At 39.4% G+C, this 72,089-nt stretch overlaps 1 protein-coding gene, 1 long non-coding RNA gene and 1 pseudogene across 2 annotated transcripts; 2 read left to right on the plus strand and 1 right to left on the minus strand.

The window, feature by feature from the left end:
• The first annotated feature begins 425 nt into the window (after positions 1-425).
• LOC130461841 (ribosomal protein S10, mitochondrial) lies at positions 426-755 on the plus strand. The gene has a single exon (XM_056830074.1). It carries the CDS (start codon positions 426-428, stop codon positions 753-755), a length of 330 nt encoding a protein of 109 aa, XP_056686052.1.
• Positions 756-22,413: 21,658 nt separating this feature from the next.
• On the minus strand, positions 22,414-25,850 carry LOC130460826 (uncharacterized). Its single transcript, XR_008920934.1, has 3 exons — positions 23,813-25,850; positions 22,939-22,998; positions 22,414-22,836 (listed from the first exon to the last, which is right to left on the minus strand). It is a non-coding gene; the product is annotated as an uncharacterized lncRNA (long non-coding RNA).
• A 1,812-nt stretch (positions 25,851-27,662) lies between these two features.
• LOC110794995 (extensin-1-like) lies at positions 27,663-28,695 on the plus strand (annotated as a pseudogene).
• Positions 28,696-72,089: the final 43,394 nt, after the last annotated feature.

Below are 72,089 nucleotides of genomic sequence, written 5' to 3' on the forward strand. Positions count from 1 at the left end.
CCGAGAGCGCGTGCCACGTCAGCACCGTAAAAGTTCCCACAACAGAAGACATGCTTGATTACTATGTCTTTGCTTTATTTATTTTTTATAAAAAACTTTGCTTTATTTAAGTGATTTTGTGAAATTGGAGTTTAGTCCCTCTGCCCCTCGGTTGGTTTGCTGCTGTTTCTCTGCTTTTGCTTCCTGTGCTGCTGTCTTCTGATTTGACTGTGGGTGAGGCTTTTCCCATTCAGTTAGTTGGTTGTGTTGCTGTTTGTCTTCTATTCTATGCCTCTGAAGTCTGAAGTCTGAAGTCTGAAGTCTGATGTTAATTTCCTAGTGTCGTTCTTTCTTATGTTGTCGAGACAATCATGTTTTAGCTTTTAAAGCAAGGTTGTAATATTTAATGTACTAATTATTCTGCAATTTGTTATGCAGGTTAAGCCATGAGTACCAAGATTCGTGTCGTGGTTACCTCTTTTGGTCGTCCATTTTTGGAAAGCCTTCCACCTCATACGCGGAAGATTACAATGCCTGAAACTAGAGTATTATACACTGTTCTCCGGTCACCTCACATTGACAAAAAGTCTAGAGAACAATTCGAGACAAGGACCCAGAAATGTGTACTGGATATTAAAGCGGAGAGGCATGAATTGCACCAGAAGTTATTTTGGTTAAAACGACATCGCATGTTTGGAGGTCAAATGGAAGTCCAAGTGTTTTCCAAGACTCGTCTAGACCCTAAGCTTTTGCCTCTCCCGCAGAGAAAGCCTTAGTACACCACCTCAATGTTTGGAGCTCCCAATTTTGTTGGTTATATGTTCAGTTACAGATCTCTTTATAGCTTTTGTTAAGACCTGATTGATCCAGAACCTGTTTAAGGAAGCTTCATTTGTTAGTTTCTTGTTATACTCCGACAAATAATGCTTGAACTTTGTCAGATACTTGTGTTCTTATGGAAGCAGTATTGTAATGAATGGTTATCAGAATTCTGTATATCAGCCTAGTTCAGTTACTAGCAGAAGTTCAAGAACACTTTATTCTTCTTCAGTTCACCAATTTACTGAATCTTTAGCAGATATAAACTGTTAGCATATTCCTGCATCAGCTTTACAGGTATGGAGTAGCAAATAAATTTTAGGATCTTGAGAAATAGTCTCTAGTATGGAGTACTATGTATGTATGCTACAACAGTAAGCGAATGATGTCCTATGGTGTTAAACTGTCAAAGCTTTCACTTGTTCACGTAGAAATAAAGTTAAACTTGCTAATTTCTTTTCACAATCACAAGTAAAAATAGGTTTATGATCTTGATTTATGCCAACATTTTGAAATAACAGTGAACAGGAAACATCATTTTCCTTTCAAAAGTTGGAGTAGCACAGTTTTGGAACATGTTCAGACCAATGCCCACACCAAAGTCATACGGAGTACTCTCTAAGATAATTTATACGAAGTATCACAATCCAATATCCCTAAAATATTTTATTTAAATACCAACATATGTTCTAATGCATGTATAACACATTCACATATGCTAAAACGCCACATTACTGACTCAAACTACACACAAGTCTAGCTCGTCCTAATCCTACTAGTTGAATTTGAATTGCCAATTGCTCAATAATTAAATTTCAAAACGATTGTCTATCAAAACAACAGGTTGACCGTTATCTTTGCTATCGGTTAGGCTTCGATCCATTTTGTGAAATAATCGACTGCAACAATGAGGAAGTTTCTCCCTCCCAAGGCGGTTGTAAACGGGCCTATGATGTCCATCCCCACGGGCGAAGGGAATTGGATTTAGGATGGACATTAAATCATTCGTCGGCGTTCTTATGACTGGAAAATAGCTTACACATTTCGCATTTTTTCACGTAATTTTGGGCGTCTTTCAGCATTGTTGGCCAGTAATACTCTTGTCGCTGACAGAGCAACGACAATGTTTTTCCCTTTACATGGTTCCCGCATGATCCTTCATGCATTTCTTCGATGCGTTTTTCGACAGACGTCTTAGCAGGGGAAGGCTGAAAGGTCTCTTGTACACATGACCTTGATAGATAATATACCAGCATTCGTCCCTTTTTATCTTATTGGCCTCCACCGGATCTTCCGGAAGAGTCTGTGTGGCTTTGTAGGCCGACATGTCACCGTACCATTCTTTTCCGGCTGTAATGACCATCATTTCCTTCCCTTTTTCATATGTGCTCCACCTTTGCAGCACTTCTATCATGACTGACATTTTCAGGTCTATTGCCTTCTAACTAGCTAGCTTTGCAAGAGTGTCGACCATTGTATGTTCTGCGCGGGGAACCAACTGTTAGGTTATGACAAATATAAAACATATATATTTCATGCGGAAAAACCATAAAGCCAGGAATCCAAATTAATTTCCACATAACAATTAGCATAATTTAGGATGCATACATTTGTAGTGTGCCCTCCCTAGCTGCTCCCGAACCGAACAAGAACAAGTTTAGGACTCCAAGTGTAGTCCCTCCGTAGATAGTCCATAGCACGTTCAGATCCGCCTTAGATTCAATTAACTAGAATTTAGCCTAAGGTTTTATGTTTATTCGATTATAATTTTTGGAAAATTATTAACTCTAGTTTTTAACTTAAAACTATATGAATACTACTTGATGTATTATAAATTGTGAATGCCATCACCTATTTATAGGGTAGGATTATCGGAACTAGAAACCTACTAGGATTCAGTTAACCTAATCTTATTAGAATTAGATACTAATTGGATCTATTAAGTTAATGTTTAATTCAACAACTAACTCTAGTAGTTTTAGAAAATTAATCTTTAATCGAACTAATCCTAATTGCTTAAGGATTCGATGCATGCACGAACTCAACGCACACACGCAAGCACAGCCCACGAAGGGCGTTGGGCGCGAGCGCGCGCGGAGAGCTCGGCCCAGCAACTGCTCGCAGCCCACGAAGGGCGCGCTAGGTTTGCTGGCCTTGCCACACGCTGGGCCTGCCCTTGCGCGCTGCTTGGCTGGGCCTTGCGTGCCTTGGCGGGCTGTGGCTTTGTGCTCGCTGCTGCGCGGGCTTCACTAGGCGCGGGCCTAGCTTCGTGCTGGGCCTTGCGTCTAGCAAGCTCGTCCGATGTTTATTTCGTACGACGCGCTTCCGATTAATTTTCCGATTCCGGAATTCATTTTCGATTCGAACAATATTTAATATTTCCGATTCCGGAATTAATTTCCGTTTCGAACAAATATTTAATATTTCCGATTTCGGAATTATTTTCCGATTCCGATAATATTTCCGATTCCGACAATATTTCAATCTCCGATAATATTTTCTGATACGTACCATGTTTCCGTTTCCGGCAACATCTACGACTTGGATAATATTTATATTTCCGATACGATCCATATTTTCGTTTCCGGCAATATCATCGTTTCCGGAGTATTCATAATTTTCCTTTTGACGATTTCAGCTCCCACTGGAACCGAGATCCGTCGATTCCGAATATCCATAAATGAAGTATTTAATTCACTTAAATACTTGATCCGTTCACGTACTATTTGTGTAACCCTACGGGTTCAGTCAAGAGTAAGCTGTGGATTAATATTATTAATTCCACTTGAACTGAAGAGGCCTCTAGCTAGGCATACAGCTCACTTGATCTCACTGAATTATTAACTTGTATAATTAATTAATACTGAACCGCATTTATTAGACTTAGCATTGAATGCATACTTGGACCAAGGGCATTATTTCCTTCAGTCTCCCACTTGTCCTTAGGGACAAGTGTGCATTTCCTAATTTCTTTGTCGCTTGATGCTTTCTCATGAACATAAGGTAAGAGTTGTCATGCTTATTATGTACAGAGGTGTTTCTCGGTTTCAAAGTTCAACTGATCAAATAAACAGATAATCATAGCCTATGATTCATCTGAGCACGGCCATGCATTTTACAGTTTCTAGCTCTCCGAGTGGCCTTGTACAACTTTCAGCATCTCATCCCGATTTATGGGAGGACAATCCCAATTTTGCGATCTTGAGATTAGACTTCGTTTGATAGGTGATTACCCGAGCGTTGCCGTTATAGCCTCCTTTTACGGTGCGACGGTTGACAACGTCAAAGTAACCAGTTCTCAAACAAGTAATCTCAAATCACTCAGGTATTGAGGATTAGTGTCTAATAATTTTAATGAAATTTACTTATGACAGATTTTCATCTCTTACAGTAAAGTTTCATAGGTCTGTCCGATACTAGTCTTCTCAAAGTAAGTATCTATGCAAATGATTGCGACATTGCCATGTCCACATAGTTCAAGAAACAGAACTACTAGTCATCTTGCATTCTAGTCGTCTAGCGTTTTCTATGCGTCCACCTTTATAGAAAACTCCGACCAGGGACATTTTTTCAACTTTTGTCATTCCAGTTCACTTGATAGACATTTCTTAGTCACAGGACTGGTCATGACTGTCTATCTTGAATATATCGTCAAATTGAAGGGACTCATCATTTAATACTAAACCAAGATTAAATGGAATATGAAAATACATTTCATATATGATAAATGTTCAACCCTAATGTTTTACAACCATGGGCCTATAACCCATTTTAAAAATAATTAATGGAATTCAAAGCTATGCTTGATTTCCAGTCCCACAATGTGAGTGTTGCTTCTCACTTGTTGCATAGGTTTAGTTATCATGCTTTTCCAATCTTAATATCCTTTTTCATCGAATGCCTTTCGAGATAGGATGATCAGATCTTTTGAGTATGTTTATTTTGTGATCTAGTCATTCTTGCTACAATAGTGGTTCTACACATTTTGCAATGAAGAACCATCAAGTCAGCAGACATGTGATCCACCCAAGTTCAGTGAAGAACTCTGTAATGTAAACAACTCTGTTTTATTGCTTCTTAGGCAATAATTACTTTTACTTCAACTGTATAGGTTGCTAGTGATGCTTTGTTTGGATTTTACTTATCCAAGCAGTTCACAGATATGTGGATGACTTTCCATCTGTATCTTAACATAGAAATTAACATTTTAGTTTCCCACGCAACAACTCATGGTCTTCAATCCATGTTTCCATTTCAAAACACGATGCTCTACAACTCGTCCTTGCCAATGGTTAACTCCAAAGGGATCTTGCTTGATCCTTTGCTAGTGTTTATGCGTGTAGCATCAATTTTGAGCATATCTTAATTTCCTTGAATCAAGAACTATTCGTATGTATCTTTTCAAGTACCATAAGATTTTCTTGATCTCAATCTAGTTGGTCTTCACGTAGATCAATAGAGATTGGTATATGTTCGTCGTGCCTAAAGCCATACGATACATTTTTGGCGATCCTTATATTATATCATACTACCTCCGTTTCAAAAAGATCTTTACGCTTTGATAAATGTGTTCAAAAATCAAAATTTTGACCATAAATTCCCACTATTATATCAATAAAAAATTATCATGAAATATCTTGTTAGATTTATCTCGAAATGTATTTTATAAATATCAACTTTTTATAATTTTTTAACATACGAAATTGGATATATTAACGGTCAAACATTGCACCGGAGTCCGTGCAAATAGTAAGTGTAAAGATCTTTTTGAAACGGAGGTAGTACATGATAAATTCTTTAACAGAATAATTCCCAATTGAATACTATTCATGTAACTTTAGCTCATCTAGTTTCAGTAGATAATAAAGCCAGCTAAATTCTTTGACATATAATATAGGTTAAGAATCTCATTTAGATTCTTTGATGTTTAACTTAGTAAATGCTTATACATAGTTCAAACATTCTTTACTTAGATTTATTCACATGGTTCGAATATCTCCAATTGAGTCTTTCGTGTTTGATTTAGTAAATACCATTACTTAATCTAAAGCGATATCATAAGATCTTTGTAAATAGATCTTAATACCTAATATGTACTAAGTTTCGCCTTGGTCCATCATTGATGAATAATTTCAAATCTAAGTCGTTAGAATTTGAATGTTATTTCACAATAGAGAGATATGTGTGTGATACACATAGGACCAATTAAGTTTTATGTACTCCCACTAAACTTCTTATATATCTATAAGAATCATGTACATTTTATGGCATCTGTTCTATTAAGTGGGTGGTACCGTGGTGGGGTTTGACTACTATAACGGGGGGTTCTATATCGGTTTATGTTTCCTTGTTGGGGCTATCTCGACCCATTTATATTTTCCCTTACCGAGTCATGCGTCAATACGGTTTAAGGCAGACTATCCCCTTTTCTGATACGGTACCACCTAAGGTAGCGGCCTTTTCACAAGCACGGGTTCTAGCGTGGGCTAAGTATTATGATGGTCTCCCGCGTTGGGCCGTAGCTAAAAAATGGCTTTGTGGGTCTTTCTGAAAACTACAAGTTGTGGATGAGCTCCGATGATAAAGCTGTGAGGACCGAGGCTCGAAATGGGGAGCCGGCTGAGCTTTTGATACCTCGCATTCGTGTTAAGTATGAGGGTCCTGATTCTGCCAAACCTCGTACCCATGGTATTAAGACTGTGAAAGCTCGTCCTGATCGAAAGTGAAAGGAAGTTCCTCCCCGTTCCAGTTTCAGGCCTAAAAAGATGCCTAACATGAAGGGGCCTGCTGTTGTTAAAAGAAATGCAAGCTCTCGCGGAGATCGTCGCCGGAACAATGTATGGGTTAGGAAGGCTCAGCCGCCTGTAGAAACAGCGACTAGTCTAGTTGATAATAATAATCCTTCTCCCACCATTGTCTGTGCCCTTGAGGCTGAGCGGGCTATAACTGAGAATGTTTCTGAATCCTTGGCATCTTTGGAAGTTAGTGTCCAGGAGCCGGTTCTTATGGAGATTGATATTGGGGCAGCGCAGAAGACTGTGGGGGTGGATCCTGCGAACATTACCCTCTACAAGACTTTATTTGATGATCCGGAAGAACTAGAGTAGTGTAGTTCTTGCTAGGGTGTAGGTGCCCTTTATTTATTTCAGTTTTGTTTGTTTTTTCATTTCTTAGCACTTTGTTTTCCTTCTTATTATTTTTCAATAAAGGCGTATTTTATTTTTTCATTTTCATTTCTTGTTTCTCCTCCCTTTTTTTTATATTTTTATATGTCTAACACTTTTTGCACAATTTATGTATGTTTTGTTTTTTTTGATTTGGGGGGTTCTATATCGGTTTATGTTTCCTTGTTGGGGCTATCTCGACCCATTTATATTTTCCTTGTTGGACCGAATCCTTGGTAAGGATTGCCTACGTATCTTGTCAGAATCAGGTCGCGCGTAGTTCTGGCTAGAATAAGTTCTAGGGTGCCAGATTTTAATAGATATGCCCTGAGGTGGTAGCATATTACTTAATCGGTCAAATGAGTGAAGTATTATCATTATTTTCGTCTGCCGTTTTTTTGTTTGCCGTAAGTCGCATAAAAAATGAAATTCGACTACTTTGCCGTAAGTCGCGTAAAAAATGAAATTCGACTACTTTTTGTATGGCTATATTTTTTGGTGAGCCTATTTGGATACGTGCTGTACCCCCCAAGTGTTCGTTATTTTTCCGTTATGTGCGGATAAAATGACGAGCACTTCTAAAAAAAATTTAGGCAGGCAGAGAGTTTCAACGCCCAGGCTGGGGCGTCAAAGATTTCGGCGCCCAGCCCTGGGCGCTGAAAATGATTTGGGCGGTCGATTTTGACGCTTTGCTTCACGTGTTCTTGCATTTCTTTTTTCTTTCTTTTTTTTGTTTTAGTGCTTTGATTTTTGCTCGTATTTGAAATCAATTTTGAGGCTACTTCGGAGACTTTTTTGACTGTTAGCGTGAGATGCATTTTTGTCCGGATTATTTTTTTCTATCCATGACTCGATACGGCTTTGAAAGTGGAGTTAGGGTGTGGAAGATATGAAGATCTTTGTGTAGGCTTTTTGAGGTGGGTTGAGGTGCGTGTTGATGCGGGGGGCGGTGTCTATTTTTTTATGAGTTTTTTTCTTGAGCAACCTTTGTATTGTTTGATTTTGATTTCCTTTTGATTTCTTTGGGTTGCGTGGATTGACTTTTATGATTATACTGGTTGACCTTTATGTTTTGGGGATATGAAGGGGAGGGTACGGTTTATTTTGTGGGTTTCGGGAATTGGTTCCCATGGCACTATTTCAAGACCGAGTGGGCCTCGTTTGTGGGGCCTAGAGTGGGCCGCCTCTTTATTTTGTATTTTGCAAGTACATTTGGTGCTTACTTAGTGTTAGAATTTTTTAGGAGAAATATTACGCCTTTATTAATTTGGAAAGTAAGGAAAACACACTGAAACAAACTTGACCTATATTCTAAGGGGTCTTAGGACCATCTAAAGTCTTTATTATTTTTCTACCAATCTAAAGAACTACTAGGCGCTTTTTAAGGTGCTCTATGTGGCTCAAGCCTTGGGTTTAGTCTCGTAAAACTTTGGTCCTTCACCGGTACTCATCTTGAATTCTATTCCTTTTGCATTGACCCACTGATATGTCTTCACCCATCCGTTCTCGACCTCTTCTAGTGTTGATGCAGGAGCGATTAACCGGGTTGGATCGAAACCTTCATCTTGTAAAGCTAGGGTAGTCGTCACAGTCTCGTCCTCCATAGGCCTCGATTCGTTAAACAATGTCCATAGAGCCTGGTCGTCTAATATTTCAGCTGTTTTAGTCTTGGTGAGGTGGGGTGCCTCATCCAAGGTGTGGCAGTCATGGAAGATTTCAAATCCTGGTTTTAGCAAGCCATCCTGAACGAAGGGTTCAGGGAAATCACAGCATGGGTGCCCTTCTCCTTCCCGAACGAACATCCCGTTAAGGGTTCTTTGATATGGGGGAAGGAGGGTGGTTTGTTTGGCCTTGTTAAGGTGTAGCCCAGACATGCGGTCAGCAATATCTTCCTCCGTTGGTTCATAGCCTAAGCCAAAGGGAGTAGATTTGTTGGGTAAAGGATGGAATGTGCATTCCTTCTTCCTTATGCCCAATGGGGTTCCAGGGAAATAACCTTGATCTAACAGCATTCTAGGGATGACTCGGAATGCGTGCGGGTCTAGGAACGCTGGATCATACTCTTCGATGAACTGGATTGTTTCTTCCATTTGAAACCCGTAAAGGTCGTCTGCAGTTTCGGCCGTTCCAACCATAGTACAACTGACGTCGAGAGGAGGGGCGCGGATTTCTAGTATTACCCCGTTATGGTTAAGTTTAACCATTTGGTGCAAGGTAGAAGCTACACCTCCTAAGTCATGGAGCCAAGGTCGCCCCAAGAGGAGGTTGAAAGTGGGCTTGATGTCAATTATTTGAAACTCCGTGGTGCATGCCACAGGCCCGGTTTGTATGGTAAGGTTGATTTTTCCCAACACAGGCCTTCGGGAGTTGTCATAAGCTCGTACCCCTTGCGTGGAGGTTTGGAAGTCATCGTTTCCTAGCCCCAAGCAATGGGCGGTTCGCAATGGGCAAACATTAACCGCCGAACCATTATCTACGAGTGCTAGAGGGATGTTTTATCCTTTGCATCCAACCACTAGATAAAGGGCTTTGTTGTGAGCACCCCCCGGGCAAGTCTTTGTCAGTGAAAACTATGGCCTTTTCTCCGGCATCTCTCGTGACATGGCTAACCAGTGAGTCAGGTGTGATATCTGTAGGCACCGAGATGAGGTCAAGTGAGCGAATAAGCTTTTCGCGATGTTCCTTTGAAGTACACATGAGATCCCAGATGGTAATCTCCGCCTTGGTTCTTTTTAGTTGCTTCAAGAGAGGATTTTCAATGACTTCCGCGACGGTGGTGTGCCGTCCATTCTCAGGAGTTTGTCTGACTGGGATATCGTCCATAGGAGGTGGGCGAATATCCGGTTGGTATATTCTTCCGGATCAGGTGAGGTTGTCGACCTCGGGCTCCTGAGGGGTGGTGTCGATGTGAGCATACCCGGGCCAGGTTTCAGTAAAGAGGTCCTGGCCCAACACTTGAGATAGGTAAATATCTTCAGCATCATCATCCTGTTAGGTTATGATACATATGACAATTCATAAATCATGCGGAAAAACCATAAAGCCAGGAAAGCATATTATATTCACATAATCATTTAGCATAGAATTGATGCATACATGTTGTAGCGTGCCTTCCCTAGCTGCGCCCGAACCGAACAAGAACAAGTCTTTAGGACTCCAAATGTCCTCCCTCCGTAGATAGTCCACAGTACGTCCGGATCCGCCTCAAGTTAGACCAACTAGAATCGCCCTTAAGGTTACTAGGAATTTCGGCTAGTGTTTGCAAGTGTATGGTTAATTTTATTTCAAAAACTTACCCTTTGAATACTTCAATCTTTCCTGCAAATAATGACCCTAGGCCCTTATTTATAGAGGTATGGAAAAGGAACTGGAATCTTATTAGGATACTAATTAGTTAAACTAGAATCCTAGTAGGACTCTAATTAATTAATTTTATCCTTTTAGGATTAGGAATTTAATCATCAAACAAATCCTACACAATTTAGGTTTCGTATGTGAACACAAACACTACACGAGCATGACCCACGAGCGTGCAGGCCATGCCCGCGCACAGCCCACACGGCCGCTCGGCCCACGCGAGCCGCAAGCCCACGCGAGCAGCAGCACAGCTCGCAGCCCATCGCTGCGCGCGCTGCGCGCGCTGCCATGGCCTGCTGGGCCTGGCCTTGCGCTGGGCCTGGCGTGGCCTTGGCTGTTCGTGTGGCGCGCTTGGCTTGCTGGGCGATGGCCTGGCTTCGTGCTGGGCCCTCGTCCGGCAGGCCTTGTCCGATGCTTATTCGTACGATACGCTTCCGATTAAATTCCCGGTTCCGGAATTCATTTCCGATACGAACAATATTTAATATTTCCGATTCCGGAATCAATTTCCGTTTCGAACAAATATTTAATATTTCCGTTTCCGGAATTATTTTTATATTCCGATAATATTTCCGATTCTGACAATATTTCCGTTTCCGGCAATATTTTCGATTCTGGCAATATTTCCATTTCCGATAATATTTTCCGATACGTACCATGTTTCCGTTTCCGGCAACATCTATGACTTGGATAATATTTATATTTCCGATACGATCCATATTTCCGTTTCCGGCAATATCATCGTTTCCGGAGTATTCATTTCTTGCTTGTGACGATCTCAGCTCCCACTGAAACCAAGATCCGTCGATTCCGAATATCCATAGATAGAGTATTTAATGCAATTAAATACTTGATCCGTTTACGTACTATTTGTGTGACCCTACGGGTTCAGTCAAGAGTAAGCTGTGGATTAATATCATTAATTCCACTTGAACTGAAGCGGCCTCTAGCTAGGCATTCAGCTCACTTGATCTCACTGAATTATTAACTTGTTAATTAATACTGAACCGCACTTATTAGACTTAACATAGAATGCATACTTGGACCAAGGGCATTATTTCCTTCACATCCCACACACCGCACACTTCTCTCTCGATTCGATCCATAGGGACCATAGCGAGAGGTGCACCTTGAGGCGTAATGTACACCGTGAGGTCAAAGTTCTCATTTTCTGGTTGGTCGAGAGAGATGTGACAAGAGCCGAGTGGGCTCTTGTTGTTGTTGGGTTTGCCAACGTTAGGGAGAGGTATCACTTCATCCTCTATCATGTCCTGGATCGTATGTTTTAGATTCCAGCAGTTTTCGGTGTCATGCCCATTTCCTTGATGGAATTTGCAGTAAGTACCTTCGACCCAATATTTGCCCTTGACAGGAGGGTCACGGGTGGGGCCTATAGGTCTCAACTTTCCTTGATTGGTTAGTCTTTCAAAGGCTTGTACCAATGTCGACCCGAGTGGGGCAAACTTTCGGTCTCGCATCCATCTTCCAGGGCTTCTTCGGGCGGGAGTCTCCTCTACGGCATGGACTTCTTGGGCTTGGGACATGTTGCCCCTGTTGTAGGTATTGCTTTTGTATGCGGGTTTACTTTGTATTGTTTTTGCGAGATCATCCTCGATCTTTATTCCCACATCATAAACTCTTTTGAAAGTGTCAATTCCCAGGTACCTAAGGTGCTGTCTGTAGGCCGGGTCCAGGTTGTCAATGAATTTTTGGACCAATTCTGTTTCGGGAGGCCTATTGATTAGCTGGGCCGCCTGATCCCTCCATCTAGCAAAGTAGGTCGTGAAACCCTCATTTTTCTTTTGGAAGAGAACTTCGAGCTCGCGCATGGTGACTTGAAAATCCATGTTCGACGAGTATTGCTTGATGAAGACATTGACAAAGTCTTCCCAAGTGGGGAAGAGCTTAGGGTCCTGGTGATGGTACCATTTGAGCGGCACAGATTCCAAGGACAAAGGAAAGGCAGGTAAATACATGGACTTGTCCACGCCTTTCAAGTTCATGGCATTCACAAAGCTCAATAGATGATCACGGGGATTATCCGTGGCTTTAAACTTTGGTAAGTCAGATGAACTAAACTTTTCTGGTAGTTTGCCAGGAAAAGGTTCAGGATCGAGGGAGAAGTACTTGCTCCCCATGGTTTGCTGTAGGACCATTTTTTCAATCCTCTTCTCGTTATCGAGGTCGTTTTTGGCTTGCGCAACCGCTAAGGTTTCGTTTTCCATTTTCAGTTGGCCCATGAGTTGGGTCATTTGATCCATCTGCTCTTGCAATTCTTGGATGGACATGTTTGAGGGTGCGAATCGAGGTTGGGGAAGCGGAGATCCTTGAAATGAGGGATGACGGACGGAGCTTGGAGTCACTAAACCTGGTGTTGGCGATGTATCTTCGAGGCGCACTAACCGTTGATTTCCTGATCGGCACCAAGTGGCAGGACCAGTCCTATGCATAAGATAAGCTAAAGTTTAGGTCCCAAAGTTTCGAGTATTACTTAGTCTAGACTTCGACTCTCTCTATTGGTTTTTCACTCTTTCTTTCGTTGGTACACTTTTTAGTTCTTTCTTTTGGTCATTCTTTGGATTTTCGAAACACTTGCCCGTGTGACATCCATAATTATTAGCATGTTCGGTTTTGGTGCCGAGCATTGTCGTCGTAGGAGGCCTAACAACGACGCAAAGAGTTTTTTTTTTATGAGTCGCTTTTAGAATCGAGTGCTTTTCTTACGCCTCGTAGCAATTCTTTTTACGAACGGTTTTTTTGTGCTATGTATTTTCCTTTTGCGCGGGCACCGAGGCTACTGCGCCTGACCAGAAGGCCAAACAGCAACTTCAGCGCCCAGCGTCGGGCGTGAGAAATTCTGGCGCCCAGCCAGGGGCGTTGAAAATGCGTCCCTGGCTGGTTCTCGTTTTCTGTTTGCGTCTACTTTTATTTATGCGACTTCGATTTTGCGTGCTTGCCTAATAACGTCCTTTACGCGTTGTGCAGCGTTTGTGGGATTCGTTACAGGCCATCCCGAGCGTCGCTTATTTTTGTGGCGATCGTTCGGGTTTGCGGAACACGTGTTTCGGTATAAATCTTTGGCAAATTGGTTTACGAATGTTTGGGCAATTTTTAAGGTCGTTGGTTTTTCTAGGATAGTTTGTCACACACAATCATATATTTCGCTACACATAACTAACATTCCATCATGAGGCAATAATAATATGTCATGTAGTTTATGATAGGCTTCTATGGGTAGTTATTTGCGCCTGGCTTGGTACCGCTTCTATCACAGATCCAACACATGCCCCGGTCGAGGTAGTGTCTTCAACAGACGAATTTCGTCCCAGAAGGCCAACCCGCAAGTGCAAGCCAAGGGGGCATGCAGGCGAGAGGGACCTAGTGGGCGAGCGATTGGGTTTGGGACAGGTGTACTACTAGCGAAAGTGCCGAGTGGACAACATTCGAAGCGTATGCACCCCCCGGTTGGCGATGGGTATCCTTAGTCCCAACCCCCGAGATGAAACACCAAGGGAGCCAAGATTCGTTATGCGGTTCTGCCCGTTCACATTAATATGCTGATTTTCAGGTCGTCTCAACTTGATGGGGAAATAAACGCGGGGTAGGATCGTTTCACCCTTCGGCTATTTTGATTACCTACAAGCACGAGTATTTCCTTCACTATCCCAGTGGAGTCGCCACTGTGAGGGGGTCAAAAATGCACGAGGCTAATGCGTGACCTCGTCCCTCGTGGGTGTGACGCTTCTTTTTGTCAAATCAAGTGTAATTGGATTTCCTGTGAGTTTACACCCAATTGACTAGTAATATAGGAGTCGCCATTCAGTTTTTAACGACAATGAGAAAAACTGACAAAACCCGGTTATCGTGACATAAAGGGAGTGCAATTATGTTTGACCACGACGGCCGTAGGTTCCCTTGTGATCCCTGGTTGTGGGGATCGCTCAACGTACACCCGCAGGGTAGAGATTGAGGGTTCGGGGGACTGTAATTACCGAGAGGAGTACTCGCTCTTCGATAACTCCAGAGGCAGGATATCCTTACTAGCTCAGCATAAATAATTGAAGGGACATGCGTCAACTATTAAACTAATCTGAGTTGATTTTAATAATATGCAACATATAGTACTAGATCGAACGCGATTTCTGATTTATATTGTTTTAAGGGACCTAGCATGATAATCCAATTTCCCAAAAATATCATATTTATTAAGCGTGATCGAACAATCAGATTTAGTTAGTTTAACAGTTCATAAAAGGGCGAGGAAAGCAATTAAACCATGGCAAAGGGACACATTACGACGCACCCTTGAGAGGTGCGTCACGGTTCTCAGAAAACTAACCACTTTGACTTTGCTATTTCTCCTTTTATTTAACGAATCTCAAATTATGGGACAGGATATGTTTTATTCGATTTATGGATTGATTGCGACAGAACGCGTGATCGGTTTTGCAGCATGAGGCTTAGGCTTAGGAGTTTAGAGTCAATACTCAAAATAATAATTGTGTGTTGTGTCCTTTTCACGTCGAACTTAAGGCCCTATTTATAGAAAAGAGTTCGTGGAAAGATTGAATTGCAGAACTCTAATCCACGAGGAATTATGAAAAAACACGTACCAGGTATTTTCAGCGCCCAGGCCTGGGCGCCGAAATCTTCGGCGCCCAGAGCCAGGCGTTGAAAATAGGATCTGGGCTGCTTTTCTTAGTCAGATTCGGATTCCTAGAATCCGGAGTATTTGAGATTTAATTGAGTCTTTTAGTGCGTATTAACCTTGTGACGGGATGCGTCTAAGCCCGTTACGAACTCTAGGCTCGTTAGGATTTTAATTAATACGTAACTCTTACTTTCGAATCATATTAGGAATAGGATTCTCTCGCAATTTCTATCTTATTTAGGATTTATGTTGGAGTGCAACACCTAATTCTGACAGGTTTCTATCTTTTATGACTTGCCACTTTTAACAATTACCGATTACGGCAGTTACTATTTTTAGCCGGTTTCTATAAATAGCAGGTTTCGGGTGAAATGAAAAGGGGAATTGAGATTCGTTATTTTATAGGAGATGCGTTGTCAAGTGGAGATTTACGTTTTCATCATCGAACCTTCCCTTTCAGGAATGGGGACAAAAGTAGGTGTCTACACCGAGTACTCCAGCGCAATTCAGGCCAATCTGCTTGTGTAATGTAATCTACAAAATTATATCTAAATGTCTGGTTAACAGACTTAAGATAATTTTGCAAGACATAGTGGGGCCTTTACAAAATGCATTCGTTTCTAAACGTCTTATGGGTGATAACTGTCTGCTAGCCCATGAAATTTTGACATACTTAAAGAGAAGAACGAACGGATTTCGTCGAATGGCAGTTCTTAAAATAGACATGAACAAGGCTTATGATAGAGTAAATTGGCAGTTCATTGGATGGCTTCTGGACAGCATGGAATTTCCATCCAAATGGAAGCACTGGGTGTTACAATTCATTTCAACTACATCATATTCGATTCTAGTCAATGGAGAACCAACTGAAGTATTCAAGCCGAAGTGCGGATTACGCCAAGGGGACCCGCTTTCACCATACCTGTTTATCTTGGTGATGGAGGTTCTATCTAAGATGATGATTAAGCTAGAAGCTGAAGGAAAGATTAAAGGAATCAGAATCACGAGGGCTTCCCCATCTCTTTCGCATCTATTTTTTTTGCAGATGATTCTCTTTTATGTTTTAAAGCAAATTCACGTTCATGCAGGTATATACGAAGCACAATTGATTTATTTTGCAAGGTGTTGGGTGAAGCAATCAATTTTGAGAAATCAAATGTCATGTTCAGTCCGAATACGCCACACTTAATTAAAGATGAGATGAAGGCTATCATTGGTACTCCTTGCACGGACACATTGGGGACGTATTTGGGATGCAATGTAGAAATTGATGGCCTCTCTTCACAAGCCTATTTCCACATGATAGAGAATGTTCAAAAGAAAATCAACTCTTGGAAACACCTAGCTTTGTCACCTGCAGGAAGGCTACTCCTAGTTAATGGCATCTTAGCAGCTCTGTGTTCGAATGTTTTATCGATCTTCTTACTACCGAGGTCAACTACGAAAAAGATTAACTCCCTTCTAATGTGGTATTGATGGAGAACAAACAATGAAACCAGGGGCATGTGTTGGGTTAAACGTTCCCAATTGGAGTTACCTAAGGGTCTGAGTGGGATTGGATTGCGTAACATCGAAGCTTATAACAAGGCTCTTTTGGTTAAACAAGCTATGCGTCTATATCATAACCCTAACTTGCTGCTTCTCGTGTATACAAGTCAGCTTATAAGAACACTCCATTGGAAGCAGGTTTAACAAGAAATATTCACTATAAAGCCACATGGGCCTATAGAGGAATATGTAAAAGTGTAGCCCAAGTAAGAGGCGGTTTTAGTAAAGTGTTGTATAGTGGGGATACTATTATACAAAGAGAAAGGGGGCTACGATCAGAAACAATTCGGTATAAGAAAAATATTATCCCTCAAATTCAGCAGAGCTCAGTAAAGAACCTATTTAAACAAGGGGAAAGATCATGGAATGCAAATCTGATTTGGAATCTGTTCAAACGAGATTCAGCTTATGAGATTCTTAGTACTCATATAGCCGAGGGAGACAAAAAAATATCAATACCACTGGACTGGTAGTTCATCCACAAGACTGATTGTTAAAGCCGTTTATGCAGCGTTAGTGGGGGCACAAAGGACAAGGAATAATGAAACTAGAGAGGAGAAGTTTTGGAAGAAATTATGACATTCTCCTTTACTTCCAAAATGGAAGATGTTCATTTGGAAGGTTATGAATAAAGCCCTTCCTCTGAGGAAAAGGATGAAGCAAAGAGGAACTCAAGTCAATCCCAATTTTCCCTATTTGTAATGAGAAGGAAGAAACTGAAGAGCATATATTCAGAGACTGCTATGTTGCCCAACATGTTTGGAAGGAAAGTAATTTGGGGATCAGAAATGTCATACAGAGAATATAAGTTGCAGACAATGGGTGTTAAACTGGCTGAGTTACATGTGGAAGGAGGATGCACTAGATAGTAGTAGGGCAATGGAATTTTCAATTATTATGTGGGCTTTGTGGGTTCATAGGAATGATATAGTTTTCAGAGGGAGTCACCCTCACCCAAATAACATTATGCAGAGTATAATTTCTTTCAGATTAATGGCGTGCAAGGCCATTGAGGAGCGGCAAAGGAGAATACGGAAAGAACGCACCAACAATCTAGCTAAAGGCAGAACTACAGAGCAGGTTATGGAGTGCATCAACAGTAGATGGAGCATGGAAAAAGAACAAGAAAAAACAAACCATAGATGCTGCAATTGGTTGGTGCATTGAATCCAATGGAAGGATTATGGCGGAAGGATCATCATGAGTTTTTAGTTGTAGCGCCCAGGTTACAGAAGCTCTGGCAATGATACAAGGTCTTAATGAAGCAAAGAGGAGTGGTTTCATGGATGTGCTTGTTCTCACTGATTGTATTAACCTGATTATTGCATTCAGACAAGCTACTAACTGATGTCTCTTTGAAGTGGCTTCTATTTGTAGTGATATAGTTAGTGTAGCTAATACTTTGAATAATGTAACTATTGCAAAATGTGATAGAGGTAGGGTAACTAGAGCTCATAATATGGCTTGTATGGCTAGAACTAATGGGCTTTAATTTCTTTGTTTCTGTTTGTATTAGCTGTCAAAGAAAAAACTAATAATTAAATCTACACAAAGTTTATGGAGAAGAAGGGTTGGGGATTTTGTCTTGTATTTGATGGGACTTTTTGAAATTTACCAAAATGGAACAAAGAGGCTGACCAAGCCCAAAGTATGGTGGCAAGCAAACTTAAAATTTTAGGAAATTTTAACAGTAAAATCTCAATTATTCGGGGTCTTTCATTTTTAATCCGAACTATTGTTTAATCTAGAATAATCCTAATTATCATAGGACTCTTCTCATAACATTCCAGCTTTACAGGTTACCTTCAAAACAGATTATCACATACTATATATTTTTTAAAATCCATTTTTACCTTCCTTTGATCTTCCTTCCCTAGTTTACCAGGTCACCATAGTCGACCCACCAGTAATCACTAGGGGTGAGCAAAAAGTTAGGGTACCCTGAATCGGAATCGGGACCTGTTAGGAATCTACGGTACCGGAATCAGTGGCGGACCTACGTACCTCTAGAGGGGTTCAAAGGGACCCCCATTATTTTTGGAAAAAAACTGTAAAGTTGATATGGGGGTAATTAATTACAGTTGAAATAGTTAAGTTATGTATAATTAACTTACATTTATGACAATGAAATGTACTTGAAGCATAATGGTTGCTCGAATACTATGTTGCCCGTGAAGTTAATTAACTTACATTTATGACCAGGGTTTGAATCCTTTTAAGTGAAGTTTATTATGATTTTTTTTTTCATTTATTTTTTGTCTTTTACTTTGTCTCCTTCGTTGATCATCTAAATTCTTTATGTTTATTTTTTTTTCTTCATTGCTTTTTTTTTCTAGAATGGTTCATGATTTTGCTTTTTTAATAAAAAAGAAAATAGTAATGTTATTTTTTCTTCAAAAATATTTTGTATTTTTCTTAAGATATACTTCTAGTGGTAATTATTGTAATAAAGTAAATCTCATTTTAAGTATGAAAAGCTTGTTTTTTTCATTTTAAATTGAAATCGCGCCAAGTTATTGTTTGCCATTCGGAATGGGTGTTGAGTTTTATTGCTATGAAAATCCAAAATTAAAGTTCATAAATCCTCCACATATTTTATTATGGCGTTTTTAATATTTCGAGTACTTACCTTTCAACTTTAACCCTCTATAAAGAGCAAATCTAAAAAATTAGAAAGCAAATCATAAATTTTTTTTGGACCCCCATTTATAAATTTATAGGTCCCCCCTGACCGGAATCTGAACCTGTTGTGCAGGTTCCGATTCCGGGTAACAAAATTAGGAACCTGTTGAAACGGGTTCCAGTTCCAGTTATCAATTTTTCGGAACGGGTACCCTGTTGGGTACCATGTACACACCAATTCTAATATGAATTTCCCAAAATAAGGGTTTGGGCCTTATAAAAAATGCTTCATATGCCTAAAATATAAAACAATCCAAGCTACTTTTGGAAAATGTAAATATGAAATTACAATTTAAGCCAAAGCTATAAAACAATCAAATCCCAAACTATAAAATAGATTTTTTTTTTCTCAACAGATTAGCAATAATTTATTTAAATTTTTAAAGTGACAGGGTACCCTATATCAGAACCTGTTGGAACAAGTTTCGGTTTCGGTTCCGGTTCTCATTTTTAGGAACCTGTTGCAACAGGTTCCGGTTCCGGTTCCCATTTTCAGGAACCTGTTGCAACAAGTTCCGGTTCCGATTCCTGAAATTTTCACTAGTACATAATTGAGTTTACGTAACATCTTAAAAGTGTTACATAAAGTGGTAAAAGTGTTATTATAGACAATAGATAACACTTTGGTGGGTAATACATCCGCCAATGCTCCCTAAAGTCTTCTGTAAAACTTTGGGTAACGTATGGTAACACTTTTAAAAGTGTTACTATAAATCCTCTTATGTAACACTTTTTAATATCATTACACTAGTAAAAAAAGCTCAAGTGTGAGCTCATTTAAAGGGGCCAAGTGCGGGCTTTTACATGGCGTGCCCGCACTTGATGTTTCTCAAGTGCTGCCAAAATATTGGCAGCACTTGTTGTTTCAAGTGCTGCCAATTTGGAAAATGAGCGCGCACTTGGCAAATTTGGTGCTGCCAATTTTAGAATATGAGTCTGCACTTGACAAATTTGGTGCTTCCAATTTTGAGAATGAGCCCTCACTTGACAAATTTGGTGCTGCCAATTTTGAAAGAGCCCGCACTTGACATATAAATGGGCAGCACAAACATAAAAAAGAGCCGCACTTGATCTATATTTGTTATATAACCGATTTTCCTGCTACATACTATGTATATTATAAAATTGGACCACACCACTAGTTAACCTCCATACACCACATAAAAAAGTATTCATTATTTAGATAATTAAATTATATAGTATATAATTATAAATAAAAAATTCGATTACATTACAATCATATGAAAACTAGCATCATAATCTAAGATTTGCTACAAGAAAATATCAAAGACTATCATTGGTAGTAAAGTTTGCCAACTTTTCTCGAACTTCATTAATCTCCTTAGTTGTGAAAGGCTGCTCCCTCGGATTGTTGAATACCTTAAAAAGACCGACCGTCAAAAAACATATATACTTTACTTATATTATAAATATTGAATCAAACAATAATTAAGACTTAATTCGTTCATAACAATGTAATAATAAACCTTATAATAATAAAAATGGTTTATTTCCCTCATAACTTTCGACTAATGAACTTAAATAAGTATTTTAAATCTTTTACATGTTTAATATACTTAGTTTTATGTTTTAAATACTCACTAATACCTACTTTGGTCAAGTTATGCAAATTAAACATCGTTTGATCATTATAGACTACATTTTGACTAAAATGGCTTACTTCGTTTCCAACTTTCAACCAATGAACCTAAATAAGTATTTTAAAAAATTTAGATGTTTAGTATACTTAGTTTTATGTTTCAAAGAGTCATTCTCACCTACTTTAGTCTAGTTATTCTCATATAAGACTCGTTTGATCATCATAGGGTTACATTGTGACTAAAATTACTTTTTTCGGTCCCAACTTACAACTAATGAACCTAAATTAGTATTTAAAATCCTTTACATGTTTAATATACTTATATTTATGTTTCAAAGACCCATTATCACCTACTTTGGTCAAGTTATGCACATATAAGACTCGTTTGGTGGCTATAGGTCATATTTTGACTAAAATCGCTTATTTCGCTCCCATCTTTTAACTAATGAACTCAATTAATTATTTTAAACCGTTTACACGTTTAATAAACTTTTAAATTTATGTTTTAAAGACTCATTATCACCCAATTTGGTCAAGATATTCACATATAAGACTCGTTTGATCATTATAGGTCACATTTTGACTAAAATGGCTTATTTCGGTCCCGACTTTCAACTAATGAACCTAAATAAGTATTTTAAACCCTTTACATATTTGATATACTTATTTTTATGTTCCAAAGACTCATTCTCACCTACTTTGGTAAAGTTATGCACATATAAGGCTCGTTTTATCCTTATAGGTCACATTTTTACTAAAATGACTTATTTTTGTCCCAACTTTCAACTAATGAACCTAAATGAGTCTTTTACACCCCTAACATGTTTAATACACTTAGATTAATGTTTTAAATACTCATTATCACCCACTTTGGTCAAGTTATACACATTTAAGGCTCGTTTGATCATTTTAGGTAACATTTTGACTAAAATGACATATTTGGGTTCCAACTTTCAACTAATGAACTTAAATGAGTATTTTTAACCCTTTACAGGTTTAATATACTTAGATTTATGTTTCAAAGACTCATTATAACCTACTTTGATCAAGGTATACACATTTAAGGCTCGTTTGATCGTTATAGGTCACATTTTGACTAAAATGACTAATTTCGGTCGCAACTTTCAACTAATAAACCTAAATGAGTATTTTTAAACTCTTCACATGATCAATACAAGCTTTATATTTTAAAGACTCATCATCACCCACTTTGGTCAAGGTATGCACATTTAAGGCTCGTTAGTTCAATATAGTTCATATTTTAACTAAAAATGCCTTATTTCGGTTTTAACTTTCAACTAATGAATCTAAATAAGTATTTCAAACCCTTTATATGTTTATTAGACTTATTTTAATGTTTCTAAAACCCTGGCAGCCATTTGAAACTTGTCCCATGTCTTTCCCATGTTTATGATTTATATGCTTTTAAGCTCAGTATAAATTAATTGAGGAATTATGATAATACTGGCTAAAGACACGTTCGTTACACGTAACACGTAACGTAAGATGTTGTAGTTATCATATATACTTAAAAAAAAAAAGGTATACAAGCATAATATAGTTAGAATATTTATATTTATTCCATTATTCGTATATAGTTAGAATATTTACATTTATTCCATTATTCGTATATAGTTATATACAACAAAAAGTAACCTTACATTTAATTACACACGTTTTTTTTTCCAAGTCCAAAAGTAGACATGTAATCCTAAAGACTACGTACCTTAGTAAAGGTAATCAAAAGGTTGGATGTATACATATTCAAAAGAAGCGTTCCAAATCCACCGCCACGCATTTGAAATTTTCGCATGAAGTATTTCCCATTGCAAGATGGAGTATAATGAGCTTAAAAGCATATTCTAAATAACGTATATCATAATACCTGATTATATTCGGATGAAGGTACATAACCCTTACTTTCATCCTTTATCGCACGTTTACACTTGTCAATTGGCTTTGCTTGATACTTGGACCTTACTTCAGTAACAGGAGTAATTCTAGTGGCATAACCCCTTCAATATCAAATTCATTTACTGTAAATGAAAGTATGAAATAAACAGTAGTTTATTTTTGGATTTAACAAAGTGATTCCCAAACTTTGAATAATCAAAATATAAAACGGTAACAAATCATACCGTAGAAAAGTCTTCCAAGTCATGTAGAGCTGATAATCGAATACCTTTCCAGCAATAAACCTGCACAAACAACAATATGATAAGACAAAAAAAGCAAGGTCTGGTAGTTACGTTCATTTGCCACTGCAATATGCTATAGCCAGATATCTTATAAAGCAAGATAGAGACTAAGATAAGTACCTAAGAACTAATAGCAGGATATGGCTTAAACAATATCACTATAACTTTGGCAACCAGGGTGCACCCAAACTTACAAAACGAGATATATATTCAAACAACAATGTTGGGTTACAATTAGATACGAATATAGTTATATAGTCGTTTCTTCGCTACAAACACGAGGTACATCCTAACACAAATAAGGGACATCCTATGGTCAGCATTATGCAGATAAACTGTATTTTATCATAAAGTTGACACGTAAATGAAATTTTAGATATTAAAATGTTACAACCAGGTCCATTTACATTATTATATATGTTTACTAGAGTACCAATAGAACCAGTAGATCCAACAATATATATAGGTTATAAGTAAACAATTAGGGTTTTTAATCTACCGAAAAATAAAAAAATTAGCAAAGAAGTTCATCTGAACCCCCAATAATCAAGAACTTATACAGCAAAAACCACCAAAATTATCAATTGAGAATTGTAGGAAGGAGGGGGATGACTAAAAAGGGGAGAAATCTAAGGAAAATGGATAGATTACACTGGCCAAAAAAACAAAAAAAGTCCTAAAAAATTCTAAAACTAAGAGAAATTAACAATAATTACACAAAAAAGCACTAAAATCGAACTTTTTCAATGCAAAGCAACATATCATAAACACGAATCGCCAAAAATAATCGAAAATAAAAATCCAAAGAACAGACCTGCATTAGTTCCATCTAGAAGAAGGTGGAGCTCAGCGGTGATGGGGAAAGGAGGAGCGATGCAGAAGGAGAGGAGAGGAAGAGCAGCGGCGACGCGGCATGAAGAGGAAGAGCAGCGACGACTTGTTAGAGAAGAACTAGAAAAGAAGTAGAGAAGGGGAAGGAGAGGAGCGGGGAAATGAAAATTAAAAAAAGATAATGAGCCCGCACTTGAGCTCAAAACTCGCAATTGAACTCAAGTGTTGCCAATTTTCTAAAATGAGCCCGCACTTGTGAAAAATGTTTCTTTTTCCTTTCTTTTTTGTGATCTCAAGTGCTGCCAATTTATTAAATGAGTCGCACTTGAAGACAAGCACATGCCGATTTTTCCTCTAGTGTATGGCATGACGCAAATACAATCACAAAGTCCTGAGCCATGGGTTAGGCTCGGTCCACATTTTTTTTTGAAAAGACCCTGATACAATATAAAACACGTTAAATACAGTGTAATTAGGCATAGGTACGAAGGTCAATCACGAAGGCATGGGTAAAAGCCACTCTTTTGAAATTTTCGCCCAACACAACCCGACACAAACAAGTAAACTTGACGTGGATCTAACCCATTCAAACACATGGCGCACGAGCTTGACACGAATCACGTCTTGTGAGGTCTCACAACCATCTTTAACCACAAATCCACAACTAAATGCCAATTTGGTTTTGACCAATATGTCTAGGAATTGGCAAGTTCATTGAAGCGTTATTTATTTTGTTTTTTTTTTTACCACCTAATTCACCCCTAGGATTAATATGGATTCGGGATAAGTTATGGGTGCATAGATTTCAGTCCCCTCCCAATTGTTGTTGCGGGGGATCGAACACGCGGTCCGTCCTACCAAGTTCAGCCTCAATCACCACTGAACTAACAGGCAATTGGTACTCCGTAAATTTCTTTTGAGTGTAGAGTCTTTTGTACAATAAATACCATTTCTTTCTTTTGGGTGTATAGTCTTTTATACAATAATTCATCGTTTATTTATTTTTTTATTTTTTTTTGGATAAAGAAAGAAAACCCAGGCGGACTCCGAGTTATAACAAACTTCTTGTAGAACAGAACATACAATGAAACTACGTTCTAACCTCAGACTATCCCAGCCCCAGTTCCAAGTAAACTTGGTGAATAGACTTCAAAGATAGACGACTAGCCGAACGGTATATGATGACGCTCCATCCTCCGGAAGAATACAAACCCAAAGCCCGACACTATATTTACACTAAAGAAAAAAGAATGCTAAATCTAAACTATAAACCAACTGCACAGCAAACCAAAGAAATACACTAGGAAAAATAAAGAAACTAACTTGAAATATATATACAAGAAATGTAATGAACTCAATATTCACCGAGCCTAAAAACAACTCAATTCTTGATAACTCAGTTTACAATGAAACCACCACCTGCAAATTTCCACACCAAGAACTCATCTTTCGGCTGGTACGAAAGAGTCGAAGCCGAGCGCGGTAAATCCTTCATGAAAAAATTCAAAAAGCAGCAGATCTGAACTAATTTAGATAACTTGGTATAATGACTAATTTACACCAAATTAAGAGATGAAGAGGAGACTAGAAAATTTGGTTGGGTGTGAACAAAAGTTCTATGTCCGGCTAAGGACGGAGAAGCGGAAACGTCCGACTGAGGACTTAAAATTCTGTCAATTCCTTTGACCCATGACAAAATGACCGTGAATCAGAGGTTCTCAACAAAAGTATGACTTGAGATTACAGATCTACAATTCATATCCCAAAATATGAGATTAAAACCACAGATTGTGAATCTATTTTGGGAGTTCTTTCTTTAAAGGCAAAGAAGAGAGGGCTGAAATGGAGTCTAGATCTAGGAGCTTTCTTTAGGGGCGGTGGCTGCTTTCATTTTGGGCTAGGGTGACTGCTTTCATTTTGGGGCTAGGGTTTCTAGAGAGAAGGGAGAGCCCCTCATTCACCGTTTATTTGTACATAAATAAAATGCAATATTACGCGTTGATTTGTACTACTCCGATATCTTTTTCCAATAGAAAAACTCGACTATTAAACAAGCAATAAACAAGCGACTTCACTGTGTTTTCATCCAAAAATAACAATTTCCTAGTATTAGTTATCATGACAATATGAAGGGAGATCATTTGACTAGTTCATAACTTCAGAGAGTTTCTGTTCCTATCATCAAATCCAAGTAGTACTACTAGATAATTCTTATTAAAAGAGGGCTTTTGCATTTGACGATGGTAGGTTTGCGACATAAGGGTATTCGGTAATTGTAACTCCCTCCGGCCCTTTAGCATTGCTCCATTTGACGTTTATGATTTTCAAGACATAAATTAACTTACAGATATCACTAATTCTATATACATAAAGTTTTTTTTTTTTAAAAAATATTGATATTATAAATATAAATTGATACAAATTGTTCTGGTGTTGAAACGATGGGTTTCGTATGAAGGCCCTTTCTGTTTGTGTTGAAGATCTTGCTTGTTTGAATGAGTTGTGTTCGAATTTACCTGCACAATTACAAAGTCACTAGCCTTGGGGGTGTTTCCGAGGAAAGCCCCTCCGATGCCTAAGTAAGAACGATGCTCGGATTCTAGAGAGAGTTCTCTAGAGAGTAGTATTAAGACAATAAATTGGACGTACCTTGAGGTGTGAGCCTTGGCGGCATATTTATAATGTTTGTGCAATAAATGCCCATAGGTCATTTATTGTGATTGGGCCTTGGGCCTTTGTTGGTGGTTGACCAGCCATATTGAATAGAAATGGGTTTGATGTTGATGTATTGAGCCATTGGGCTTTGAATTTAGTGGCCCAATTGGACAAGTCCAATTGGGAGCCCAAACAACATGCATGCCCCCCAGACCCGGTCCATTTAGAATTAAATGGGTGGGTTTCCAAGTGTCAGAAGTCCAAAAGTTCCCTTTTTTTTTCCAAAAAGGAGCATTTAAATCTATGTCTTTGTGGAACAAGTGCCGAAAAGGTCTTCGGAAGTGCCTTTGATCGAGTGGGTTGGAATAAAGTGGAAGTTGGGCGGTTTTTAGATCGTGGCCTATAAATACTGGACCCATTTCTCTGTTTCCAACTTTATTCACTCAAATCTCTCAAAGTTTTCAAAGGATTCCGACGGTTTCCTTGCGAGTTTTCTTCAGATCTTTGCTAATTCACTAAGAATCTGCTTCGACCTCACTCCATTCGTTTCATTGGCGGTTTCTGCTTCAGGAAAGATAATTTGTTTTTCGTTTTCTATCTCTTTTCTTGTTGAATCTTTCTGTGCTCTTCGGCGCTCTAGACTTTGGAGCTTTGCTATGGCTGGGGGAGATGGAAAAAGAAATCCTGCGTGGTGTATTCTTCTAGTGATTGTAACTCCCTCCCGCCCTTTAGCATTGCTCCATTTGACATTTATGATTTTCAAGACATAAATTAACTTACATATATCACTAATTCTATATACATAAAGTTTTTTTTAAAAAAGTTGATATTATAAATATAAATTGAAACAAATTTAACGAGAACCCATACGACTTCATTATTTTTTATAGGTCAATGGAAATTTATAGTCAAAGTTTATACAATTTGACTAAAAAAAATGCATATCCGGTAATCTAAATGTATTTGGTAAAAAGTTTACATTCACAGTCTAAAGAACTATTCATGTCTTTGAATTGAACAAATCGTGCTTACATGGGTAGATTACCTAGTGGAACTGTTTAAAAATTTATGGAAGACTTACTCAACTTTATTTATTTTTGGTGAATTGTATCATGGAATTAATCAAAGGAAATGGCTTATATAAATCTTTTAAATCATATTGTTTCATAACTCATCCTTCATTAAGCAGTATGAAGCAATAAAAGATTTAGTGAAAATCATCTCATATCTTAACAAAATGCCACTTACTAAAGCTTCACTCATGTCATTCCTGCTCATGACCTTGGTAGCGTTTTCATCTGCTCGTGACTACCCTACTCCAGTGTATAAGTCGCTAACTTATTCTCCGGAGTACTCATCACCACCGGTGTACGAGTCTCCAACATACACTCCACCATCGCCAGTTTACGAGTCTCCAACATACACTCCACCATCGCCTGAATACACCCCATCACCCGTATACAACTCTCCTGAATATACCCCATCACCCGTGTACAACTCTCCTGAATATACCCCATCACCCGTGTACAACTCTCCTGAATACACCCCATCACCCGTGTACAACTCTCCTGAATACTCCTGAATACACCCCATCACCCGTGTACAACTCTCCTGAATACACCCCATCACCCGTATACAACTCCCCTGAATACACCCCATCACCCGTATACAACTCCCCTGAATACACCCCATCACCCATATACAACTCCCCTGAATACACCCCATCACCCGTATACAACTCCCCTGAATACACCCCATCACCCGTGTACAACTCTCCTGAATACACACCATCACCAGTTTACACTCCACCATCATACGAGTCTCCTTCATACACTACATCTCCAGCTTATTGATTTATTTATATTTCACCCCCGGCCAATGGAGCTCAAATGAATATCTTGACCTAAATCATTATGTTATGCATCTCTTTGACACAGTCCTAATAGCAGAGAATTGGGTTTGATAAAATTTTCATATCTTGTGTTGTTTTTTTAATTTTACAAAATAAATGATGTTATTCATCAAGCTCCGGCAATGTACAAGTTATACCTGTAAGAATTTACTGCTTTTAAAATAAATGTACAAGTTGTTATATTCAGTGAGATAGTTTACGTTGTTTTGATCGTCTATTGTTTACTCGATAGTTAGTATTGTATCCGTGCAATTGCGTGGTTTAAAAAGTTTAAATATGAAGTTCTCGTACAGTAATGAGTGGTGATATTAAACTCAGAGATTTAAAGTTACATAATTGCATATCATAAATAATTAGTTTATGTATAGAGGTGAAATATGTTACGCTTTAAACTTCAGTACTCGTTGTAGCAAGGACCTTTACTTCATAAATTTACATTACCTATCTCATAACATATTTTTATTTTCATGCCATATTGTATACCTTAAAACATAAAAGGATCCGCTTCTCCCTGTCTAAAAACTATTTGCCTTCCCTCTACAAAAACACCAAGCCCTAGCCACCTTGCTTGTTGGTGGCATGAGTTGGCCGTTCAACTCGAATTGCCGGCGAGCATCAATACGTGTTTTCTTCTATTTTTAGCTAATACTCCCTCCGTATTTTTTTAAGAGATACACTTGGTTGGGCACGGGTCTCAAGAAGAATAAAAGAAGTGGGGTTGGGGTAGATATTTTAATAAATAAGTACATTGGGGACCATGTCTTTTTGAACAAGGGAGGTGGGGGTGGGGTGGGTGTAGTTGTAAAATTATTTTTTAATTGGATGGTGGGTCATAAAGTGTAGTAGATATATTATTTAATTAGGTGGTGGGGTTGATAAGTTACCAAAAATGGCAAGTGTATCTCTTAAAAAAATACGGCCGGAAAAGGCAAGTGTATCTCTTAAAAAAATACGGAGGGAGTATCATTAGAGGAACTTTTTAACCAGATCTCGAACCTAGGGTTTCGAATTTGGAGCCACTAGTTAGTAGTTTTTGGATGTCGGAAAGAGAAAAGCAAGAAGTCAAGCTGTCAGACGGAAGCTTCCACCTCCTCTTAGTGCGTTGCCCTTTTCATCAGAAATCATTGGATCTATGTTTTTGTTCTTTAGCCGCCCGTTCAATAAATCAAGGAGGTATTGGTTCGTTCGCTTTCGGAGGTTATTGGTCTACAGTTACAACTTCATCTATTCCGACTACTTCCTTAATGTTGCCGCTTTTAATGGTTAATAAAGGTAAAGCGCCACTGCTTTTAATGTGCAGGTAAATATTAAGTTTTAGGGGGTAGGGTTTCAAGTTCGTGATGAATTCTTGGGTTTTGTGTTGTGTTCTGTGTGTTTGGGAGTTAAGGCTACTACTTTTAAAGGTTTTCCTAATCGTCGTCGTCTCGTAGCGTCGAGAAAATACCATCTTATCGGTAAAGGTTAGGTTTGGGATTCAGTTTGAGGCTAATTACTTTCCTCTGTTTTCGTAACCTCCATGATTATATTCTTGTTAGATTTTTTTGGTTGTTCCACTGTGTTTGTTATGGCCGCATAGGCCATTGGGTGTAGCTGAGTTGTTCATTCTTTTCGTTTTCCTTCTCCGATTGTTGATTATAGTTGTAAGCAATTGTGTTTTCCAACGCCTTTGGTTATGTGTGTTTTGTTATGTTGTAGTTTATGGGTATGGTTGTTTACACTAGAAAAAAAGTTATTTTCAACTCAAGCTAGTTGTAGGCGTTTCAACAACTATCTGGTCAACGCGGGACAAATTTAAATGAGCATTTTGCAGCGTTTTAAATTAAAAGAGCATTGCAAAAAATCTAATTTTTTTAAATAAATTCGCAGTGTGCATGTGTGATGCCATGCGGCGACTTCCTCTTCCTTGCAAGACTTAGAGACCTCCGCCCAACCCTCTCTCTCTCTCTCTCTCTCTCTCTCTCTCTAACTCTAACTTTCTTCTCCATTCCTTCCTTGACGCTTACGGTACCTACCAAAGTTCCTAAATCCCACGTTTGTTCCTCTTTAACTCTTGTCCATGATCTTATTTCCTTCTTAACCCTAGCCGTTTTCTTCTTACGCATTAAGGAACATCATAATCTTTCGACTTTTCATTGAGATTTCAATTGCAGTCTACATAAAGAGATGAAAAGAGGGCGGAAGAGAGAGAAAGACGCCCACATTTTGCGGCTCGATGATCAACCCTAGGTGTTGGCTTTATGTAGATGCCTACGTTTAAACCCAGGCCAGAAGGGGTAAGTTCAGTAATGAAACGAACATCCACTTGTCAACGCATTCCTAACAAGCAACGAACATTCCAAGACTGATTAAATCAATCCCAAACCCATATTTCCATTTATAGTAGCTGCTATTTATAGTAACTTCCATTCTGAAGGAAATAATGCCCTTGGTCCAAGTATGCATTTAATGATAAGTCTAATAAATGCGGTTCAGTATTAATTAACAAGTTAATAAATTCAGTGAGATCAAGTGAGCTGAATGCCTAGCTAGAGGTCGCTTCAGTTCAAGTGGAATTAATGATATTAATCCACAACTTACTCTTGACTGAACCCGTAGGGTCACACAAATAATACGTAAACGGATCAAATATTTAATGGCATTAAATACTCCATCTATGGATATTCGGAATCGACGGATCTTGGTTTCAGTGGGAGCTAAGATCGTCAAAGGCAAGTAAATGAATACTCCGGAAACGATGATATTGTCGGAAACGATGGATCGTATCGGAAATATAAATATTATCCAAGTCGAAGATGTTGCCGGAAACTGAAACATGGTACGTGTGAGGGGGTCGAAAAAGCACGAGGCTAATGCGTGACCTCGTCCCTCGTGGGTGTGACGATTCTTTTTATTCAATCAAGTGTAATTGGATTTCCTGTGAGTTTACACCCAATTGACTAGTAATATAGGAGTCGCCATTCAGTTTTTAACGACAATGAGAAAAACTGACAAAACCCGGTTATCGTGACATAAAGGGAGTGCAATTATGTTTGACCACGACGGCCGTAGGTTCCCTTGTGATCCCTGGTGTGGGGATCTCTCAACATACACCCGCAAGGTAGAGATTGAGGGTTCGGGGGACTGTAACTACCGAGTGGAGTACTTCGCTCGTCGATAACTCCAGAGGCAGGATATCCTTACTAGCTCAGCATAAATAATTGAAGGGACATGCGTTAACTATTAAACTAATCTGAGTTGATTTTAGCAATATGCAACATATAATACTAATTCAATCGTGATTATCTAATTTAAATAGCATTAAGGGACCTAGCATGATAATCCAATTTCCCAAAAATATTATATTTGTTAGGCGTGATAGAACAATCAGATTAGGTTAGTTTAACAGTTCATAAAAAGGGCGAGGAAAGCAGTTAAATCATCGAAAAGGGACACATTACGACGCACCCTTGAGAGGTGCGTCACGGTTCTCAGAAAACTAACCACTTTGACTTTGCTATTTCTCCTTTTTATTTAATGAATCTCAATTATGGGACAGGATACGTTCTGTTCGATTTATGGATCGATTGCGACAGAACGCGTGAACAGTTTCGCAGCGTGAGGCTTAGGCTAAGGGTTTGAGTCAATACTCAGAATACAATTGTGTGTTGTGTGTCTTTTTTTGTTCTTTTCACGTCGAATTTAGGGGTCTATTTATAGGGAAGAGTTCGTGGAAAGATATAATTGCAGAGTTCTAATCCACAAAGAATTAGGAAAAAACACGTACCAGGTATTTTCAGCGCCCAGCTCTGGGCGTCAAAGATTTCGGCGCCCAGGGCTGGGCGTTGAAAATAGAGATCCATGCAATTTCGACGCCCAGGGCTGGGCGTTAAAGATTTCGGCGCCCAGCTCTGGGCGTTGAAAGTGATGTCTGGGCCGAGTTCTTTGTCAGATTCGAATTCCTAGAATCCGGAGTGTTTGAGACTTAATCGAGTGTTCTAGTGCGTATCAATTTCATGACGGAATGCGTCTGGGCCCGTTACGAACTCTAGGCTCGTTAGGATTTTAATTAATACGTAACTCTTATTTGCGAATCATACTAGGAACAGGATTCTTATCGCAAAGTCTATCTCATTTAGGATTTATGTTGGAGTGCAACACCTAATTCTGACAGGTTTCTATCTTTTATGACTTGCCACTTTTAACAACCACCATTACGGCAGTTACTATTCTTAGAAGGTTTCCATAAATAGCAGGTTTCGGGTGAAATGGAAAGGGGAATTGAGATTCGTTTATTTTATAGGAGATGCGTTGTCAAGTGGAGATTTACGTTCTCATCATCGAACCTTTCCCTTTCGGGAATGGGGACAAAAGTAGGTGTCTACAGTTAGCCCCCACTTTGACTGAGTCTTGGAATAAGACGATGGTCAAAGTATTAGACGGAGTGCGTCACACAAGCCATAGTGTATGTGACCTGTTTTGCGAGGATCTCACGAGCCCCCGAGTGATAACATTTGACTTAAGGGTCATCACTTGAAATGTCGACATATCCCTCACGTGTCATTGGGATTTGTCAATGGATAGTATAGAATACTCCCTCACTTTGTCATTGGAAGTATCTAAAGAGGCGTAGAAACTCCCTCACTTTGTCATTGGGAGTAGCTACAGATGTTTTCGAAATCAAAGCTATAAAGTGTAATTGGGCCTGGCCAAGCCTAATCACGAGGTAAAAAATGTTTTTAAAGATTGTCATTTTCAGGGCTAGCTAAACGAGAAAACCCCCTTGTTTTTATAGGACGTAAAACGAAGGAAAATCTAGCACCCTGGTTTTTATAGGACGTAAAACGAAGGAAAATCCAGCACCCTTGTTTTTATAGGACGTAAAACGAAGGAAAATCCAGCACCCTTGTTTTTATAGGACGTAAAACGAAGGAAAATCCAGCAAAAGTTATCGCTGCAGCGACTAAGGACCTGCGCGGTTTAATGGCGCAGACCCCGCCGACTAAAGATGGCGAGCCTGTCCGCTAAGGGTGGACACCCCGTCCGATAGAAGTGGACGAATCTGTTTTTGAATTTTGAAAATAAGGACCTACGCGGTTTGTAGCGATAGTTGGGCGAGTCTATATGGCCCGAGGAACATACCTTGAGGCGTAAGACTTTGATCGCTCTTGTATATATATTTTTTTTCTTTTAAATGCGTTCGTGAATGATGATATGTATGTGCGAACGAGTGTTCATAGAATGGCCGTTGTGTGCGGTCCATTAATCAGTTCGCTTGAATTTTTTTTAGCAATGACTGATTTTGAATAGTTTGCTTTAGAAGCTTGATAGGATTCAGGCCCATTCATTAAGTGGGCTCAGACATCGTACCCTTTCGATTGTTCGAACATTTGCTTCGAGATTTTTTTTTATTTTGCTATGGTTGTTTCGTACCTTGGAGCCCCCAAGTATGCATGTTGGGATGCTTCCTTTTGGCGTACGATTTTTGGTAGGTTCTTTGGAGAAAGATGCCTTGGGGTTCCGCTCGTGTAGGTGCGAGCTATCCCTTCCGTGGTAGGTAATATTTTGCTACTTTTAATCCTTAATGTAGAAGTCGTGTGGCTTGCATTTTGAATTTGGGCGATAAGTAGTCTTTGCCTCTTTTACACATGCTCTTTGGTCGTGCCCGCATTAGTGCGATATGCCTTACTCTCTTTTTTAGACTTGTACCGTGGGACGGTTGAACTTATGGTGCAACGTAGGCTTGTGTGGCCTAACGACGTGTCTTAGAACATTCCTCCAGGCGTTGGGATATCATTATTATTTTTGCATTGGAGTACTTCATCATGCCTCGTTCAGGTGTTTGAACAAGTGTAGCACCTTCTGCGTTGGTTTGCGCGGCTTATTACTTCGTTCGATGCGAGGATTCATAGGTGTTTCTTTCTTATTTTTATATCTGGGCAAAACATGGCTAGCAGAAAGATTCAGCGCCCAGGCTGGGGCGTTAAAGATATTGGCGCCCAGTTCTGGGCGTTGAAAATGATTTATGGGCAGAACTTTGACAGTTTTTTTTGATTTTTTTTTTCTTTCGCTTTTGCTTTCGAACGATGTAGACTGTGTAACGGGCGCTTTATAGGGCGAGCGTTATGTGCAGTGGTTTGATCGGAGTTTTGGTGACTCGCGATTTTCAGTTACCCTTGTTAGTGGGGTGACTTTATATATTCTAAGTAGTGCTTTAGAATTTGGGAGGGGTTGTAGCCATTCTAAGGTTCGTTTTGCACGATTAAAGCTTAGGATTGAGCCCCTATGACATATGTATAGCATTAGCGTCGAGAATTTGCGATAAAATCGTCATTTCGAGCATTTTTAGAGTGTTTTTCTCAAGCCCCCAGTTGTAGCTACGGGATTGGCTTGGTGCTATAATGCTTTGCATACGTTTTTATGCATTCATGGTGACACGGATCATGAATAGTTTGAACCAGACTCGTTTAGTGCGGGGTATGTTCGAGTAGTGATTTGCTACTTCTCTTGTAAATGTCGTATTGTGTGACATTGCCATGGTCAAGGTAGTCACATGTTGAAGTGTGCCTTGACTAAAAGCTAGGTGCCTTTCTTTACCCATAATCATATTTAAAAATCTTTTTGACTCACTTGCAACGTTGAGATGGACGCACACTAAGCTTAAACCAACGACACTTTATTTGTCCGAAGAAGTCTTTAAAAATCATTTAAAAATTATTTAAAATCCGAGTCCTACTGTGTACAATCCGAGGTGTCCTGAGTAGGTTGACTTATAGAAGGGTTCGTACAGGATTACATGAGTGAATCAAAATACTGTTACGATTTTTGGAATGCTGTCTAAGGATTTGCTGGAAGCCAGGGTGCAGGCGTCAAGATATACTTGTGCCCGTTTGGCATGTGCTTTAGGCTTTTAGGGCCATCTTTTCCAGAATTGCGGGAATATAAACCGTTTTCAAATTGACTTAGATTTACTTGGTGTATGTCTGCACAAAAGGTCAAGGTATACTTAGTTCTTTCCCTAGCTCTTTCATTTCACTTTTTAGCCCCCAGTTGTTGTTATGTCTTCCCATTAATGATGCTTTCAGATTTCGATTTTAGATGCCCATGTCATATTCCTGAGTAGGGTGAGCCTTGGTTAAGTGCCAAGTCCTATTGACAATGTACCATTTTTTTTTATTTTTTTCAAAGGGGATTAGCAAGCATTTGAATTACCATGAACGGGTGCCCTGAGTTCGAAGGAACGATGGGGCGATGCCGTAGAACAATCCTCTTTATTGCAAGCTTACTGCCCTTACTACTTGTTGGCGATCATGACTGTGTCTAGTGGTGAAAGAAGGTCTTTAAGCGAACGACTATGTCTAGTGGTGAAAGAAAGTCTTTAAGTGAGTTAGTTCGCTTTAGGGAGGGTCAAGTCTAGTACTTTAGAGGTCATGGACGCTTGCGCTAGCCCCCATTCAATTGAGGCAAAGCGATCATTTGAGTCTTGGCTAAGTGCCTAGGAGTGTGAGTGCTCCTTCTGGCAAGGGTATGTGCCCTTATTATTTTTCGGTGTGTGCTCATTTTGGCATCTTGGTGACTTGGATTCTTTCTTTGACTTAATTTTTTTCTTTCGACTTGAATTGCAAGTAATTAAATTTCAATAACGGACTTCTATTTTTATTCTTGTTTTTCTATAGGTTTTAACATCTTTGCAAATTGGTTGGACCGAATCATGGATTGCCTACGTATCCGCCTTAAATAGATTTAATTTGGAATCAGGTCTTGCGTAGTTCTTAGCCTAGAAAATGGTTTTTTAGAATGCCGATTTTAAACAAGTATGTTCTGAGGTGGAAACATATTATTTGAAACGGTAGAATAAGTGAAGTTTATTACTTTTTTTTAATCTGCTCCCTTGGCGTAAGCAAAAATTTTGTTTTATTTGTTTTTTAAGTGCATGTATTTTCTTTTCATGTGTTTTTTTTTTTTTGGTACGTATACCTGAATACGTGTTGTACCCCTCCAAGTGTTCGTTATTTTTCCGTGCATGTGCGGATAAAATGACGAGCACTTCTGGACAAAATTTGGCAAGCAGAGAGATTCAGCGCCCAGGCTGGGGCGCTAAAGATTTCGGCGCCCAGCTGTGGGCGCTGAAAATTATTTCTGGGCGGATCTTTTTTTGGTGCGCTAAATGCTTCATTTTCTTTTTAGACTAACTTTAGAGGCGCTTTGCAAAGTTTCTTTTTTATTATTTATTATATTTTTGTACTTTTCATTTGTCTTCTTTTCCTTACTCGTGACTCAAGACGGTTTGAAAGATGGGTTGAATGAGATAGGATAATTTGTATAGGTATTGGTCAAGCATGAGGATTATATCTGCTAGGGCTCACAATTTGCAGCCTCAAGCTAGTGTCACGAGTTTACATCAATCAAGGCCAATGAGTAGCATGGGGACGGCTCAAGGGTATACCAACAGGATGTATCCACACAAGTTATATGGTCATTATGCTAATGGTGGTGTAAGAGCAGGTTTTGGAAATCATGGGTATGACGCACGTGTTAATGGCCGTGCGTGGTTTGTGGTTGATAACAAGTTCAAAAACAAGAGTTGAGGTAATGGTTTCTTGGGTTATGGCAGTGAGAACATGGATGGGTTAAATGAGCTGAACAGGGACCCCAGAGCGAAGGCGTTTAAGAACGCAAGGATTGGAAAGGGTAGACATCGTAGGACTTTATGTGGTATGATTTGGATTGGTTGACTCAATTCTTTCCCTTCGTTTACTTGGGTAAATTTCGCACTTTGGGAGGTACGGGCTAAGTATTTCATGGCTCGCTCTTTTCTCTCTCCCTTTTCTCTTTCCTTTTTTTTTGCTTGGGATTTCTCCCCAACATAAATTTTTCAAAAAACTTTTATTGGGCTAAGAGGTAGGTGGTTGTGGTCTTTGAGTCACGGGGCGAGAATGAGTGAGCCTCGTTTGGAAGGCCTATAGTGGACCTTTAATTTGTCTTTACTTTGCAAGCGTATTTAGTCGTTTAAAATGTGCAAATAGCGTAGATTCAAAATGTTATTTTTACCTTATTGAAATTTAACGAAAGAATTACATCGAAAATAAATTTTTTTTATTTCTTTTCAGACTCCAGTTTTCGGGATTTAATTGGAAGTTGTGATTTAGACTCAAACTTTTATTAATCTTTATGATTATAACCCGGGTATGAATATAAGGAGGTGGCCTAGACTCAAAACGATGACGTGACGAAAGCCTATAATACTTGACCAAGCGACTCTCAGACTTAGGCTAATTGGACCATAACTTTTGTTAGTTGACACTTTAGATTTTAACCCTTGGGTGTTCATTTGTCATGCGCCATTTTGCTTAATGTTGGCAAGGTAGTTAATTGGGGAGATCGAATTTTTATTTTTGCGAGACTAGAATCATTAGTGCGGCTTCTCTCTTAGTGTGTATTGCTTTACCCCAATGGTAGCCTTATGGTATGCCGATTTGGGTATTTTCATGGTTGGTCATGTTGCATTCATGGAAAATCTTTTAGTCCGTACTTAGTAGTATTTCAAGGAGCGAGTGACTCGAGAGGACTATAATAGTCGTGACCCAATGTGATTATAAGCCTTGAGGCCATTAATTTTTTTCTTTGCCAATGGTATTGACACCTTAGGTTCACTTTGGGGGTTGTGCGACTATGGGGGAATGATTTTCAGAATGTGACCGTTTCCGTTTTGCAAATACATAACATATTCTTTTATTGGTGAGAGAGAGTATTGAGGCCGTAGACTCTTAGCAAGGGATGACAATTACATATGGGTGCTTATTGATTTAAATGTTAGGAAGGGAGACTCAATATGGTTTAACCTTTTAACTTGCAGAACGACACCAAGTATTAGGACCGATTCTATGGATAAGACAACTAAGACTTAGGATTTAGATTGTACTGCGGCATAACCTAGTCTAGACTCGGAATTTTTTTTTTATTCGAACGTTATTTTTCTTGAAAACTTGATTTGAACATTATTTTTTGAATACTTTGCCCATGTGACATTCATAGTTATTAGCATGTTCGGTTTTGACACCGAGCATTGTCGTCGTAGGAGGCCTAACAACGACACAAAGAGTTATATTTTTTTTTACAAGTCTCTTTTTAGAATCGAGTGCATTTCATACGCCCTCGCAGCAATTTTTTCACGAAAAGTTTTTTTTTTGCTACGCATTTTCTTCATGCGTGGGCACCGAGGCTCCTGCGCCTGACCAAAAGGCCAGGCAGCAACATCAGCGCCCAGCAGTGGGCGTGAGAAATTTTGGCGCCCAGCCAGGGGCGCTGAAAATGCGTCCCTGGCTGGTTCTCATTTTCTGTTTGCGTCTACTTTTGTTTATGTGACTTCGATTTTGCGTGCTTGCCTAATAACATCCTTTACGCGTTGTGCAGCGTTTGTGGGATTCGTTACAGGCCATCCCGAGCGTCGCTTATTTTTGTGGCGATCGTTCGGGTTTGCGGAACACGTATTTCGGTATAACTCTTTGGCAAATTAGTCTATGAATGTTTGGGCAATTTTTAAGGTCGTTGGTTTTCTAGCATTATTTGTCTAGCATTGTTCGTACGCACAATCATAACATAGTCACATAGTTCGCTACACATAACTACATTACAAACATGGATTTGAAAATTAAATATGTCACGTAGTTTATGATAGGCTTCTATGGGTAGTATTTGCGCCTGGCTTGGTACCGCTTCTATCGTAGATCCAACACATGCCCCGGTCGAGGTAGTGTCTTCAACAGACGAATTTCGCTGAAGAGGCCAACCCGCAAGTGCAAGCCAAGGGGGCATGCAGGCGAGAGGGACCTAATGAGCGAGCGATTGGGTTCGGGATAGGTGTACTACCTGCACAAGTACCGAGTGGGCAACATGCGCGGCGTATGCACCCCCCTATTGGCGAAAAAAGGTATCCTTAGTCCCAACTCCCGAGGGAGCCGAGATTCGTTATGCGGTTCTGCCCGTTCACATTAATATGCTGATTTTCAGGTCGTCCCAACTTGATGGGGAAATAAACGCGGGGTAGGATCGTTTCACCCTTCGGCTATTTTGATTACCTACAAGCACGAGTATTTCCTTCACCTTCCCCAGTTGAGTCGCCACTGTGAGGGGGTCGAAATAGCACGAGGCTAATGCGTGACCTCGTCCCTCGTGGGTGTGACGATTCTTTTTATTCAATCAAGTGTAATTGGATTTCCTGTGAGTTTACACCCAATTGACTAGTAATATAGGAGTCGCCATTCAGTTTTTAACGACAATGAGAAAAACTGACAAAACCCGGTTATCGTGACATAAAGGGAGTGCAATTATGTTTGACCACGACGGCCGTAGGTTCCCTTGTGATCCCTGGTGTGGGGATCTCTTAACATACACCCGCAAGGTAGTGATTGAGAGTTCGGGGGACTGTAACTACCGAGAGGAGTACTTCGCTCGTCGATAACTCCAGAGGCAGGATATCCTTACTAGCTCAGCATAAATAATTGAAGGGACATGCGTTAACTATTAAACTAATCTGAGTTGATTTTAGCAATATGCAACATATAATACTAATTCGATCGTGATTATCTGATTTAAATAGCATTAAGGGACCTAGCATGATAATCCAATTTCCCAAAAAAATTATAATTGTTAGGCGTGATAGAACAATCAGATTAGGTTAGTTTAACAGTTCATAAAAGGGCGAGGAAAGCAGTTAAATCATCGAAAAGGGACACATTACGACGCACCCTTGAGAGGTGCGTCACGGTTCTCAGAAAACTAACCACTTTGACTTTGTTATTTCTCCTTTTTATTTAACGAATCTCAATTATGGGACAGGATACGTTCTGTTCGATTTATGGATCGATTGCGACAGAATGCGTGAACAGTTTCGCAGCGTGAGGCTTAGGCTAAGGGTTTGAGTCAATACTCAGAATATAATTGTGTGTTGTGTGTCTTTTTTTGTTCTTTTCACGTCGAATTTAGGGGTCTATTTATAGGGAAGAGTTCGTGGAAAGATAGAATTGCAGAGTTCTAATCCACAAAGAATTAGGAAAAAACACGTACCAGGTATTTTCAGCGCCCAGCTCTGGGCGTCAAAGATTTCGGCGCCCAGGGCTGGGCGTTGAAAATAGAGATCCATGCAATTTCGACGCCCAGGGCTGGGCGTTAAAGATTTCGGCGCCCAGCTCTGGGCGCTGAAAGTGATGTCTGGGCCGAGTTCTTTGTCAGATTCGGATTCCTAGAATCCGAAGTGTTTGAGACTTAATCGAGTCTTCTAGTGCGTATCAATTTCATGACGGAATGCGTCTGGGCCCGTTACAAACTCTAGGCTCGTTAGGATTTTAATTAATACGTAACTCTTATTTGCGAATCATACTAGGAACAAGATTCTTATCGCAAAGTCTATCTCATTTAGGATTTATGTTGGAGTGCAACACCTAATTCTGACAGGTTTCTATCTTTTATGACTTGCCACTTTTAACAACCACCATTACGGCAGTTACTATTCTTAGCATGTTTCCATAAATAGCAGGTTTCGGGTGAAATGGAAAGGGGAATTGAGATTCGTTTATTTTATAGGAGATGCGTTGTCAAGTGGAGATTTACGTTCTCATCATCGAACCTTTCCCTTTCGGGAATGGGGACAAAAGTAGGTGTCTACAGTACGTATAGGAAAATATTATCGGAAATAGAAATATTGCCGGAATCGGAAATATTGCCGGAAACGGAAATATTGTCAGAATTGGAAATATTATCGGAATCGGAAAATAATCCCGGAAACGGAAATATTAAATATTTGTTCGAAACGGAAATTAATTCCGGAATCGGAAATGTTAAATATTGTTCGTATCGGAACTGAATTCCGGAATCGGGAATTTAATCGGAAGCGTATCGTACGAATAAGCATCGGACGAGGCTTGCTAAGACGAAGGCCCAGCACGAAGCCATGCCGTCGCCCAGCAAGCCACAGGCATCAGCACACGCCAAAGCCTCGCCAGGCCCAGCGGAAGGCCAGGCCCAACAGCATGGCGCGCGCGCTCCGCCAATGGGCAGCGAGCATTGGGCCAAGGCGTTGTGCGCTCAGCGTGGGCCGCGAGGCATGCGCGCAGGCGTGCGGTGCTCGTGCGGTGCTCGTGTGCGTGCTATACGAATCCTAAAGCTATCGGAATTCGTGCTATGATTAAATCCTAATCAAAAGATAAAATTAATTATTTAGAGTTCTGAAAGTACTCAAATGAATTAATTAGTATTCTAACAGGATTCGAAATCCTTTTCTATGGTTCTATAAATATATGCCTAGGGTCATAAATTTATACACGAGTTTTTTAACAAGTATTCATACAATAAAAGCTGTGATTTTTGAGCAGAAAAATCAGTCACATTACTTGCCCATATTAGCCGAAAATTATAGTACCTTAAGGGCGATTCTAGTTGGTCAATCTTAAGGCGGATCCGGACGTGCTGTGGACTATCTACGGAGGGACGACACTTGGAGTCCTAAAGACTTGTTCTTGTTCGGTTCGGGCGCAGCTAGGGAGGGCACGCTACAAAGTGTATGCATCTGAATTATGCTAACTGATTATGTGTTAATAATATGTTTCCTGGCATTAAGGATTTCCGCATGATTTATTTTTTTCATATGTATCATAACCTAACAGTGGTATCACGAGCCTCTTATTATTTACATAATCTAAATTGCATGACATGGTTAAATTTTACAATTTTGCAAAGAATTAAAAGGGGTGATTAATTTTCGTAATTGTTAATTAATTGCAAATTGCGTTTATTTAATTATATGTACGCTGTTTTTCGGCAGTTTATTCGTTACTCAACCAAATCGAGTGATTTTTATGTCAATTCGCATGTAAAAGGCATTCTAAAATTTTGACAAAATTCTATTTTTCGGCCGAACCCAGAATTCTCAAATTCGAAGCCTAACTATGACTTTTCGGAGGTTTTAGTTTTTCGAACACAAAAGTTTGTAAATTCAAGATGTTAAATTGAATATTTGCGATTCTTGTTGATAAATCTTGAATTTTTGATTGACCTACTTTATATGTTTAACAATTTTGAATGCCTAGACTTGTTAATTATACAACCTAATTTGTAATTATGATTAATTTGTTGAAATTAGAATAATTTAGAATTGATTTGATTTTCATAATTAATTAATGATTTAATTAGGTATCCATGATTAAAAACCACCATAAAAATTGTTAATTTGTGATAAATTTTAAATTTTTATGACCTAGATTTGAATCCATGTTAATCATAAATTAATTCATTAATAAATTTTCGATTTTTTGGCCCTAAAATTATGAAATTAATATGATTTATTAATATGATTTATTAATTTGTCATTAATTTTAAATTAAAAAGTTTTATTTTTTTTATAATTCGCTCATAAAAGTTGCACGCACAAAGCAAAGGAAGCTATGTGTAACCCTTAAGGGGTGTTGTATAGTGCGGGCACGCGACGACGAGCAAGGGAGCTCGTCGCCCGTGCAGTACGAATGCAGCGAGCAACGAGCGTGGCATGCACAAGTCAATGGCTGCCTAGGGGCTGTGTGCTACGGGTGTGGGCGATGGGGCGATGGGCAAGCAAGTGCAGCGAGCAAGGCAAGCACGCGTGGGCAGCGATGGATGCTGCGCCACAATGTGCGTTGCCTCTCCCAGCAGCACGCCAAGGCAGTATCCAAGGCAACGACAAGCGCAGCACAACGTGCACGCGGGCAGCGTTGGCTGGCCTGTCCAGCAAGCGTTGCCCAGCAGCGCGCCAAGGCGATGGGTGAGTGGGCTACGCGCAAGCGCGGCTCGCTGGGCCTGACGCATTGGTGCGTTGTTACTTGGGCTTTGCGGTACGATCAATCGAGTAACAAGGGGTTTTGTTGCTTGTTGGACTTGACGAGGCATGGGCGCAAGCCCATGGCCTTGTCTTGACCCGATTGGTTCTTTTTAATTTTAATTTAAGATTTTCAGTTCGGAAATAATTTTAATTAATTTTAAAATTAAAAATTTAAATTGTTTTCTCGAATTTTAATTTTGAATATTATAATTATTATAAATTTTAATTTATACTAATTATTTTACTAAAATTAAACCTTGAATTAATTTAAATTCGTTTAATTCAACCGAAAATAAATTAAATAAATGGATTCGATTATAATTTTATATGAGCTTTAAATTTTAATTAAACTTGTATGTTTCCGGTTAGACTAGAAATACATTTTTATGTTTAAAATTAGTAAAGCATATAAAGTTATTGGTTTGAGTGGGAGCATTTTTTAGTCATAAACTCTTGATTAGGTCTACAAATCCTTTAAGGTTAAAACAACTTGATTGGAATTAATAAGGACTGAATAATTGGTAGATTATTGGTGCCCTTGATTAATTGCTGCAAATATTTATGTGATGCATAACATGTTTTACTAACCAGCTATGTGGGCCATTCATGATAACGAATGGGTGAATGGTATATATTGTATATGTACTGTTTTGCAGGTTATGAAGTGACTAGTATGGCCCAAATAGGATAGAAAATATGGTCTGCGTACCATTAATTTGAATGTAATTGGTCTAATGCACCAAAGTTTGTTTTTTCAATTCAAATATGGTCTGCGTACCATCAAATAGTTGTAATTAGTTTAATTATAGCTTATCCTATTTGAAGAAATGGCGCCTCCCACGGTGAAATTCAAGACGGAGTTTCCAATCCATTTCAAGACGGACTTTGAAGTTGAAGCTTCAAGATGAAGTCGGGCCATACTAGATCACGTTTATCTTATGCATGCTTTAAGTTATTTATTGCTTTTAAATATGTCTTAAATATGCATGAGATTGTGGCTTGATTATGTTGCATGATTAAGGATTTTAGTTCACTTAAAATCTAACCAACATAGTAAGAGCCTTAAGTTCCAAACTTAAAAAAACTGAGTTAAAAGGTGTCATGCCAAAATAACACTTACTTGTATAACCTTTACATCAATCTTAGTAATAGTTTTCCGCGATAGCGAGGTGTTACTTATTGATTCTAAAGGGGTAAGGTACACAAACAATTGTGAGTACATGTTAGTTTTGGTGAAACTCAACGATATAAGTAAGGAGTCCTTTTATGTCGTGGCAAATTCGATAGGTTTACCTAATAAGTTCTTAGACGTACCTATCAACCAAGAGTAGTTTCTAGACTATTAGCAAAAGGCTTTTGCTTACCTAAAAGATTAATTCTTCAATAGTTTTTAAGGTCTTGGAATCATTTTATTCACACCTGCCGGAACACATAACTTGAATAAAATTCTTAATGAACATTAAATTATGCATGTATGCTAGAATTGGAGTTTATTAAGAGAAACTGTGAATGATTATTTATTTTTTTATTCTTTTTCAATTGTAGTTTTAACTATGGCAAACAACAATTCATTCAACATTCGATCAATTCTCGAAAAGGAGAAGTTGAATGGGAAAAACTTCCTTGACTGGCAAAGGAACTTTAAAATAGTTCTTATGCAGGAAGAAAAGGAGTATGTCCTGGAAGAGGCGATGCCCGAAGCCGCGGGCGACGGGGTCACTCAGGCATCCCTCAATCGTTGGATTGATGCCAACAAGGATGTAAAATGTCTAATGCTTGCAACCATGAGTGCAGATCTACAGAAAACGTTCATCAACTCAGATGCTTTCACGATCATCAGTGAGTTAAAGACCATGTTCCAAGATCTAGATCGGGTCGAAAGATTCGAGACTCATAGGCAAATTCTTAAGACCAAGCTTAAGAAAGGTGAGCCCGTAAGTCCACATGTTCTCAAAATGATTGGACTCATTGAGAATATGAGTCGGCTGGATCAGCAATTCTCTCAAGAAATGGCTGTAGACACCGTCCTCCATTCTCTTCATAACGGGTATGATCAGTTCAAGCTGAACTACAGTATGAATAGTCTGGACAAAACGCTCACTGAGCTTCACGATATGCTGAAGACCGCTAAAAAGACGCTCAAAAGTGATAAGCAAGATGTGCTTATGGTGCGTGGGGGAAAGTTTAAGAAATCTGGTAAGAAGAGGAATGCTAAGAAAGGTGGCAAGAAGGCCAGCCCGACTAAGCAAACTGGCGCCAAGTATGAATAAAGGAAGGTCAGTCAACCCACTTCTGAATCCGAATGCTTCTACTGCAAGAAGAAGGGGCATTGGAAGAGAGATTGCTTGAAGCTAAAGGAAGATCAGAAGAACGGAACATGTTAGGTTATGATACATATGACAAAACATAAATCATGCGGAAAACCTTAATGCCAGGAAACATATTATTTACACATAATCATTTAGCATAATTCAGATGCATACACTTTATAGCGTGCCCTCCCTAGCTGAGCCCGAACCGAACAAGAACAAGTCTTTAGGACTCCAAGTGTCGTCCCTCCGTAGATAGTCCACAGCACGTCCGGATCCGCCTTAAGCTTGACCAACTAGAATCGCCCTTAAGGAACTAAGAATTTCGGCTAATAGGCTACAAGTGTTTGGCTGATTTTTGCTCCAAAATCTTACCTTTGAATACTTCAAATCGTCTCTATAAATATGTGACCCTAGGCCCTTATTTATAGAGTTTATGGAAAGGAATTATAATCCTATTAGAATACCAATTTAGTTTAATTAGAATCCTGTTAGGACTCTTATTAAATAAATCTATCTACTAGGATTAGGATTTAATCGTAGAACAATTCTAATAGCCTTAGGATTTGTATTGCACACAACCATACACGAGCACGAGCATGAGCACGAGCACCACCCGCGCAAGCCTTACGGCCCACGCGAGTCTGCACTCGCTCGCAACCCAATGTCGCAGCCCACTTGATTGCTCCGCGCGCGCCAAGGCCTTGCTGGGCCTGGCCTTGCGCTGGGCCTGGCGAGGATTGGCTATGTGTGATGCATGTGGCTTTGCTGGGCGATGGCCCGGCTTCGTGCTGGGCCTTCGTCTAGCAGGCCTCGTCCGATGCTAATTCGTACGATACGCTTCCGATTAAATTCTCGATTCCTGAATTCATTTCCGATACGAACAATATTTAATATTTCCGATTCCGGAATTAATTTCCGTTTCGAACAAATATTTAATATTTCCGTTTCCGGAATTATTTTCCGATTTCGATAATATTTTCGATTCTGACAACATTTCCGTTTCCGGCAATATTTCTGATTCCGGCAATATTTCCATTTCCGATAATATTTTCCGATACGTACCATATTTCCGTTTCCGGCAACATCTACGACTTGGATAATATTTATATTTCCGATACGATCCATATTTCCATTTCCGGCAATATCATCGTTTTCGGAGTGTTCATTTACTTGCCTTTGACGGTCTCAACTCCCACTGAAACCAAGATCCGTCGATTCCGAATATCCATAGATGGAGTATTTAATGCCATTAAATAATTGATCCGTTTAGGTACTATTTGTGTGACCCTACGGGTTCAGTCAAGAGTAAGCTGTGGATTAATATCATTAATTCCACTTGAACTGAAGCGGCCTCTAGCTAGGCATTCAGCTCACTTGATCTCACTGAATTATTAACTTGTTAATTAATACTGAACCGCATTTATTAGACTTATCATTAAATGCATACTTGGACCAAGGGCATTATTTCCTTCAGTCTCCCACTTGTCCTTAGGGACAAGTGTGCATTTCCTAATTCCTTTGTCGCTCGATGCTTGCTCTTGAATATTAGGTAAGAGTCGTCATCCTTGTTACGTCCAGAGGTGTTTCTCGGTTTCAGAGTTCAACTGATCAAATAAACAGATAATCATAGCCTATGATTCATCTGAGCACGGCCATGCATTTTACAGTTTCTAGCTCTCCGAGTGGCCTTGTACAACTTTTAAGCATCTCATCCCGATTTATGGGAGGACAATCCCAATCTTGCGATCTTGAGATTAGACTTCGTTTGATAGGTGATTACCTGAGTGTTGCCTTTATAGCCTCTTTTTACGGTGCGACGGTTGGTCAACGTCAAAGTAAGTAGTTCTCAAACAAGTAATCTCAAATCACTCAGGTATTGAGGATTAGTGTCTAATAATTTTAATGAAATTTACTTATGACAGATTTTCAACTCTTACAGTAAAGTTTCATAGGTATGTCCGATACTAGTCTTCCTAAGGTAAGTATCTATGCAAATGATTACGACATTGCCATGTCCACATAGTTCAAGAAACAAAACTACTAGTCATCTTGCATTCTAGTCGTCTAACATTTTCTATGCTTCCATCTTTATAGAAAACTCCGACCAGGGATCATTTTAAAATTTTGACATTCAAGTTCACTTGATAGACATTTCTTAGTCACAGGACTGGTCCTGACAGTCTATCTTGAATATATCGTCAAATTTGAAGGGACTCATCATTTAATACTAAACCAAGATTAAATGGGATATGAAAATACATTTCATATATGATAAATGTTCAACCCCAATGTTTTACAACCATGGGCCTCAAACCCATCTTTAAAACAGTTCATGGAATTCAAAGCTATGCTTGATTTCCAGTGCTACAACGTGAGTGTTGCTTCTCACTTGTTGCATAGGTTTAGTTATCATGCTTTGCCAATCTTAATATCCTTTTCATCGAATGTTCTTCGAGATATGATGATAAGATCTTTTGAGTATGTTTATTTTGTGATCTAGTCTTTCTTGCTACATTAGTGGTTCTACGCATTTTGTAATGAAGAACCATTAAGTCAATAGACATGTGATCTTCCCAAGTTCAATGAAGAACTCATTAATATAAACAACTTTGTTTTATTGCTTCTTAGGCAATAAGTACTTTTACTTCAACTGTTTAGGTTGCTAGTGATGCTTTGTTTGGATTTACTTATTCAAGCAGTTCACAGATATGTGGAAGACTTTCCAGCTGTATCTTAGAACATAGAAATTAATATTTAATTTCCCACACAACAACTCATGGTCTCCGATCCATGTTGCCATTTCAAAACACGATGCTCTATAGCTCGTCCTTGCCAATGGTTAACTCCAAAGGGATCTTGCTTGATCCTTTACCAGTGTTTATGCGTGTAGCATCAATATTTAGCATATCTTTATTTCCATGAATCAAGAACTATTCTTATGTACCTTTTCAAGTACCATAAGTTTTTCCTTGATCTCAATTTAGTTGATCTTTACTTAGATCAATAGAGATTGGTATATGTTCGTCATGCCTAAAGTCATACGATACGTTTTGGTGATCCTCATATTATATCATACATGAAAAATTCTTTTGCAGAATAATTCCCAATTGAATTCTATTCATGTAACTTTAGCTCATATAGTTTCAGTAGATACTAAATCCAGCTAAATTCTTTGACATATAATATAGGTGAAGAATCTCATTAGATTATTTGATGTTTAACTTAGTAAATGCTTATACATAGTTCAAATATTCTTTACTTAGATTTATTCACATGGGTCGAATGTCTCCAATGGAGTCTTTCGGGTTTGATTTAGTAAATGCCATTACTTAATCTAAAACAATATTATAAGATCTTTGTAAATAGATCTTAATACCCAGTATGTACTAAGTTTCGCCATGGTCCATTATTGATGAATAATTTCAAATCTAAGTCATTAGCATTTGAATGTTATTTCACAATAGAGAGATATGTGTATGATACACATATGACCAATTAAGTTTTTACGTACTCCCACTAAACTTCTTATATATTTATAAGAATCATGTACATTTTATGAAACTAAAATACTTATTAGCTTCACTAAAATACAATTCCAATCCCCAATTGCTTGCTTAAATCTGTACTTAGATTTCATAAGCTAGCTTCCCTTTTCAAGCATTTATTTGGATCCACAAATCCTATGACATGCCATGTACATAGTTTCTTCCAACATTTGATTGAGGAATACGTTTTGTCATCCAATTGCCATATTTACCAATATGCAATCATTGCTTGATTTATAGACTTGAGCATTACGATTATGCATGAGGTTTCAACACAATCCACGCCGTGAACTTGCTTGTAACCTTTAGAAACTAATCTAGCTTTGTGTGTGTACACAATTTAATGTTTGAAAACTTGCAACCAATAGGTGTGAAACTATTCTTGCAAATCAACAAAATTTCAATTTTGTCATTAAAACATTGAGTATGTTTTATGGCCTCTAACCATTTAAAACATTGAGCCTATATATGGCCTCTAACCATTTTAGGGAATCTATATTTCGTCATAGCTTTCTTACAAGTCACAAACTCATTAATCTACATGATAATAGTTTGACTGGAAGTTATAGGTTTCTTCACTATCTAATAGAAGAATCGCATAGCTTCAGTGACCTGAACTCCATTATTCTTCACTATCTAATAGAAGAATCTCATAGTTTCAGTGACTTGAATTCTATGCCTACTTGGGTATAGAACATCGATCAAACAATAGAATATCAACAGCCACTTGAAAGTCCTTTGAATATTCTGTTCTCCTTGAAGCACTTGTAAAGTCTTCTAAGAGATGTCTATTCTTTAAAAGCCACTTCTAAAGTCCCTAAAGAATACGTGTTCGGATTTTCTAAAGAACTTCGAAAAGCCTCTGGAATGTCCGTTTATGTTTGTTGTTTGCCTCGAAGATTTTCGAGGTCTATTTTCTCCCACTTGTCATTTTGGAAACGAATCTCCAAAAGGACATTATTTCGAGCAAACAAACATTATGTTCTCAAAAATTTGTGGTAGAAACAATACCCTTGTGTCTCATTTGAATAAATCACAATGAAACATATATCTATATTTGGGCCTTAGTTTGTCGAATAACAAACGCTAAGCTCCCACTGAGTTTAGCAACTCTTTAGATATATATTTTTGAAAAGATATTCTGAAATTACTTTTCAATAGCTTTGACGAATTTGGTTTAGTTTGGTGGTAGTTGAGCATTTTGTTTTAGAAATTATAGGAAAAGTCTTTATGAATCATCATTGACCGAATCAAGTACTAATTGACTTCGATCATTCCAATTTAGATATGCCATATCTTATGGAACTAGATTGTGAATTTTACTACACACAATCATTGATGATCATTCTTGACTCAAGTAATCATCAACATGATCTAACCTAGATCTTTATGATTTCTTGCCAAGTGGATTTTATACTTCTGAATCTTTGAACTAGCCAAACAGATTCAAACTTATATCACATTGAGTAAATAAACCTATATTCACTCAAATCCATGTGAAATAACAAAGTCATAAAATATTTCTCTAGCTTTGAACTCTATCGTCTAGGCGTTCTAATAATAGTTCATATCTTTTGTTACTTTCAACAAGTAAGACTAGCTTGTCTTGAATTTATCTAGAAATCAATCAGCTTTCAAAAGTCCATCAAAATAGAGCTTGTGAATGTTAACTTGTTGATATGGTCTAAGCAACAATGGCAATGATTAGTGGAACTCAAATCAAGGGTTTTATTTGAACCTAGGAAAGTTTTTATTGTTAAAGAGTTGTTTTTTTTAATCAAGCATATTGACTCAACCTGTAAATGACCATTTCATTCAAATAAACAAACAAACAAGCATTGTTTTTTTTCTTCTGAATGTGAGTCTTTCTGTGTTTGAAGTAGAAATTTAGGTATGCTGATTATGAAACAAAATAGCCATTAAGTTCCAGCCTTTGAAAGGACTTAAAACAAACTTTAGATGACCCTACAACTAATGTAGCGTTGCCATGCTTCATTTCCCACTTGTAGGCCATTAGTGTAGCCTAGCTTCCATTATTTGAGTTATTACCGAAGTAAGAACCTCAAGCGGTATATGATACCAAGGAAGTTTGATTGCTAGGACACTTCTCTTTAAACATAAACTTATAGGTAGGAACGGAATCGTAAATTCCTTTCATTTGTTCCTTGTTTTCCTATTTCTTGTACCTTTTCTAATAGCCTTAAGAATTGAATTCTCTAGTGTTGACTTTTATACTTTGTTAGACATGTCCAATGTCATTCCAACAGAGTTCTTACCATTTTATTTATGTTGAATATTCTTTTCAACTAGATGATCTTACCAGAAGCTTCTAAAGTTCTCTAAGCATCGATTTATTCGAATGTCTAGGGATTAGACTCATTCGAGAATTAAATGGACAAAGATATAAGGTTGTTAACCATTGGTAAAGCTGAGCGTTTAAACTCAATGCTTTATGATATCAAAACTACATTGTATTTTGAATTCACAAGCACCAATCGGTTTGCCATTCGACTTTGATACTCGAAAACAACCATAAAAGTCGCTAAAAGAAACGTACATTTTAAATTGCTCATTTTCTCTCATTTCCGTGAATCGTTCTTGGATTCACTACCAATCGAGGAAATTTACTGTTACCTTTCTAAAAGGATTTATTGCAGTGCAAGATATTTAATTATAAACAATAATTAAAACATACATTGAAGCATGCAAAGTCTAAACATTTATCATGAATAATAACTTGAATTTAAAACAATCATGCAATTCAAACAAGTTATTAGCATTTTATTCGATTTTATTGTTCCGGCAGGTGTGAATAAAATGATTCCAAGACCCTAAAATCCATTGAAGAATTAAGCACATTATGTATTTTGACTCAATTCTAAAACATTTTAGGTAAGCAAAAGCGTTTTGCTAATAGTCTAGAAACTACTCTTGGTTGATAGGTACGGCTAAGAACTTATTAGGTAAACCTATCGATTTTGCCACGACATAAAAGGACTCCTTACTTATATCGTTGAGTTTCACCAAAACTAACATGTACTCACAATTATTTGTGTACCTTACCCCTTTAGTATCGATAAGTAATACCTCGCTATGGCGGAAACCTATTACTAAGATCGATGTAAAGGATATCCAATTAAGTGTTATTTTGGCATGGCACCTTTTAACTCAATTTTTAAGTTTGGAACTTAAGGCTCTTACTATGCTGGTTAGATTTTAAGTGAACTAAAATCCTTAATCATGCAACATAATCAAGCCACAATCTCATGCATATTTAAGACATATTTAAAAGCAATAAATAACTTAAAGCATGCATAAGATAATTGTGATCTAGTATGGCCCGGCTTCATCTTGAAGCTTCAACTTCAAAGTCCGTCTTGAAAATGGATTGGAAACTCCATCTTGAATTTCACCGTGGGAGGCGCCATTTTCTTCAAATAGGATAAGCTATAATTAAACTAATTACAACTATTTGATGGTACGCAGACCATATTTGAATTGAAAAACAAATTTGGTGCTTTAGACCAATTACATTCAAATTAATGGTACGCAGACCATATTTTCTATCCTATTTGGGCCATACTAGTCACTTCATAACCTGCAAAACAGTACATATACAATATATATACCATTCACCCATTCATTATCATGAATGGCCCACTTAGCTGGTTAGTAAAACACGTTATGCATCACATAAACATTTGCAGCAATTAATCAAGGGCACCAATAATCTACCAATTATTCAGTCCTTATTAATTCTAATCAAGTTGTCTAACCTTAAAGGATTTGTAGACCTAATCAAGAGTTTATGACTAAAATTGCTCCCACTTAAACCAATAACTTTATATGCTTTACTAATTTTAAACATAAAAATGTATTTCTAGTCTAACCGAAAACATACAAGTTTAATTAAAATTTAAAGCTCATATAAATTTATAATCGAATCCATTTAATTTAATTTATTTTCAGTTGATTTAAATGAATTTAAATTAATTCAAGGTTTTAATTTTAGTAAAATAATTAGTATAAATTAAAATTTATAATAATTATAATATTCAAAATTAATTCCGAGAAAACAATTTAAATTATTAATTTTAAAATTAATTAAAATTAATTCCGAACTGAAAATTCCAAATTAAAATTAAGACGAACCAATCGGGTCAAGACAAGGCCATGGGCTTGCGCCCATACCTCGTCAAGTCCAACAAGCAACAAACCCCTTGTCACTCGATTGATCGTACCTTGTTATGATACATATGACAAAACATAAATCATGCGGAAAACCTTAATGCCGGGAAACATATTATTTACACATAATCATTTAGCATAATTCAGATGCATACACTTTGTAGCGTGCCCTCCCTAGCTGCGCTCGAACCGAACAAGAACAAGTCTTTAGGACTCCAAGTGTCGTCCCTCCGTAGATAGTCCACAGCACGTCCGGATCCGCCTTAAGCTTGACCAACTAGAATCGCCCTTAAGGTACTAAGAATTTCGGCTAATAGGCTACAAGTGTTTGGCTGATTTTTGCTCCAAAATCTTACCATTGAATACTTCAAATCGTCTCTATAAATATGTGACCCTAGGCCCTTATTTATAGAGTTTATGGAAAGGAATTATAATCCTATTAGAATACCAATTTAGTTTAATTAGAATCCTGTTAGGACTCTTATTAAATAAATCTATCTACTAGGATTAGAATTTAATCGTAGAACAAATTCTAATAGCCTTAGGATTTGTATTGCACACAACCGTAGACGAGCATGAGCACGAGCACCACCCGCGCAAGCCTTACGGCCCACGCGAGTCTGCACTCGCTCGCAGCCCTATGTCGCAGCCCACTTGATTGCTCCGCGCGCGCCAAGGCCTTGCTGGGCCTGGCCTTGCGCTGGGCCTGGCGAGGCTTGGCTGTGTGTGATGCGTGTGGCTTTGCTGGGCGATGGCCCGGCTTCGTGCTGGGCCTTCGTCTGGCAGGCCTCGTCCGATGCTAATTCGTACGATACGCTTCCGATTAAATTCTCGATTCCGGAATTCATTTCCGATACGAACAATATTTAATATTTCCGATTCCGGAATTAATTTCCGTTTCGAACAAATATTTAATATTTCAGTTTCCGGAATTATTTTTCGATTTCGATAATATATCCGATTCTGACAATATTTCCGTTTCCGGCAATAATTCCGATTCTGGCAATATTTCCATTTCCGATAATATTTTCCGATACGTACCATATTTCCGTTTCCGGAAACATCTACGACTTGGATAATATTTATATTTCCGATACGATCCATATTTCCGTTTCCGGCAATATCATCGTTTCCGGAGTATTCATTTACTTGCCTTTGACGATCTCAGCTCCCACTGAAACCAAGATCCGTCGATTCCGAATATCCATAGATGGAGTATTTAATGCCATTAAATACTTGATCCGTTTACGTACTATTTGTGTGACCCTACGGGTTCAGTCAAGAGTAAGTTGTGGATTAATATCATTAATTCCACTTGAACTGAAGCGGCCTCTAGCTAGGCATTCAGCTCACTTGATCTCACTGAATTATTAACTTGTTAATTAATACTGAACCACATTTATTAGACTTATCATTAAATGCATACTTGGACCAAGGGCATTATTTCCTTCAGAACAGTCGTTCCATCTTCAGGTATTTTCGTTATAGACTGTATACTTGCTAATTCAACTTCTTGGGTATTAGATACAGGTTGTGGCTCACACTTATGTTCCAATTCACAGGGACTAAGAAGAAGTAGAAGGTTAAGCAAGGGTGAAGTCGACCTACGAGTGGGAAATGGAGCAAGGATTGCTGCATTAGCTGTAGGAACTTATTATTTGCCGTTGCCCTCTAGGCTAGTTTTGGAACTGGAAGAGTGTTTCCATGTTCCAAGTCTAACTAAAAACATCATTTATGTGTCTTGCTTAGATGCTAAGGGATTTTCCTTTTTAATAAAAGACAATAGTTGTTCGTTTTATTTTAAAGAGATGTTTTATGGATCTGCTAGATTAGTCAATGGACTTTATTTATTAGATCACGACAAACAAGTTTATAACATAAATACCAAAAAGGCCAAAAAGGATGATTCAGATCTCACCTATCTGTGGCATTGTCGATTAGGCCATATTAACTTGAAACGCATAGAAAGAGTTCAAAAGGAAGGAATTCTAGAACCATTTGACTTAGAGGATTATGGTAAGTGCGAATCATGTTTACTTGGAAAAATGAAAAAGCAACCTTTCTCTAAGGTTGGAGAAAGAGCTACTGAACTATTGGGTTTAATCCATACAGATGTATGTGGACCAATGAGTACAAATGCTAGAGGTGGTTTCAGCTACTTTATCACTTTCACTGATGACTTCAGTAGATATGGTTATGTCTACTAATGAAGCATAAGTCTGAATCCTTTGACAAATTCAAGGAATTTGAGAGTGAAGTAGAGAATCAATTAGGCAAGAAGATTAAGGCACTGCGGTCTGATAGAGGCGGTGAATATCTGAGCTATGAATTTGATGACCATCTGAAAGAATGTGGAATTAAATCAGAATTGACTCCTCCCGGAACACCACAATGGAACGGTGTGTCGGAACGGAGGAACAGAACCTTGCTAGACATGGTTAGATCAATGATGGGTCAGGCCGAACTTCCAATAGAATTTTGGGGACATGCACTAAATACAGCTTCACTCATTATAAATAGAGCTCCGTCTAAAGCTGTTGAAAAGACTCCATATGAGTTATGGTTTGGAAAGCCTCTAAAAGTGTCTTTTCTTAAGATTTGGGGATGTGAAGTATACGTCAAACGATTAATTTCAAACAAACTTCATCCAAAATCTGACAAATGTATCCTTGTGGGCTACCCAAAGGAAACAAAGGGGTATTACTTCTACAATACATCTGAGAACAAGGTGTTTGTTTCTCGAGATGGTATATTTTTGGAAAAGGATCACATTTCCAAAATGACAAGTGGGAGAAAAGTAGACCTCGAAGAAATTCGAGTCGAACAACAAACTCTAGAGAATGCTCAAGATGACATTCAGGATGAAACTCAGAGATCTTTAGAAGTATCTGGTGAGAATCATGGACAATCTAGAAATGCAACCCCGCGTAGATCGCAGAGATATAGATCTCAACCGGAAAGGTACTTAGGTATTTTGACGAACGAGAGCTATGACGTTCTATTACTTGAAAGTGATGAACCTGCGACTTACAAACAAGCTATGACGAGCCCTAGCTCCAAGCAATGGCAAGAAGCCATGCAATCTGAATTAGACTCCATGTCAGAAAACCAAGTATGGGATTTGGTCGATTTGCCAGATGGCTACCAAGCCATAGGAAACAAATGGGTTTTCAAACTGAAAAATGACAAGGATGGAAAACTTGAAGTTTTCAAAGCTAGATTGGTTGCAAAAGGTTACAGGCAAGTCCACGGTGTGGATTACGATGAAACCTTTTCACCAGTTGTAATGCTAAAGTCTATTCAGATAATGTTAGCAATCGCTGCATATCACGATTACGAAATATGGCAGATGGATGTCAAAACCGCTTTCTTAAACGGCATTTTAACAGAAACTGTGTTTATGACACAGCCTGAGGGTTTTGAGGATCCAAAGAATGCTAAAAAGGTATGCAAGCTTACTAAATCAATCTACGGATTGAAGCAGGCATCCAGGAGCTGGAATATACGTTCTGATGAAGCATTCAGTGACTTTGGTTTCATCAAGAACGCAGACGAATCTTGTGTATACAAGAAGATCAGTGGGAGCAAAATTGCTTTTTTAGTATTATATGTCGACGACATATTACTTATCAGAAATGACATTCCTATGTTGAACTCTGTCAAGATTTGTCTTGGGAAATGTTTTTCGATGAAGGATCTAGGAGAAGCACAATACATACTGAGCATCAAGATTTACAGAGATAGATCTAAAAAGATGATTGGACTTAGTCAAAGCACTTATGTCAATAAGGTGCTTGAAAGGTTCAAGATGGCAGACTCCAAGCGAGGCTACCTACCCATGTCTCATGGAATGACTCTAAGCAAGACTCAGTGCCCAAAAACACTTGATGAGCGTAGACGAATGAGTGAGATTCCATATGCATCATTAATTGGTTCAATAATGTATGCCATGATATGTACACGCCCGGATGTTGCGTATGCACTCAGTGCTACGAGCAGATACCAGTCAGACCCAGGAGAGGCACATTGGACTGCTGCCAAGAATATTCTGAAGTACCTGAAAAGGCACAAAGATGACTTCCTGGTCTATGGTGGAGATGATGAATTAATTGTTAAAGGCTATACGGACGTAAGTTTCCAAACCGAAAAAGATGATTTCAGATCACAGTCTGGGTTTGTCTTCTGCCTCAACGGAGGTGCAGTAAGCTGGAAAAGTGCTAAGCAAAGCACCATTGCGGATTCTACAACTGAAGCGGAGTACATTGCTACACATGAAGCAGCAAAGGAAGCTATATGGCTAAGGAAGTTCATAGGTGAACTTGGTGTAGTCCCCTCCATTAAAGGACCAATAGCCCTATATTATGATAATAACGGAGCTATTGCACAGGCAAAGGAGCCTAGACACCACCAAAGAATCAAGCATGTACTTCGTAGATTTCACCTTCTACGAGAGTTCGTTGAAAGAAAATAAGTCGAGATAAGAAAGATTGGAACTGATGACAACATCTCAGATCCATTGACTAAACCTCTGCCACAGGCGAAGCACAACTCGCACACTACAGCTATGGGAATCAAGCATATTGGAGAATGGCTTTGATGTCCTTGTTTAAATGTTTTAAAGTTTTAGAGTTTAATACTTTGTAAAACATTATTGGTTAATCATTCACATAAATGAATAGAATTCATTTTTCCATTTAATTTGTGGTTTATTAAATGATGAGTTCCTTCAATTTGACAATATATTCCAGATAGACTGTCAGGACCAGTCCTGTGACTAAGAAATGTCTATCAAGTGAACTTGAATGTCAAAAGTTGAAAATGGTCCCTGGTCGGAGTTTTCTATAAAGATGGACGCATAGAAAACGTTAGACGACTAGAATGCAAGATGACTAGTAGTTCTGTTTCTTGAACTATGTGGACATGGCAATGTCGTAATCATTTTCATAGATACTTACTTTGGGAAGACTAGTATCGGACAGACCTATGAAACTTTACTGTAAGAGATGAAAATCTGTCATAAGTAAATTTCATTTAAATTATTAGACACTAATCCTCAGTACCTGAGTGATTTGAGATTACTTGTTTGAGAACTGCTTACTTTGACGTTGTCAACCGTCGCACCGTAAAAGGAGGCTATAAAGGCAACGCTCAGGTAATCACTTATCAAACGAAGTCTAATCTCAAGATCGCAAGATTGGGATTGTCCTCCCATCAATCGGGATGAGATGCTAAAAGTTGTACAAGACCACTCGGAGAGATAGAAACTGTAAAATGCATGGCCGTGCTCAGATGAATCATAGGCTATGATTATCTGTTTATTTGATCAGTTGAACTCTGAAACCGAGAAACACCTTCGGACATAATAAGGATGAAAACTCTTACCTTATGTTCAAGAGCAAGCATCGAGCGACAAAGGAATTAGGAAATGCACACTTGTCCCAGCAAGCCACACGCATCAGCACACGCCAAAGCCTCGACAGGCCCAGTGCAACGCCAGGCCCAGTAGGCATGGCGCGCGCGCTCAGCCAATGGGCTGCGAGCATTGGGCCAAGGCGCTGTGCGCTCAGCGTGGGCCGCGAGGCATGCACGCAGGCGTGCGGTTCTCGTGTGCGTGCTATACGAATCCTAAAGCTATCGGAATTCGTGCTATGATTAAATCCTAATCCTAAAAGATAAAATTACTTATTTAGAGTTCTGAAAGGATTCAAATTAATTAATTAGTATTCTAACAGGATTCGAAATCCTTTTCCATGGTTCTATAAATATATGCCTAGGGTCATAAATTTATACACGAGTTTTTTAACAAGTATTCATACAATAAAAGCTGTGATTTTTGAGCAGAAAAATCAGTCACATTACTTGCCCATATTAGCCGAAAATTATAGTACTTTAAGGGCGATTCTAGTTGGTCAATCTTAAGGCGGATCCGGACGTGCTGTGGACTATCTACGAGGGACGACACTTGGAGTCCTAAAGACTTGTTCTTGTTCGGTTCGGGCGCAGCTAGGGAGGGCACGCTACAAAGTGTATGCATCTGAATTATGCTAACTGATTATGTGTAAATAATATGTTTCCTGGCATTAAGGTTTTCCGCATGATTTATGTTTTTTCATATGTATCATAACTGTAGACACCTACTTTTGTCCCCATTCCCGAAAGGGAAGGTTCGATGATGAGAACATAAATCTCCACTTGGCAACGCATCTCCTATAAAATAACGAATCTTGATCACCCTTTTCATTTCACCCGAACCTGCTATTTATAGAAACCTGCTAAAAATAGTAACTGCCGTAACGGGTAGTTGCTAAAAGTGGAAAGACATAAAAGATAGAAACCTGTCAGAATTAGGTGCTGCACTCCAACATAAATCCTAAAAGAGATATAATTTGCAAGAGGAATCTTGTTCCTAGTATAGCTCGAAAATAAGAGTTACGTATTAATTAAAATCCTAACGAACCTTGAGTTCGTAACGGGCCCAGACGCATTCCGTCATAAAGTTAATACGCACTAAAAAAACTCGGATAAGTCTCAAAGACTCCGTATTCCACGAGTCCAAATCTCACAAGGAAATACGGCTCAGACCCTATTTTCAACGCCTGGCTCTGGGCGCCGAAATCTTCGGCGCCCAGCCCTGAGCGCTGAAATTACCTGAGTACGTGTTCTCTCCTAATTCTTCTTGGATTAGTGCTCTAAAATTCTATCTTTTCACGAACTCTTTTCTATAAATACAGCCCCAAATTCAACGGAACCAACACACACAATTCATATTCTGAGTATTGACTACAACCCCTAAGCCTAAGCCTCACGCTGCGAAATTGATCCCGCGTTCTGTCGCAATCGATCCAAAAATCGAACAGATCGTATCCTATCCCTTGTAGATAAAGAATTAAGCCCAGAAACTTGAGATTCGTTAAATAAAAGGAGAAATAGCAAAGGCAAAGTGGTTAGTTTTCTGAGAACCATGATGCACCTCTCAAGGGTGCGTCGTAATGTGTCCCTTCGCATGATTTAATCGCTTTCCTCGCCCTTTTATAAAACTGTTAAACTATTAATCTGATTGTTCTATCACGCCTAACAAAGATAATATCTTGGACAATTGAACTATCATGCTAGGTCCCTTAAATTAATCTAAGCAAGATAATCACGATCGATCTAGTATTATGTGTTGCATATTGCTAAAATCAATTCAGATTAGTTTAGTAATTAACGCATGTCCCTTCAATTATTTATGCTGAGCTAGTAAGGATATCCTGCCTCTGGAGTTATCGAAGAGCGAGTACTCCTCTCGGTAGTTACAGTCCCCCGAACCCTCAATCTCTGCCCTGCGGGTGTACGTTGAGCGATCCCCGCACCAGGGATCACAAGGGAACCTATGGCCGTCGTGGTCAAACATAATTGCACTCCCTTTATGTAACGATAACCGGTTTTTGTCAGTTTTTCTCATTGTCGTTAAAAACTGAATGGCGACTCCTATATTACTAGTCAATTGGGTGTAAACTCACAGGAAATTCAATTACACTTGATTTGACAAAAAGAAACGTCACGCCCACGAGGGACGAGGTCACGCATTACCCTCGTGCTTTTTCGACCCCCTCACAGTGGCGACTCCACTGGGGATAGTGAAGGAAATACTCGTGCTCGTAGGTAATCAAAATAGCCGAAGGGTGAAACGATCCTACCCCGCGTTTATTTCCCCATCAAGTTGGGACGACCTGAAAATCAACATATTAATGTGAACGGACAGAACCGCATAACGAATCTTGGCTCCCTTGGATGTTTCATCTCGGGAGTTTGGACTAAGGATACCCATCGCCAACCGGGTGGTGCATACGCTTTGAATGTTGTCCACTCGACACTTTTCGCTAGTAGTACACCTGTCCCAAACCCAATCGCTCGCCCCCTAGGTCCCTCTCATTGGTGCATGCCCCCTTGGCTTACATCGTGATTGGCCTATTGGGCGAAATTCGTCTGTTGAAGGCACTACCTCGACCGGGGTATGTGTTGGATCTGCGATAGAAGCGGTACCAAGCCGGCGCAAATTCTACCCATAGAAGCCTATCATAAACTACATGACATATTATTATTTTGCCTCATGATGTAATGTTAGTTATGTGTAGCGAATTATGTGATTGTGTGTGACAAATAATGCTAGAAAACCAACGACCTTAAAAGTTGCCCAAACATTCATAAACCAATTGGCCGAAGAGTTATACCAAAATACGTGTTCCGCAAACCCGAACGATCGCCACAAAAGTAAGCGACGCTCGGGATGGCCCGTAACGAATCCCACAAACGTTGCACAACGCGTAAAGGACGTTATTAGGCAAGCACGCAAAATCAAAGTCGCATAAACGAAAAGATATACGCAAACAGAAGACGAGGACCAGCCAGGGACGTAATTTCAACGCCCCTGTCTGGGTGCCAATATTTCTAACGCCCTTCGCTGGGCGCTGAAGTTGCTGCCTGGCCTTTTGGTCAGGCACAGCAGCCTCGGTGCCCGCGCATAAAGAAAATACGTAGCAAAAAAAAACTTTTCGTAAAAAAATTGCTGCGAGGGCGTACGAAAAGGCACTCGATTCTAAAAGCGACTAAAAAAATAGTAATAAATAACTCTTCGTGTCGTTGTTAGGCCTCCTACGACGACAATGTTAGGTACCAAAACCGAGCATGCTAATAACTATGAATGTCACACGGGCAAGTGTTTCGAAAATCCAAAGAATGACCAAGCAAAAAAAACAAAAAAGTGTACCAACAGAAGAGAGAATGAAAAACAATAGAGAGAGTCAAAAGTCTAGACTAAGTAATGCTTAAAACTTTGGGGCCTAAACTTTAGCTTATCTTATGCATAGGACTGGTCCTGCCACTTGGTGCTGATCTGAAAATCAAAGGTTAGTGCGTCTCGAAGCTACATCACCAACGCAAGGTTTAGTGACCCCAAGCTCCGTCCGTCATCCCCCATTTCAAGGATCTCCGCTCCCCCAACCTCGATTCGCACCCTCAAACATGTCCATCGAAGAATTGCGAGACCAGATGGTCCAAATGACCCAACTCATGGGCCAATTAAAAATGGAAAACGAAGCCTTAGTAGCTGCGCAAGCCAAAAACGACCTCGATAACGAGAAGAGGATTGAAAAAATGGTTCTACAGCAAACCAGGGGGAGCAAGTACTTCTCCCTCGATCCTGAACCTTTTCTTGGCAAACTACCAGAAACGTTTAGTTCATCTGACTTACCAAAGTTCAAAGCCACGGACAATCCCTGTGATCATTTATTGAGCTTCGTGAATGCCATGAACTTGAAAGGCGTGGACAAATCTATGTATTTGCCTGCCTTTCCTTTGTCCTTGGAACCTGTGCCACTCAAATGGTACTACCACCAGGACCCTAAGCTCTTCCCCACTTGGGAGGACTTTGTCAATGTCTTCATCAAGCAATACTCGTCGAACATGGATTTTCAAGTCACCATGCGCAAGCTGGAAGTCCTCTTCCAAAAGAAAAATGAAGGTTTCACAACCTACTTTGCTAGATGGAGGGACCAAGCAGCCCAACTAATCAATAGGCCTCCCGAAACAGAATTGGTTCAAAAATTCATTGACAACCTGGACCCGGCTTACAGACAACACCTTAGGTACCTGGGCCTTGATACTTTCAAAAGAGTTTATGATGTGGGAATAAAGATCGAGGATGATCTCGCAAAAACAATACAAAGCAAGCCCGCATACAAAAGTAACACCTACAACAGGGGCCACACATCCCAAGCCCAAGAAGTCCATGCCGTAGAGGAGACCCCCGCCCGAAGAAGCCCTAGAAGATGGGTCCGAGATCGAAAGTTTTCCCCACTCGGGTCGAATTTGGTACAAGCCTTCGAAAGACTAACTAATCAAGGAAAGTTGAGGCCTATAGGCCCCACCCGTGACCCTCCTGTCAAAAGTAAATATTGGGTCGAAGGTACTTACTGCAAATTCCATCAAGGAAATGGGCATGACACTGAAAACTGCTGGAATCTAAAAAACACAATCCAGGACATGATAGAGGATGAAGTAATACCTCTCCCTAACATTGGCAAACCCAACAACAACAAGAGCCCACTCGGCTCTTGTCACATCTCTCTCGACCAACTAGAAAATAAGAACTTCGACCCTACGGTGTACATTACACCTCAAGGTGCACCACTCGCTGTGGTCCCTATGGATCGAATCGAGAGAGAAGTGTGCGGTGTGTGGGATGATGATGCTGAAGATATCTACCTATCTCAAGTATCGGGCCAGGACCTCTTTACCGAAACTTGGCCCGGGTATGCTCTCATTGACACCACCCCTCAGGAGCCCAAAGTCGACAATCTCACCCGATCCGGAAAGATATACCAACCGGATATTCGCCCACCTCCCATGGACGATATCCCAGTCAGACAAACTCCTGAGAATGGATGGCACACCACCGTCGCAGAAGTCATTGAAAATCCTCTCTTAAAGCAACTAAAAAGAACTAAGGCCGAGATTACCATCTGGGATCTCATGTGTACTTCAAGGGAGCATCGCGAAAAACTTATTCGCTCACTTGACCTCATCTCAGTACCTACGGACATCACACCTGACTCATTGACCTTACAATACAATACAAACCGGGCCTGTGGCACGCACCACGGAGTTTCAAATAATCGACATCAAGCCCACTTTCAACCTCCTCTTGGGGCGACCTTGGCTCCATGACTTAGGAGGTGTGGCTTCTACCTTGCACCAAATGGTTAAACTTAACCATAACGGGGTAATTCTGGAAATCCGCGCCCCTCCTCTCGACATCAGTTGTACCATGGTTGGAACGGCCGAAACTGCAGACGACCTTTACGGTTTTCAAATGGATGAAGCCATCCAGTTCATTGAGGACTATGATCCAGCATTCCTAGACCCGCACGCATCCCGAGTCATCCCTAAAATGCTGTTAGCTCAAGGTTATTTCCCAGGAACCCCATTGGGCATAAGGAAGAAGGAATGCACGTTCCATCCTCTACCCAACAAATCTACTCCCTTTGGCCTAGGCTATGAACCAACGGAGGAAGATATTGCTGACCGCTTGTCTGGGCTACGCCTTAACCCGGCTAAGGCCAAACAAACCACCCTTCTTCCCCCGTATCAAAGAACTCTTAACGGAATGTTGGTTCGGGAAGGAGAAGAACACCCATGCTGTGATTTCCCTGAACCCTTCGTTCAGGATGGCTTGCTAAAACCCGGATATGAAATTTTCCAATGACTGTCATGCCTTGGATGAGGCACCTCACCTCACGAAGACCAAAACAGCTGAAATATTGGACAACCAGGCTCTATGGACATTGTTTAACGAATCGAGGCCTATGGAGGACGAGACTGTGATGATTACCCTAGCTTTACATGATGAAGGTTTCGATCCAACCCGGTTAATCTCTCCTGCATCAACACTAGAAGAGGCCGAGAACGGATGGATGAAGACATGTTAGTGGGTCAACACAAAGGGAATAGAATTCAAGATGAGTACCGGCGAAGGACCAAAATTTTACGAGACTAAACCCAAGGCTTGAGCCATATAGAGCATTTTAGTATTAAAAAAAACGCCTAGTAGTTCTTTAGATTGATAGAAAAAAAATAAAGGCTTTAGATGGTCCTAAGACCCCTTAGAATATAGGCTAATTTTATTTCAGTGTGTTTTCCTTACTTTCCAAATTAATAAAGGCGAAGGATTTCTCCTAAAAACTTTTATTCTAACACTAAATAAGCACCAAACGTACTTGCAAATACAAAAACAAAGAAACGTCCCACTCTAGGCCCAATAAACAAGGCCCACTCGGTCTTGAATCGTGACATTGAAATTCATCAAAAAAAATTAATATATCCCAAAATGAACCACACTATTATATTGCCAAAACAGGTGGGTCTAACCCATGCAACCCAAAGAAATCAAAAAGAAATCAAATCCAAATAATGCAAATGTTTCTCAAAAAAAAAACTCATGAAAAATAAACACCGCCCTCCACATCAACGCGCACCTCAGCCCACTCAAAAAGCCTACACAAAGATCTTCATATCTTCCGCACACTAACCCCATTCTCAAAACCGTTTCGAGTCACGAATAGAAAAAAATTAATCCGGACAAAAATGCGTCTCACGCTAACAGTCAAAAAAACCTCCGAAATAGCGTCAAAATTGATTTCAATACGAGTAAAAAAAAGTAAAACAAAAAAAGAGAAAAGAAATAAATGCAAGAACATGTGAAGCAAAGCGTCGAAAAAAGACCGCCCAAAAATCATTTTCAACGCCCAGGGTTGGGCGCCGAAATCTTTGATGTCCCTGCCTGGGCGTTGAAACTCTCTGCTTGCCAAATTTTGCCCAGAAGTGCTCGTCATTTTATCCGCACATAACGGAAAAATAACGAACACTTGGGGGGTACAGCAAGTATTCAGATATGCGTACCGAAAAATAGCCGTACAAAAAAAAAACAAACAAAAAAAACACATGGAATTTCATTTTTATGTGCAGATACACGACTTACGGCAAAAACAGCAGATTAAAATAATGATAAAACTTCACTCATTTCACCGATCAAATAATATGTTTCCACCTCAGAGCATATCTATTAAAATTCGGCATCCTAGAATTTATTCTAGCTAGAACTACGCGCGACCTGATTCTAAGTTAAAATTATTTAACAAAGATACGTAGGCAATCCTATTTATGGATTCGGTCCAATCAAGTAAAAAATATATACGTTGTGCAAAAGTGTTAGACATGAGCAAATATATAAAAAATGAAAAAAGAGGATAAGCAAAAAATGAAAGTAAAAATAAAATACGCCTTTATTAAAAAATGATAAGAAGGAAAACAAAAGTGCTAAGGAATGAAAAACAAACACAACTAAAATAAATAAAGGGCACCTACACCCTAGCAAGAACTACACTACTCTACTTCTTCCGGATCATCAAATAAAGTCTTGTAGAGGGCAATGTTCGCGGGGTCCACCTCCACAGGTTTCTGCGCTGCCCTTATATCAACCTCCATAAGAACCGGCCCCTGGACACTAACTTCCAAAGATGCCAAGGCCTCAGAAACATTATCAGTTTCAACAGTTATAGCCCGCTCAGCCTCAAGGGCACAAACGATGGTGGGGGAAGGATTATCAACATCAACTGGATTAGTCACTGGTTCTACTAATGGCTGAGCTTTCCTAACCCATACATTGTTCCGGCGACGATCTCCGCGAGAGCTTGCATTTCTTTTAGCAACGGCAGGCCCCTTCATGTTAGGCATCTTCTTAGGCCTAGAACTGGAACGGGGAGGAACTTCCTTTCGCTTTCGATCAGGACGAGCTTTCACAGGCTTAATACTATGGGTGCGAGGATTGGCAGAATCACGGCCCTCATATCTAACCCGAATACGAGGTATCAAAAGCTCAGCCGGTTCCCCATTTCGAGCCTCGGTCCTCACAGCTTTATCATCAGAACTCATCCACAACTTGTAGTTTTCGGAAAGACCCACAAAACCATTTGTAGCCACATCCCAACGCGAGAGACCATCATAATACTTAGCCCATGATTGAACCCGTGCTTGTCAAAAGGCCGCTACTTTAGGTGGTACTGTATCAGAAAATGGGATAGTCTGCCTTAAGCCGTATTGACGCATGACTCGGTAAGGAAAGATATAAATGGGACGAGATAGCCCCAGCAAAGATACATAAACTGACACATCAGAACCCCCTGTCATGGTAGTCAAACCCCACCACGGTACCACCCACTTAATAGAACAGATACCATGAGTAAAAAAGGAAGCCCACTCGGCCTCGTCCTGGCCTCGGTGCAAATACTTTCGATTACCCAAGGCTATATGACGATAATGTTTAGGATCGGCAGGAGTTTCTAAAAGCCTAAGTCGTTCCATGAGCCAAAGCTGCAGAAAGAACGGGTACGATCAGATCAAAAAAAATAATAAATAAACAAACGAAACCTGGGACGCAGTTTCAACGCCCAGGACCAGGCGCCAAAAATTCTAACGCCCAGCCCTGAGCGCTGAAAATCAGCTCCAGGCAGGACGAACGAAAAAATATAAAAAAAATATATGTGCACAAAAGAAAATCGATTACCTGCAGCAATAGGGGGCTCCCCTTAAAATATTCAGATTTGGCATTCTTCTTCAACTCATCCGCACTCAGCAAAGTCTCGGCAACAACCAACGGCATAATAGAATAGCAACTTTCCATCTGGCTAATCAAGGGGATCAACCTTATGTCACCGAACTCGCCATTGTTATTCGACAGCAAATAATGATTCAACAAGAAAAATACAAGGGCTCGAATGTTCAATTTCTGTTCGGTCATATTTTTACTAGGTCTAAAGTGATGTTTTACAAGCTTTGCTAAATTAACCTCATCACCCACAACAATCTCAGCGAGCATGTTAGCATCTAGCCCTAGGAAAGCCCCTATGGTTGTTTTACCCTCTTCAATGGTGCCAGGGGTGGCAGGAGTAGCATTAGTAGCATAACCAAGGATCGCAGGAAATTCATCTGGCAAAGGACATATTTCATTGCCCCGAAAGACAAAAACATGGTGATCGGAATCCCAAAAGCTCAAGGCTGCATACAGAAAGTTATAATCAATATTAATTTGTTGTAAGCCTAAAAGTGCCTCTAAGTGGTATTCTTTCAACAAAGCCTTTTTTGTAGGAGTAAGGGCTCTTAGCCAACACCTAACAGCTCGTTGGAGGGAGAAGGGAGGAATCGACATGACAAAAGAGGAAGGATTTAAGCTAAGCAATTACAAGAGAGAAAAAGATTGAGAGTGATGGAAAAGAAGGACGTATCTAACCCCTATATATACCTGAAGACATCAAGTGACATCCTGATCCCATTCGAAAACGCGTTAAGAAATCCGAAAACCAAAAATTGCCAGGATAAGACTTTCAGCGCCCGCCACTGGGCGCCGAAATGATTAACGCCTAGCCTTGGGCGCCGAAAATGAAGCCCAAGGCCCGAATCTCGCAAAACGCGGAACAAGAAAGGACTTAAAACCGTGTTGGTAGACACGAGGCCCTATTGAAATCAAGATCAAGCCCAAAAGCACCTTTAGCACCCAAATAGTGAAAATGAATGTTAAAACTTGTCAAAACTTAGACTAGTCTCGAGGAATATATGTGTACATTTTTTCAAAACAAATATAAGCAAAATAAATATAAAGGTCATTCTTTGAAACACCAAAAAATATTATTAAGTCGTTGGTTTCTCAAATAAAAAATGTTTGTTTGTCAAAAGATTAATCCGGGCCAAGCTAAACCTGATATTATTGAAAAATAAACTTTGTCGCCTGGAAAACGAAGTCGCACTCCACGACTTCGTCAAAATAGCATACCACTATAAAGGTCGCTCGCACATACGAGCACGATCCCAAACATGATTAAAGGACGTTATAAAATATGTACCTCTCTTGGCAAGAAATGACCGTCAAGCCCGAGTGCTTGGGGGCTCGAAAGAAAATATATACTCCAATGAAGAGTGTGCAAAGTTAAAATCATATTTCGACCTCAGAGTAAAGGTCGCCGTTGAGACTTGTACATGGTCCTCTAATCAAAGACCAAGTGGTGGCAAAATCGAGCCGTAAAGACTAGCTCAAAACCACAAAAGAAGATGACCACGAGACAAAGGTCCGTCTAAGCCCGTTGTCAACCCACATTCAGGTTACAACTAAGTCCGAGCATCCCTCGAAAGAACTCGCTCCCGCGAGAATGAATAAGAAAAGAAATTCTCAAAAGAAATCACGATGTACAAAAGAAATAGGAACTTGCCCATCTTCAGCGGGCAAGACCGCGTCACGAACCACGCGAGTTCCAAATCGAAAAAACGAATTCAGGGACGTCCACCCTCAGCGGACAGGGCTCGCCCACCTTTAGCGGGCGGGGTCTGCGTCGCTAGCCGCGCAGGTCCTCAGTTTTCGAAAAAAAATCTTCAAAACAAAAAAACAGGCTCGCCATCTTCAGCCGGCGGGGTCTACGTCACAAACCGCGTAGGTCCTTATTTTCAAAACATAAAAATAGATCCGTCCACTTCTGTCGGACGAGGTGTCCACCCTCAGCGGACAGGTTTGCCATCTTTAGCCGGCGGGGTCTGCGCCACTAACCGCGCAGGTCCTTAGTCGCCGTAGCGATAACTTTTTTCGGTTTTCCCTTTTTCCAAAAATTAAAGGATCGGTTTTCCCTTTTTCCAAAAATTAAAGGATTGGTTTTCCGTTTTTTCAAAAAAGAACGATGTGCCGGATTTTCCTTCGTTTTACGTCCCATAAAAACAAGGGGGTTTTCTCGTTTAGCTAACCCTGAAAATGAGAATCTTTAAAAACATTTTACCTCGTGATTGGGCTTGGCCAGGCCCAATTACACTTTATAGCTTTGATTTCGAAAACATCTGTAGCTACTTCCAATGACAAAGTGAGGGAGTTTCTACACATCTTTAGATACTTCCAATGACAAAGTGAGGGAGTTTCTATACTATCCGTTGACAAATCCCAATGACACGTGAGGGATATGTCGACACTTCAAGTGATGACCCTTAAGTCAAATGTTATCACTCGGGGGCTCGTGAGACCCTCGCAAAATAAGTCACATACACTATGGCTTGTGTGACGCACTCCGTCCAGTACTTTGACCATCGTCTCATCCCGAGACTCAGTCAAAGTGGGGGCTAACTGTAGACACCTACTTTTGTCCCCATTCCCGAAAGGGAAGGTTCGATGATGAGAACATAAATCTCCATTTGGCAACGCTTCTCCTATAAAATAACGAATCTCGATCACCCTTTTTGAAGGAAATAGTTCCCTTGGTCCAAGTATGCATATAATATTAAGTCTAATAAATGCGGTTCAGTATTAATTAACAAGTTAATAATTCAGTGAGATCAAGTGAGCTGAATGCCTAGCTAGAGGCCGCTTCAGTTCAAGTGGAATTAATGATATTAATCCACAGCTTACTCTTGACTGAACCCGTAGGGTCACACAAATAGTACGTAAACGGATCAAGTATTTAATGGAATTAAATACTCCGTCTATGGATATTCGGAATCGACGGATCTTGGTTTCAGTGGGAGCTGAGATCGTCAAAGGCGAGAAATGAATACTACGGAAACGATGATATTGCCGGAAACGGAAATATGGATCGTATCGAAAATATAAATATTATCCAAGTCGTAGATGTGGCCGGAAACGGAAACATGGTACGTATCGGAAAATATTATTGGAAATGGAAATATTTTCGGAATCGGAAATATTGCCGGAAACGGAAATATTGTCAGAATCGGAAATATTATCGGAATCGGAAAATAATTCCGGAAACGGAAATATTAAATATTTGTTCGAAACGGAAATTAATTTCGGAATCGGAAATATTAAAAATTGTTCGTATCGGAAATGAATTCCGGAATCGGGAATTTAATCGGAAAGCGTATCGTACGAATTAGCATCGGAGGAGGCTTGCTAGACGAAGGCCCAGCACGAGGCCAGGCCGACGCCCAGCAGGCCACACGCAGCCACGCCAAGTGCTCGACCAGGCCCAGCGCAAGGCCAGGCCCAGCCAAGCCTTGGCGCGCGCGCACGACAAAGCAAGCAGGCTGCGAAGCAAGGCCCATGCGCTGTGCGCTCGGCGTGGGCCGCAAGGCCTGCGTGCGGGCGTGCATGCGTGTGTGTGTGCTCGTGTTCGTGACGAATCCTAATGCTATCGGAATTCGTCATATGATTAAATCCTAATCCTAATAAAGATAGAATTTATTTAAATAGAGTTTTAATAAGATTCTAATTAAATAAATTAGTATCCTAATAGGATTATAATTCCTTTCCATAAACTCTATAAATAGGTTCCTAGGGACACATATTTATATCGAGGATTGAAGTATTCAAAGGTAAGATTTTTAAAGCAAAAATCAGCCACAAACACTAGCCTATTAGCCGAAAATCCTAGTACCTTAAGGGCGATTCTAGTTGGTCAAGCTTAAGTCGGATTCGGACGTGCTGTGGACTATCTACGGAGGGACGACACTTGGAGTCCTAAAGACTTGGTCTTGTTCGGTTCGGGCGCAGCTAGGGAGGGCACGCTACAAAGTGTATGCATTGAATTATGCTAAATGATTATGTGTAAATAATATGTTTCCTGGCTTTATGGTTTTTCCGCATGATTTATGTTTATTCATATGTATCATAACCTAACACTTTTCATTTCACCCAAACCTGCTATTTATAGAAACCTGCTAAAAATAGTAACTTCCGTAACGGGTAGTTGCTAAAAGTGGCAAGACATAAAAGATAGAAACCTGTCAGAATTAGGTGTTGCACTCCAACATAAATCCTAAAAGAGATATAATTTGCAAGAGGAATCTGTTAGGTTATGATACATATGACAATTCATAAATCATGCGGAAAAACCATAAAGCCAGGAAAGCATATTATTTACACATAATCATTTAGCATAGAATAGATGCATACATGTTGTAGCGTGCCTTCCCTAGCTGCGCCCGAACCGAACAAGAACAAGTCTTTAGGACTCCAAATGTCGTCCCTCCGTAGATAGTCCACAGTACGTCCGGATCCGCCTCAAGTTAGACCAACTAGAATCGCCCTTAAGGTGCTTAGGAATTTCGGCTAGTGTTTGCAAGTGTATGGCTGATTTTTATTTCAAAAACTTACCCTTTGAATACTTCAATCGTTCCCATAAATTGTGACCCTAGGCACTTATTTATAGGAGTATGGAAAAGGAATTGTAATCCTACTAGGATGTGGATTTGCTAATTAGAACTTTATTAGGACTCTAAAAACAATACAAATCTAATAGGAT

The sequence above is a fragment of the Spinacia oleracea genome, chromosome 5 (genome assembly GCF_020520425.1).
Source record: "Spinacia oleracea cultivar Varoflay chromosome 5, BTI_SOV_V1, whole genome shotgun sequence".
NCBI lineage: Eukaryota > Viridiplantae > Streptophyta > Magnoliopsida > Caryophyllales > Amaranthaceae > Spinacia > Spinacia oleracea.

Bases quoted from the DNA above. Each gene is read 5' to 3' on its own strand.
- LOC130461841 (XM_056830074.1), top strand. From the start codon at position 426: ATGAGTACCAAGATTCGTGTCGTGGTTACCTCTTTTGGTCGTCCATTT.